Source organism: Sorghum bicolor, chromosome 1 (assembly GCF_000003195.3).
Source record: "Sorghum bicolor cultivar BTx623 chromosome 1, Sorghum_bicolor_NCBIv3, whole genome shotgun sequence".
NCBI classification, from domain to species: Eukaryota; Viridiplantae; Streptophyta; class Magnoliopsida; order Poales; family Poaceae; genus Sorghum; species Sorghum bicolor.
In genome coordinates, this window is record NC_012870.2 from 561,067 (window position 1) to 632,118 (window position 71,052).

At 47.2% G+C, this 71,052-nt stretch overlaps 6 protein-coding genes across 8 annotated transcripts; 1 reads left to right on the top strand and 5 right to left on the bottom strand.

Annotated features, from left to right (window-relative positions):
• Window positions 2,144–4,042, top strand: LOC8059257. Of its 2 annotated transcripts, none has more exons than XM_002463442.2 (5): window positions 2,144–2,326; window positions 2,417–2,530; window positions 3,085–3,164; window positions 3,263–3,387; window positions 3,699–4,042. In XM_002463442.2, the coding sequence occupies exons 1-5, from the start codon at window positions 2,274–2,276 to the stop codon at window positions 3,768–3,770; spliced, it is 444 nt and encodes a 147-aa protein (XP_002463487.1). In that variant the 5' UTR covers window positions 2,144–2,273; the 3' UTR covers window positions 3,771–4,042. The 2 variants fall into 2 exon arrangements, with proteins under 2 accessions (XP_002463487.1, XP_021302887.1); XM_021447212.1 differs by having other exon boundaries at window positions 2,166–2,326; window positions 3,284–3,387.
• On the bottom strand, window positions 4,435–7,011 carry LOC8060693 (pentatricopeptide repeat-containing protein At5g46580, chloroplastic). The gene has a single exon (XM_002466023.2). The coding sequence runs from the start codon at window positions 6,953–6,955 to the stop codon at window positions 4,787–4,789; it is 2,169 nt and encodes a 722-aa protein (XP_002466068.1). The 5' UTR covers window positions 6,956–7,011; the 3' UTR covers window positions 4,435–4,786.
• On the bottom strand, window positions 7,446–8,752 carry LOC8061383 (S-norcoclaurine synthase 1). Its single transcript, XM_002466024.2, has one exon. The coding sequence runs from the start codon at window positions 8,706–8,708 to the stop codon at window positions 7,629–7,631; it is 1,080 nt and encodes a 359-aa protein (XP_002466069.1). The 5' UTR covers window positions 8,709–8,752; the 3' UTR covers window positions 7,446–7,628.
• On the bottom strand, window positions 11,026–12,365 carry LOC8061384 (S-norcoclaurine synthase 1). Its single transcript, XM_002466025.2, has one exon. The coding sequence runs from the start codon at window positions 12,319–12,321 to the stop codon at window positions 11,233–11,235; it is 1,089 nt and encodes a 362-aa protein (XP_002466070.1). The 5' UTR covers window positions 12,322–12,365; the 3' UTR covers window positions 11,026–11,232.
• LOC8061385 (protein RADIALIS-like 4) lies at window positions 15,352–16,780 on the bottom strand. The gene is made up of 2 exons (XM_002466026.2): window positions 16,361–16,780; window positions 15,352–15,740 (listed from the first exon to the last, which is right to left on the bottom strand). Exons 1-2 carry the CDS (start codon window positions 16,720–16,722, stop codon window positions 15,719–15,721), a joined length of 384 nt encoding a protein of 127 aa, XP_002466071.1. The 5' UTR covers window positions 16,723–16,780; the 3' UTR covers window positions 15,352–15,718.
• On the bottom strand, window positions 23,679–29,826 carry LOC8061386 (outer envelope pore protein 24, chloroplastic). 2 transcript variants are annotated; one of them, XM_021449063.1, is made up of 3 exons: window positions 27,166–29,826; window positions 26,660–27,061; window positions 23,679–24,047 (listed from the first exon to the last, which is right to left on the bottom strand). In XM_021449063.1, exon 1 carries the CDS (start codon window positions 29,472–29,474, stop codon window positions 28,374–28,376), a length of 1,101 nt encoding a protein of 366 aa, XP_021304738.1. In that variant the 5' UTR covers window positions 29,475–29,826; the 3' UTR covers window positions 23,679–24,047; window positions 26,660–27,061; window positions 27,166–28,373. The 2 variants fall into 2 exon arrangements, with proteins under 2 accessions (XP_021304738.1, XP_002466072.2); XM_002466027.2 differs by having other exon boundaries at window positions 27,166–27,522.

The following is a 71,052-nucleotide window of genomic DNA, read 5'->3' on the forward strand; positions in this document are numbered from 1 at the left end:
TGTACACGGAGGGGATGGATGGAGGCCGTCGTTTCTTCAAATGCCCACGGGCATGGGTAATTGATTATACTATTTGTTGCTTCAATGGGTTACTATTTTGTATTGCATACTTATAGAACATACTTGTTGCAGTCTTCCTTGTCCAAAGAAAACTGTGGGTTCACTAGGTGGGTTGATCCTAGACCTATTCATCCGCATGCGGAGTACATCTACTACCTGCAAGACCGTATCTTTGATTTAGAAAGGGAAGTTAGCAGTGGTTACAAGGACGACGAAGATGACGAAGACGAAGAAAATAACAATGGTGCCGGTTCACAAGATGCACTGTGCAATGATCCATACTGCACCTGCCCTAATCACAAGAATAAGGGCCCTCCTCCACCACCACCGCCGCCACCACCACCAACAATGGGTGCATACTTTGGCGAAGGTGCAACACAATTTGCTATGTGGCCACACTACTAGCTCAAAACGAACTCATTCATACGCCATATCCATATGTTTGTTGTTGGTTTCAATTACCTAAGGCATGTTAGGGTTAGTTGAAAGAACTATGTAGCCTAGTTTGGCACATATTCTTACATGCCATTTTATGTGCTTATTGTTGGTTTCAATTGCCTAAGGCATGTTAGGTTTAGTCCAGGACCTCTGTACCCTAGTTTGGTACATGTTTTGACATGCCATTTAATGTCTACTGTGGTGTCAATTATGTAACTCCATTAGTTCGTTACAATTTATTTCTACTACTTCTGCAATATTGAACTTAATATAACCACTACTAATAATAAAACCATAAACAAATATAACATGTGCACTAAAACTTCATACATGATAAAAACCAGTTAACACATAACATGACTTAGGTACGACCTTACTTAAAGTCCATTACATGATATGACATTGCAAAGTCCAACACAACCATACAACTAGCATTAATGATAATTACTGAGTGCAACGAGGCCACTTTCCCTTCCTCTGCGCATCAGGATTCTCCTCCATCGCTGCCTTCGCTCGGCGCACACGCTCAAGCTTCTTCTCTCTCTCCTCCCTTAACATAGCAACACGTCGCCTTTCTTTCTCTTCCTTGTGCTCCTTCTGTAGAGCCTCCTCTTTGCGTCTCATCTCGAATATCTTTGCACGCTCTGCATCCCACTCCTTCAGGTTTTCTAGAAGCCGCTTGTCTGACTCCTTGATCTCAGTGTCGATCCACTGCTCAAAATCACACAACGGTGGAGGGGTCTGCAACAAATAAAATTGTTACAAAAAATAATGCTTCATATGACATAAACTAAGCAATGCACAATATAATTTTCTCACAATAAATTTGCTGCGGCGTTGTTGCGGCGTAGGCTCCCATGTAAAATTGGAACACATCCAATATCTCTGCTTATAGGTTTCCTCATCTTCAGAAATATCTACCTTACAAGGATCACCACAAAAACACATAGGTCTTGGAACACCGCTAGGGAGAGGCTTAAGGTCGTACGGCCAGTCGTTCGTCCATAACTACAATTTCAACATTTTACGTTGTAATAAGCAAAAAATAAAATTATAAACCCTAAACTTAGGTTGTTCATCTATTGGAAAAAAATGATAACTTAATCTAAAATTGATGATTTAGAGATTACCTAGGCTTACTAGATTTACCACGCCTTGGCATCCTAACATTATACAAAAAATAAATTAATAATTACTTCCAACATTAAGTAAAAAATAGATGTAATATATACCAAATCACAACATAAAAAATGAGGTGGGGCGAGAGATTACCTTGCTAGTGAAGATCTACAGATCAAATCCAAATTTTAACGGTCAAAATGAAATATTTCAAGAGATTGAGAGGATAGGGGAGAGTAACCCGAGAATGAAGAAATGAGAGCTTCTCTCTCGGCCAGGCAAGGCTCGGGCAGGGAAGATGGCGTGTGAGCTTTAAACCAAAGCTCGGCGCTAAGATCTCTGGCTCCGACCTCGGCGCCAAGATCTGTGGCGCCGAGCTCGACGCCAGGCCACATGGCGCCTTGGTCAGCGCCCAGATCTGTGGCGCCGAGATGTCTTCCTTCGGAGCCAGGACGCTTGGCGCCGACCCCCTGGGTCCATAAATCGATTTAAATTTCTTAGGGGGCTAAACGTATAATTTTATAAAAAAAAGGGCTAAATTATAAAAAATTGGGTCGCCGTCGCCGCCTTCGTTCTTCCTCCTTCCATTCCTGAGCTTCTGCTTCGCACCCACACACGGAGACAGACCCCAGCGAAGAGGAGGCCGGAGAGAGAAGATGATACTGGCCGTGCTCTTCGCCAACTCCGAGGGGAACATCCTCATCGAGCGGTACTTCCCCCCCACACCCTCCTCTCACTCCGCAGAGATTTCATCTCGATCTCGCCCCCTTTGACGAGATCTACCGTCTCCCGAACGCAGATTCCATGGGGTTCCCGCCGAGGAGAGGCTCCACTGGCGCTCCTTCCTCGTGAAGCTCGGATCCGAGAACCTCAAGGGATCCAAGAACGAGGAGCTCCACGTTGCCTCCCATAAGTACGGTTCATGACCATCTCCCTGTACACCGAATTTGCCCTTTTCATTATTTACTATGCTTGTGGGTGGCCCTTTTGGTTTTATATAGGAATCAACCATCTCTGATAGGAATTACCTCCAGGAAAAAAAAGTATTATACTGTTATCAACCGGTTCCTTTAAACATTTTACTGTCATAATAAATTGGTTAAAACAAGCATCATAAAGGTGTTCATTTCATTCTTTATTATGCTTCTGGCCCTTTTGGTTTTATGTAGGAATCAACCATCTCGAATAGGGATTACCTCCAGAAAAAAAATGTATTATACTGTTATCAACTGCTGTCATAATAAATTGGTTAAAACAAGCATGAAAGGTGTTCACAAGTCCCAGCTTATCAGCTGTGGTACGACGGTACGAGTTAACCATATGCTAGAGGGCTAGAGGCAATTGGTCTTAAGTACATGTATCCCTTCCTGAGTCCCAGTCTTATGGTTGTTACTGAATAATTTTTGTTCTCTCAGCCAAAACATTATACTGTTGCTCCATCACTGTTAATCCTCGATGCTACCCCAGGTCCGTGTCTATTGTTTATACCACGATCGGGGACGTCTGCCTGTACATTGTTGGCAAGGATGAATATGATGAGCTTGCTTGTAAGTCGCAGTTTTCTGATAACCTTTGGTCTAACTGGATTTCAAATCTTTGCCATCTTACATTGTTTTTAACTTAAACTGCCCTTCTACCATTTTAGTGGCCGAGGTGATTTTTGCAGTTACATCAGCAGTCAAGGATGTTTGCGGAAAACCTCCTACTGAGCGCCTCTTCCTTGACAAATATGGGAGGATCTGCTTGTGCCTCGATGAGATTGTTTGGCAGGTAGATCTTCGACTCATTTTTCTGCCTTGTGGATGTTTATTTGTCGCTGTAATCTGGATATAACATAATGCTTAGCAAATCAGCTCGATGTTCCAATGTCTGCCATGTTCTGTTTCTCATATAATTTGTTTATAGTAAAGCCAAATGTCAGTCCTGATGTTGCGCAACAATGCTCTGCCTCATGATTATCAAACTCTTTTATGCAACTATAAGCCGCAAACAAGTTTGTGTTATATAAATATTCTGTGACATGTTATGTACGGTAAAAGATTTGTAGTTTATTTGACTAATTGTGTCTATCATTCATGCAGGGTTTGCTCGAAAACACAGAGAAAGACAGAGTGCGGAGGTTGATTAGACTAAAGCCTCCTGTTGAGCCATGAATTGCATGTAAAGCATTTGTTGTGTGTCGCTGTAATCCAAATTGAATCTCATTTACATTTGTAGGCAAATTTTCAGAGTTTCCATCTGCACTTTGTATCTACAAAATCATCATCACTTATTTGAGGATTGCGTGCGTGACATCAAAAATAGTGTATCATCTGTGTACTTGCTGTGTTCATGAGCATGTTACTGCTTTGTATTTTATGCTACTGCTGCAGATGCTCCCGGGATATGCATACCCCTTTTATAGCTGATATGGGATTTTTTATAATTGAGATGAGTTTATCTTGAGAAATAAGTGGTGTAGCCATACCATCATAATTCCTAACCCTAGAATTTGCATTTTGTTTGTGATTGTGAATGTGGAATGATGCCCTCGAGCATTGTGTTTCAAGTTTCAATGCATCGTCCATTATTTCAAGGCATATGTGGCTCCCTGAAGTCAACATGATTACTCGGTAAGTATGTATTTTCAGTGTTATTGGTTTATTTGTAGCATTACAGTCCTGCCGCTCCCTCTCCCTGTGTAAACCTGTTCTGTAGCCCCTGTGTAAACTTGTTCTGTAGAGAAGGACAAACCGTATCAAAACTAAACCCCATTACCAATTCTCTGTAGTCACAGGAAAAAGAAGTCCCAAATCTGATGGAGTCAAATCAAAACTCTGTAGTCAATTCCAGCTTCCAAGGCAGTATATTAGTAGTAGCCAATTCGGCACATGTGTGCAAGGACGGAAAACAATCCAAAGATTATACAATTCCTCCACTAGGATAATGGTATTTAAAGTGGCATTTAAATTTCAGAAACAAAACCAGCAGTGTAAGCCGGACAATCGGCCAATGTTTCAAGAGCGGCTTGTTGCTACTGCTAATTTTGTAACTATGGAAGAGCGTTGAAGTTGCTTATGCGTTTCCCTACAAACTACATGTCAACAAATGCATGAGCACCCAGTTGCTTATTCAGCCCTCCTTTGGAATTTAGAGTATTGTGCAGCTACAGCCCTGCGCCTATATTCAGTCATCCGGCAACGACTGCTGACGAACTGCTCATCTGCAACCATGAGACCAGATCATCCCTTGAGCTGATGAAGCTGCCAGCTTGAGATTCACTCGCATGGAATGGCACCGCCATTTGCTCCAGATGAGCAGCGAAAGCACTTGCCAGCCCCTGCGCAAACTTGTGGGTGCTGGACCCAGTGTAAACGCTGAAGGACTCTGGCAAAGCCTTTTGCTGCACCCAGCGCTCCGAGACAGTCTGCATCCAATCATCGAATGCTGTCTTGGCTGCACCAACCGAGAGCGATCGCAGGTCCAGCGACCACTCCTCATCCTTTCTGCTTTGTAGCTTGGTGTACAAACCGTAGGTCTGGGCAAGATGGAAGACTTCTCTTGCTCTCTGAGGAGGGAAGCCATGGTTGCGGCATACATCGATCAAACAGTTGCAGTAAGGGCGGCGTACTTCAGGGGCCGCAGCGTTCAATACGCTCTTCAGCTCCTTTGTGATATCATCAGCGCCAACCTGGGCATCACTGAGCACTCTGATCAGCTTGACCAGATTCTGATTGAACTTTTGCAGCGAAGAAAGCACAATTTCCATCTCCTCCCCGCTGCTCAGAGCAATGACAGAGAGCAAGCACCCACAGAGCCGATCATCGGGCTTGAGACCCTTCTCCAGCCCGGCCTCGAGCACCTCCACCGCTTGCTGTATCCTCTGTGCCTTCCCGAGGCATTGGATGACAATGGTGTAGCTCATTATATTGGGCTCTATCCCGCCCTTCAGCATTTCCCCAAACAGCTGGAGCGCGCGGTCTGTGTCCCCGTTGCTCCCGTAGATGTTGATCATGGCCGTGTAGCTCCACTTGTCTGGCTTTGGGACATCGCGGCATTCTGGATCCTTCATCTCGTTGAAGAGCTGCTCGGCCTCGTTCACGAGCCCCACGTCGGCACACATGCTCAGCAACGTGTTGCAGAGGATGTTATCGGCTGGCAGCTTCAGCTCCCTCATCTTGTCCCAGAGCTGGAGCGCGTCGCGGCCCCAGCGCGCCCTGCCGTAGATCTTGGCGAGCGCGGTGAGTGTGCGCGCGTTGGGGTCGACGCCCTGCTCGACCATTTCCTCGAACAGGTTGCGCGCGAGGCCGGGCTTGCCGGTCTTGCCCAGCGCCTCGAGCAGCGCGTTGTAGACGAAGATGTTGGGCTTGATGCCGACCTCCGTCATCTCTTTGAAGACGAACTGGATGCCCTCGTAGTCGCCGGCCTCCCCGAACATCTTGGCGAGGACGGCGAAGGCGACGTGGTCGGGCTTCCAGCCGCTGCCCCTGGCGCGGTCGAAGAGCGCGAGCACCTCCTCCTTCATTCCGAGCTGCGCGTAGACGTCCAGCACGGCGGAGTAGGTGACCTCGTCGGGGAGGACGCCGTCGGCGGCGTACATGCGCTCGAACCACTCGACGGCCTTGGCGAACTGGCGGCAGCGGCGGGCGGCGGTGATGAGCGTGGAGTAGGTGATGTTGTCGAGGGGCACGCCCGCGTCGAGCATGTCGAGCGCGAGGCGCTCGGCGTGTGGCCACTGGCGCGCGGCGCGAAGCGACTTGAGGGCGACGTTGAAGAAGATGGTGTCGAGCTGGAAGGCGCCGGCGGGGAGCGCGCGCAGCCAGGCGAGGAGGGAGAGCGTCTTGCGCCACGACGGGTGGAGGTAGTTGAGGAGGAGGAGCGCGTCGGAGGGGGACGGCGCCGCGCCCTGCCCCTGCCCCTGCCCTTGCCCCCCCTGCTGCAGGAAGAAGGCGTCCAGGGTGGCCGCGAGGTCGGCGTCCTCGGGCAGCGCGCGGAGGGCACGCAGCAGCGGCTGCAGTGGCGCGGAGGAAGCGTTCGCGGAAGGGGAGCGGCGGCGGTGGCGGCTGAGCGAGAGCACGCTGGGCTTGGGCCTGGTGGGGTTCACCCAGGTGGGCTCCGGGGTGGGGCGGTCCGCGATCGGAGTAGGCTTGTCGTGGAGGAGCGTGCGGGAGAGCGGCTCCAGCTGTTCGGAGAGGGAGGGCGATGCTGAGCCGGTGGCGGTGGCGGCGGAGGAGGAGCAGAGGATGGTGGCGGTGTGCTTCGGCTTAGTCTTGGGGTGCTGGTAGCGGCTGCGGCTCCGCGGCGGGGAGAGGAAGAGGAATGCGGAGGCGGAGGCCGATGCTGCGGTTGGTGGCGCCATGGCCGACGCGGGACGAATGGATAGGAGGAATGGAGGATTGGGGACGGACAACGGAACAGCACAATCCACTTCTCAAAATACATCCCACACAAATATCTTGTATAACTACCTGTATGGGCCTGCTATTCGGCCCATACTTGTTTCAGGCCCAAGGACCAGGATTTGCATTGCATATTATGGCCTTGTTTAGTTCTAAAAAAAATTTTGCAAAATTTTTCAGATTCCCCATTATATCTAATCTTTAGCCGCATGCATGAAGTATTAGATATAGTTAAAAATAAAAACTAATTGCATAGTTTGGTCAGAATTGACGAGACGAATCTTTTGAGCCTAGTTACTCCATGACTGGACAATATTTGTCAAATACAAACGAAAATGCTACAGTGTCGATTTCCCAAATTTTTTTGGAACTAAACAAGGCCATATATTATGATGATATGAAGGAATGAACTAAAAGAAAAATAAACTAACTGAAAGAAGAACAAGTCTCTTCAAATCGGAACATATTCATGGTTTGCTTGACCAAGATGTTTAGAGCAATCCTCTCTTGCACAGATGATACAAGCACAACAAGAAGAGACGACGACAAGAACACAAATTTGCACTCTCTCTCACTCTCTTTTTATTGCAGCAGGTACGTATTGCAGCAGGCTGAAAGTTGAGAGATTGCTGTTCAGGGATTGATCTTCATGGCGTCCATGATGTTCTTGCCCTCAAGCTTACAAGACAGCAGCATCCGGACGTAGTCCTCGACGCTTATGGTTTTGTACCCCGGCGGCTCGCCGTGTACCATCGTCTCCTCCAGTGGGGCGTACGTGCCGCCGAACTTGGCGGAGTGGAAGGCGGCGACGGACACCCGGTCGTGGGTGGGGCTGACCACCGCCCGGTGCTCGATGCTCTTGTACCTCCCGTTGGTGAGCACCTCGACGACGTCGCCGACGTTGGCCACCAGCGCCCCCGGGATGGGGTCCACGCTGACCCACGCGCCGTGCCGCCGGATCTGCAGACCCGGGACGGCGCTGACCTGGAGCAGCAGCGTGAGCCCGACGGCGTCGGAGTGCGGCGACAGGCCCAGCACCCTGCCGTGCGCGCCCCCCGGGCACGCCGGGTAGTAGTTGATCCGCATGGACTGTGAGTCGGCGATCCTCGTCAGCTTCCGGGCGTCCGCCACGCCCAGGTTGGCGGCCATGGCCGCCAGCAGGCTGGTGGCGACGCGCTGCACCTCGCCGGAGTAGCGGTCCAGCGAGTCCGCGAACGTGGCCGGGCGCGCCGGCCAGAAGCGCGGGGCCCGGTACTCGAGCGGCTGCGTGAAGAGGAAGAGCACGTCGGCCCAGTCCAGCTTCTGGTCGGCGGAGATGACGAAGTGCTGCCCGTACCCCTCGATGCTGCCGGGCTCCTGCGCCACCGCGGCCTTCTCGGCCAGCGGGAGGCCGAAGAAGGCCTGCAGGTCCGCCTTGACGTCGGCGATCACCGCGTCGGGGACCCCGTGGTTGAGCACCTGGAAGAAGCCCCAGTCCTCGCAGGCGGCCTTCAGCTTGGCGGCCTCCTGCTCCCCGTGCGACGGGTCCAGGAGCCTTGCGAGGTCCACCACGGGCACCGAGGCGGCCGCGTCGCCGTTGGCGTCGGCGTCGACGTCGTCGCGGATGTAGCGGTGGAGCACGAGCGGCGTGAGCTCGTCGGCGGGGCGCGCAGCCAGGTCTTGCACGTTGGGCACCGGCAGCGAGCCGCCCAGGTTCTGCGGCTTGGCGTCCATGCTAGGTGGTGGTAGATGATGTCTGGACTTGCACCGATGATTAGTTCAAGTTACCGATCACTAGTTGCCTTGGGTGGCTTCGCCTTGTTGGTTTGAGCTTATCAACGGAATCTAAGAGCCATTCAGCAGTGTTTTTTTTATAATAAATCATCCAACAATAATTTCTGTCATAGCTTTCAAATAATATTTTTTAACCTCTGCATATATAGTATATATTAATATATCTAGTCAACAATGGACATACTCCCTCTCTCTCAAATTATGTGTCGTTTTTGGTGTTCGTGTCGCAAGTTTAACTTGATTTGTAGAAAATATATGCAATATTTGTATCTCTAAATAATTTTATTAAAAACTAGATTTAAAGATCTTTCCAATAATACTAATTACTCTCTCCGTCCATGAAAGAATCAATTCCTAGAATCCGTACCAGTCAAACTTTTTTAAGTTTGACTAACTTTATAGAAAAGAGTAACAACATCTATGACATAAAATGTGCATCCTATGAAAATATATTCTAATGATACTAAATTGATACCATCAATCTTAGCATTTGTTTCTAAAAATTTAGTCAAAATTTAAAATTTGAATTACGACAACTTTAAAAATTGATTTTTTTTATTTATGGATGAAAGGAGTACGTAATATAAATATTAATATTTTTTAATATATATGTAATTAAAGTTATTTCTCGAGAACTGAGAAGGACAAGTTATTTTAGACGGACTTACCTAACAACGGCCGGGTCGACGGCGTCCGGCAGGCAGGTACCATTTTTATTTTGTGCTGGCCGGTCTCCATCGACTTGGTTTAGTGGCCGGCTGTTTTACTATTTCATACTGTATATGGCTAGTGCAAAGTGCATTGTCTATGACCTCCATTTGTCTTTAAATTATTTAACTGAGAGATGGACTAAATATTAGCTAGGAGGTTTTTCGTTTTCAAAAGGAAGAAGGACAGAACCCTATCAGTCAAGTTAAGCACCTTCGTGTTGTGTACAAAAGCAAAGTTTGCTGTGGTGTGTGCATCGGCTTCTGCATCCAAATGTCCTGTCTCCTATCTCCTCGAATCTGTCTAGCTGACGCGGTCTCCAACAGCAGACTCATTTGGGACTCAAATCTAAAATATTTACCTATAGCCCCCAACAAAGTACTCATATAGAATATCTATTTTGGGTATCAGAAGAGGCATAACTCAAATTTGGGTATTCTCTCTCATCGAGACCCATTTGCAGAGAGTGTTGTCTTTTAGGTCTTGTTGTTGAAAAAAACTAAAAATAGGTATGGAATCTTTTACCTGTAGCGCTACCCAAAGACAAATAGGTCTTGTATTTTGGATGATGATTGTTGGAGATAGTCTAACAACAAGTATAACAATTTACTTATAGCTAAGTTAATTAATGTATTTACTGATAAGAATGAGAAGGAAGAAAAGAGAAAAGAACTTGGCTCTTATGTACTCCTTTCATACCCATAAAGAAAAGAGATAAGAAAGTCGCAAGTCGCGCATTTTTTCGCGTAAAATCGCGTGCTACGCGGTCAGTGGGATTCGAATCTGAGACCTCGCCCTCGCGTACCCTCCTCTACCACTCCACCTATCACTCAGTTGTGTTCAGATTAGAGTTAGTTCCCACATACTATCATAAACCAAGCACAAATTGATTATTTGAGGCCCTAAACGGATTCAAATGGAAAAGTCGTCAACTACAAAGTTTTACAACTTTTTAAGATCTACAACTTTTATTTGTAGTTCCTTCATCCGAGGTCATTTACAAAATTTGAATTTCAAATTTGAGAAATTCAAACGTAGTTTTCAATGACAAGATGATTTCAAATAAAAAAAATTATCAACTACAAAGTTTCATAACTTTTCAAGATCCACAACTTTCATTTTGACAGTTTTTTCAAACGAGGTCATTTGAATAGCTCAAAAAATTCAAGTTCAAATGTATTTCTACAGGCGGATTTCTTAAGAAACCGCCTGTAGATTCTACGGGCGGTTCCTTAAGAAATCCGCATGTAGAAATACATGATTTCTACAAGCGGTTTTGTTAGGAAAACCGCCTGTAGAAATTGATTTCACAGACGGTTTTGTAGTCGGGTAAGCCAATTTCTTTCGACAGACGTTCTTTAATTAAAACCGCCTTTAAAAATTATGTTCCACCGCTGGCTATGAGCAATTCTGTACTAGTGTATGTTATTAATGTGTTATCTAGCTTTTTGTAATCTCTAAATAGTTTAGCTCTGCTTTGTGCTTACTTGTGTTACCAGCCTGCGCGCAAGGGCGTGCGCTAATCACTAGTATGAACAATAAAAAAGAATAATAAAAGTCCCTTGAAATCGGAACATGCATGTTTTACTTCAAGTTTGACCAAGATGTGTCGAGCAATCCTCTCTTGCAAAGATGATGCAAAACAACAAGAAGAGATGACGACGAGATGAAAATAACAACAACGACAGGTAGTGCTACCGGCCGTATTGCAAGGCGAGGGCTGTTGGGAAATACAGTAGTACCAATAAATAAATCTTCATTCAGGGATGGGATTGATCTTCATGGCGTCCATGATGTTCTTGCCCTCGAGCTTACTAGACAGCACCAGCCGGATGTAGTCCTCGACGCCAATGGTCCTGTACCCCGGCGCTCCGACCATCGTCTCCTCCAGCGGCGCGTACGTGTCTTGGAACTCGGCGGAATGGAAGGCGGCGACGGACACCCGGTCCTGGGTGGGGCTCACCACCGCCCGGTGCTCGATGCTCTTGTACCTCCCGTTGGTGAGCACCTCGACGACGTCGCCGACGTTGGCCACCAGCGCCCCCGGGATGGGGTCCACGCTGACCCACGCGCCGCGTCGCCGGATCTGCAGACCCGGGACGGCGCTGACCTGGAGCAGCAGCGTGAGCCCGACGGCGTCGGAGTGCGGCGACAGGCCCAGCACCCTGCCGTGCGCGCCCCCCGGGCACGCCGGGTAGTAGTTGATCCGCACGGCCTGCGCGTCGGCGATCCTCGTCAGCTTCCGGGCGTCCGCCACGCCGAGGTTGGCCGCCATGGCCGACAGCAGTCGGGTCGCCACGCGCTGCACCTCGGCAGAGTAGCGGTCCAGCGAGTCCCCGAACGTGGCGGGGCGCGCCGGCCAGAAGCGCGGAGCCCGGTACTCGGGCGGCTGCGTCGAGAGGAAGAGCATGTCGGCCCAGTCCAGCTTCTGGTCGTCGGAGACGACGAAGGCCTGCCCGTACCCCTCGATCCCGCCGGGCTCCTGCGCCACCGCGCGCTTCTCGGCCAACGGGAGCCGGAAGAAGGCCTGCAGGTCGGCCTTGACGTCGGCGATCACCGCGTCGGGCACCCCGTGGTTGAGCACCTGGAAGAAGCCCCAGTCCTCGCAGGCGGCCTTCAGCTTGGCGGCCTCCTGCTCCCCGTGCGACGGGTCCAGGAGCCTCGCGAGGTCCACAACGGGCACCGAGGCGGCCTCGTCGCCGTTCGCGTCGGCGTCGACGTCGACGTCGTCGCGTAGGTAGCGGTGCAGCACGGGCGGCGTGAGCTCGTCGGCGGGTCGCGCGGCCAGGTCCTGCACGTTTGGCACAGGCAGCGAGCCGCCCAGGTTGCGCGGCTTGGCGTCCATGGTAGTGGTAGACTGGTAGTTGGTGGTGGGATTATTGATGACTAGTTGGTTTCGTGGCTGCCTTTACCTCTGCATACTTCACTTCGTGTTTGAAAGCTTCAACTTCTAAGATACGTGTGAGTTAAACTTTTTAAAATTTAACTAACTTTATTTATAAAAAAGTATTAATAACTATGACATAAAATAAATATATTATGAAAATATATTCTATAATAAATATAATGGTATTAATTTGTTACTATAAATAATAGTTTTTTTAAAAAAATTCTGATTAAATTTTAGAAGTTTGACTTAAAACCTTTTGAAGTTAAAGCTTTGGACAGAGGAGTATCTAGTCGCCGGATATATCAACGGCGGTGTCCGGCCGGCAGGCGGCAGGAAGAAGGTGCCATTTGTTCCGTTCTAGCCGGTCTCCATCCACAGCTTGGTGGCCGGCTGTATATTAATCGAGAGTGGACCGGGTAGTACTGGCTAGGAGGCTTTTATAAAGAAAAAAAAAAGAGAGGAGAGCCCTACCAATTCATTTAAGGGGACGCTTAATTAACAATTGTCCTCAGATCAAATCAAGACCTCTACTTTTAATTTAAGGACTCTATCACACTCTTAGGATGTCCCTATTGATTACTCCCTCTCTCCGAAAGTTTTAATTTTTAGAGTTGTCTTAAGTCAATTTTTTTAAATTTTAACCAAATTTTTAGAAAAAATGCTAAGATTTACAGTACCAAATTAGTACCATTAGATTTATCATAGAATATATATTTTTATAAGATACTCATTTTATGTCATAGATATTGATGCTCTTTTTTATAAAGTTGGCTAAACTTTAAAAAATGACTGGCAGGAATTCTAAAAAATATAAAGCTTTCAGGGACAGAGGGAGTAATTATTTAGCTAGCTATTATGATATGGACAGTAAAAAAGAATAGAAGAGAGAGAGTAATCACTAGCGACAAATAAATAGCTGATGTATATCATGCAGTCTAAGAACCTGTAAGAGGAACATGTTAGTATATAAAAAAATAAAAATATACAAAATAGTACTTATTTTTATCTCTCACATCCATATCTGCTAGCTAAGTAGCTAACAACATTATAAACATCCTTAAAAGTATAGTATGCTTTCTTTGCGTGTACTCTGGTAGCAGCAGTGAGCTTAAATTCATTTCAAAAGACACTAGCGTATGAGACATGTACTCGTCATTGAACCATAGACATCAGTTGTTACTATATGGCAAGTGCAAAGTCCATTGCTATGGACTCCATTTGACCGCAAGTATAATTGAGATCGACTGAGTATTAGCTAGGAGTTTTTTTTTTCTAAAAAAGAATAAGTCTACGTACATAACCTCCTCAACTATATATAGTGGACTACTTTACCTACTGAACTATAAAACCGGTTTTTTTACCCCCTAAACTTTTTAAAACTGGTCAAATAAATCCCTCAAGCGGTTTTAGACGGTAGTTTTGCTACCGTGGCGGTGGTTGCCTTTTTATTTTATTTTCGCTGAATCTTTGAAAAACCATAGTAAATCATAGAAAGATTATAAAATAAAATAAATCTAATTTTGTTGGACTCTTATCTACACAGTGAACATATGCTTTGGTACAAAGTTTTTGCTGTACCTTTATATCAATGCTTTTCTGTAATTAATTGAAATAATTCATATATCTAAAGCTATAACAAAACCCCTACCATTCATTAGGAGTATGATATGTTTGACAGCTACTCCTAGGTAGAGGCATGTATAAACTAATAGTTGGAGGTGACGGAGAGAATTAGTGTGTGGGACTATTATTTTTACATGTCATGATCAAACGGTGATAGTGTATTGATCTTCTATTAAAAGCACAATTCACACAATTAATGCTACTTCCAAGATAGTGGATTAGTGGGAGTTGGCCTCTAAACTCACAACCACCTTCTATCTAAAAACTCCCACCCTCTCGCAAAACAAATAAAAGATTTATAAACTTCTATTTCCAAACTCACATTCTCTCAATTACCTTAACCAAACGTGAAGTTAAACACATTTGTTTATATATTGCCGCCTTGAGGTTCTTTTCTTTTTTAAGCCTTTCTTGGTACAATTATAGTATCTATTTACACACGAACACAAACCCACACTACACATGCCCACCTCGCACACACTATACATGCACACAACTAGATGTACAACTACATGTAGATTAGAAGACTCGTCCTTCTGAAGATCATCAAGACCATCCATAATGAGATGTGACGCGAGTTGATTGTGCGAAAATCCAGCTCACGCCGTCATCGAGCACAGGTGGTTGTGCTAGCCACCCGAGCCTAGCTCGGTTCTCTTGAGGCTCTTATTATCTTGTATAGCCGTAGAAGCAAAGCATTTGATGTTACTTTCAATCTTTTTGTCTTCCAAAAAGCAAAATAATCCAACACGCTATCGTCGAATGCAGCCTTGTGTCCAGACTGCCCGCATGCGTTTGCTCAGCCCACTGCTACGGGCCCAACCGGGCCCATTTGCTTGATTTCCATTGGATCCCCCCATCAAATTGGGCCCATTTGCTTGCACAAGAGAAACACCAGACGCTTTATTCTTTCAAAAAAAGAGACCAGCGTTGCTACAAGTATCGACAATTATATATTTTTTTATTTCCGAGTAGACTTTTGTTTGGTAGTGCTCCTCGGAAAGAGCTTAAGATGTTTTGACTATGGCTCCTTTAAAATGACTCTGTCTCTGGCTCTTTCATTTTTTTTTACTAAAAACGTCTCTAAACTGTTTGATATGGCTAATCCGTATGAAGAGGAGTCTTCACTCGTTAAACAAAGACAAATATTTTCATTTGAGATCGACTATCACGCACTCTGAGTCGATCTCTGAGCACATCGATCAACACATGCATGTCATCATTAATTAACACTAAAAAAATATTATTTGTGTATTTTTATGTATATCTCTAAAATAAAATGAAGACATAAAGTTAACATCAGCACTATTCTAGTTAACACTAAAAAATAATCACAATCCACAATCCCACACCGTACCACACGATAACTTTATTTATATATAATACTATATAATAATTCCCAACAGTACTTACATTCATACGTACACGTACGCGGCCGAAAAGGCATGCAGGCAATTAATACGCTACCTGGAGCTAGCTAGCAGGTAGGATTATTCTTGTTAGAGTATACTATATCATCATACATGCATGGCAAAGGACGATCCACCAGATTAATTATTTTGTTATTATGGTACTACAGTACTAGGGTAGGATTCGTTCATTTCCGTAATATATAACGATTCGACGTACGTACACGTAACCACGTATACGTGTTCCGCGTGTATATATAGTTGAAGTAGTTTGTGCAGTGTGGTTCTTCCGGCCGGCCCCTGCCAGTACGTACGTCGTCTCATTCCTGCGGGCGATTGGCTCTGCAACAAACATATACGAATGCTGCAGTGTACGTAAATAAAATACAAATACATATGATAAATTCTAGTTAATTAGTTTGTACCAGAGAACAATGATATTTACAATACCAAATGAGCTTCATTAATTAATTATTAGGCGCACATGCTGAAATATATGTACACGTGTACGTATATTTTCATAACTCACTGGTAGCTAGACGACGTTCAAATATCAGTATTGTTTTTGTCTAGGCTTTGTCAAATCTATAAATAGTAGTAGACTCATGCATTAGGAATAAAATCGAATTGTATTTTCTTAGAATAATTCCTGACATCGAATAAACCTTAACTAATCCGATCCCTCTGATATCAGGTTAAGTATATGCCAATGCCATTGTCAGTGACGGTACGTGTGGACTGTGGAGGATATACTAATCCCATGCATGCATGCATGCATTATATATATGTAGAAGAAGACACAGTGATCGATATATATATATATATATATATATATATATATATATATATATATATATATATATATATATCATCAGGGGGAATATGATGAATATATAGGCCAGGATTGCGAGTTTAATTAGCTGGCAGCCGTACCCGTAGCACGTAGTAGTATATACACGTACCTGTTGTTATTAGCGCGCCTATTCTTGGTGTTACTGTTACTGCTACTGGCGCCGCCGCCGCCGCCGTTGCTCCGCCGCTTATTGTTGCGGCTGTTGTTGTTGTTGTTGTTGCCGGCGTCGTGCTGCCGCTGCCGCTGCTGCTGGGCGTTGCGGTGGTACTGTTGGCGGCGGCGGTTCATCCGGTTCCAGGCGGCCATGTCGTCCGTGTCCCCCTCCAGCCTCAGGTAGTGGCGAAAGACGTCGTCCGCCGTCCTGCCGCCGCCGACCGCCTCGGCCACCAGCTCCCACCGCCCCGGATTGTCTTCTTCGATATCCGCCAGCGCCAGCTCGAACCTGCTGTTCTCGTTCTCGCTCCACGACATCTCGATAGATCGACCCCTACCCTACTGCGCCTTTATAATTTACCTATACAAATGCTTGCGTGCTCGCTACCTTATTACCATTGCACAAGCTCCAAGCTGGTATTTATATACTACGATGAGCATCAGCTGGCTGGCTTAGCTCCAGATGAGCGTGAGACACACAGGGAGATACATCGTACTCCCTAAGACTATCTCCAACAATCTTCACCCAAAATACAAGACCCATTTGTCCTTTAGATAGCGCTACAGTTAAAAGGTTCCATACCTATTTTTAGTCTTCTCCAACAACAAGACCTAAAAGACAACACTCTCTGCAAATGGGTGTCGAGGAGAGAGGATACCCAAATTTGGGTTATGCCTCTTCTGATACCTAAAATGAGTCTTCTGTATGGGTACTCTGTTGGAGGCTATAGGTATTGTGTTGGAGACCCATTTTAGGTTTGGGTTTCTATATGAGTGTGCTGTTGGAGACAGCCTAAGTCCCTAAATATCTATCATTGTTGATATGCATATCATAAATTTAACTCGATTTATAGAAAAATACATACAACATTTTTATCTCTAAATAAATTTATTTTAAAACTAATAAATTCAAAAATCTTTCCAATAATATTATATATATATATTAATAATTATTATTTTTAATATATATTTAGTTAATGATATTTCTTAGAAAACATAAACGACATATATTTAAGAACCGAGAAAGTATATTTCATTTATTATTCTCTACAGAAAAAGCTACCTAGCTTTTGCTGTACAGTACCAAGAAAGTACCGGGCGGGAAACATCACGTACATGCAAATGGGCGATGCCGATGGCCCAGGAATTTATTTCTTATGGGTAAGGTCTTGTTTAGTTTCTAAAAAAAATTGCAAAAAAATTTCAGATTCCTCGTTACATCAAATCTTTTGGTGCATGCATGGAGTATTAAATATAGATAAAAATAATAACTAATTATACAGTTTGTCTGTAATTTGTGAGACAAATCTTTTAAGCCTAGTTAGTCCATAATTGGATAATATTTGTCAAATACAAACGAAAGTACTACAATGTCTATTTTGCCAAATTTTTTGGAACTAAACAAGGCCTAAGCATGGTTGATAATAAGGTCTTGTTTAGCTCGTGTAAAGAAAAAATTTAATTATGTAACACATATGTAACTATAGTAATTAGTGTTTAATTATGAACTAGTTGTCTTTAAGAGCAAAGAAACTGTGTTCAAGGATTGAGAGTCAATGGATGAACGGAGAGGGAGAAGGCCAACAGATAGTTATATTGTTTTTAGGACAAGACCTGAACTTTAGATTTGTATTTTAATTGTGACGGAGGGACTGTAGAAGTCCCTAGAACTGCATTCTTTTGCCGGTGGAGGCAGTATTATGTCTATGAGATGCAATTCTTTGTGCGCCATTCATGTCATGATTCCAAATAGTTAGAAACAGGCATCAATGTCGTATAAATGTACGCTTGACTCTGCATCATTAGCCTCTTCTCTTTTTCCTCGATGAGTGCCTTGTGCTCCTCAATCCTCATCCTTTACCTTTTCATCCGATTTGATTTGGCATGTCTTTCTGTCCTGCTCAAGCATCAGATATCCAGAGATGCCCAGTGAACCCACGTATAGGCACCGCATACCCCAGCTAGCATCTTCCTTTTTATAGGACTTGACATGTCTCCTGTCCTATGCTGCAAACATCAGATTCACCGCGTACCCTAGCCTAGTGCATGCTACTTAGGTACGGTGCGCACTACTATGTACTATCCAATTTATAGTAACATGCTCAAAGCCGATTTTTTTCGAGAACATGACTGAAGGGATACCGAAAGAATGACAAATAGATAAAGTATAAAGGATTCACAAGTAATCCATGGATTACCAGCGAACACCCATAACACAAACCAAAGCAAGAAAAAGAAGGGGGACCCTCCAACCCACTACCCTAACCAACTGAGTCTGATACAAAGAACTCAACACAATGGTAGCCAATAATGAAGTGAAGCCATAGATGAAAACAATGGCAAAACATCCGCTAGAAAACTCCTGACAGCAAAGCATCTGCCCAAGCAACGAACATCATCAACGCAACAAAGCGTCCATAGATGGGGCCAACAATGTTTGAAGTCAATTGTAGCAACCTCGCTCTCTACCCAAGGGCTAACATATTTTAGAGGCAGATATTCAATGATTTATAAACACAATTGCAGTGTTTCCAGTCGTCCTTAGAAATCAATTTGTAGAGGTGAGGCAATGCCCTTAAAATTATTTTCAGACATGAAAATAGGTCTAAAATAGCAAAAGAAATTAATATTTATCCGACTTTATTTGATAAAAACAATGTTTTTTTAAATTGTGAGGCACCTATTTTTTGTGGGTCATATTAAAACCACCTTAGAAGAATCAATTTCTAAAGATGGTTAGTGTAGTGGACGGCCCATAAAAATTTCTCAATTTTCAAGGATGGTCAGAAACATCAACATTCAATGTCTTCAAGAAATGTTATCTCTAGAGATGGTTGATGTTACAGACCATCTATAAAAATGGGGGACACCTCTAAGAGCAATTGGAGACACCAATTGTATCCCATTTATTAGGGCTCTCGGCTCTTAGGGCGGTTCAGGCTCCTCATGTGGAGTTACGGTCATTTTAGAAAACATTAAGTAAAATAGTTCCAGTGACAATTTCGTAATAACTTGTATTAGATTTGTGAGAAGAGACTAGGAGAAGTCATTATTTTTGGACTTTAGCTTCTCTTTTACAAAGACGTCTCTGGCTTCTCCAAGCTCCTTGCAAAGGAGCCATCTTTTAGATACCCATTTGGTAGAGCTCTTTGGAAGAAGCCATAAGAAATTAGAGCTCTGATAAACAGGGTAGAGTTAAGATGTCTCTAAAACTTGTGTTTTAATAGGATAGATTCTATATCTTCATTAGTTCCAAATCAATTCAGTGTAGTATGTATTAAAGCACACCTAGTTCTTAGCAGTCATGTTCTCATTTCTGTTTCTAAAAACTTAGGTATCATTTTATAACATGAGAACGGAACATTTGCGTTCCCAGAATATATGTCATGTTCCTGTTCCTAGGCTGCTAAGACCTAGTTAGGCAAGCATTTCCTAGATGCCTTGCTAACCATATATAAACGGAGTAGCATACATCCATGGATATTTCTGATGTAAAATTCAGTACATCTAGCCAAATTATAGATTATTTTAGTTTTTTCTAGGCATAAGTGATGCGAAATATGGCCACACACCAAAGTGTTAAAACACATAGATCGCAAAATGATGAAATCACAGCAAGCTCGCAAAAATCAAGTTACCCGGTTTTAGAAACCAGGGCACCTAGTTTTTCTAGTCGTTGTGCTAGAAAATCTAGGAACACTAACCTAGGTGGACCTCATTAGGGCCAGTGCAATCTTATACTCTTATAAAGCAAAATCCCACTATCTATTTCTCTCAATATACAAATCATCTAACCAGACAATCCACTATCATAAAACACTACCAATTTCCCTCAACATGCAAGCTATTTAAAGCAAAACCCCACTACATATTTCTCTCAACATACAAGCCATCCAACTAGACAATCCATATATCACACCTCACTACCAATTTCTCTCAACATGCAAGCTATTCAACTATCCACTATCACACACAATTAAAATCCGCTAGCTCATGTAATTGTAATGTTCACGTTAGCAAAGCCACATATTTCTCTCAACATACAAGTTGTCTAACTAAATAATACACATTTTTACCTATTTATATTCCTTCTTCATACCCGCGATAACGTACAGAAAATCCTCGATTATTCTAGAATCGGCACGACTATCTAGAGTGCCTCAGCCGAGGAGAGGACATAAATTAGGGTTGAAGAAGTGTTTATGATTTGATGGAGATAAAAAGCAGTAAGTTTGTATGTTTCGATTAGATATGCTCAATCGGCAGTGTCTATTTATATTTATAGGGTGGGAGGTCTATCCTCAAGAGCTACAATAAAAACTGACTCGAAATTTGATTTGGACAGTCAAAGCTAACTCAAACTTGACCCAGATAGTTAAAACTGATCCGATTTCTAAAATCAGATGACCCTTTTTTTAGAGATGGATTCTTCCGAACGCATAGGTTTTCTCATCTAGACTCTAGATTAAGCGTTTCACATATGCATTTTGATTTTCTCGAGGAGAGCTACGCAACAGTGAAGCCCAGTACGTCTACCATTGGAGGTCACGTTGAAAATTGGATGTTGATTGTTGAGAAACCGAATGAGGAATGACCATGTTTGTCCGAAGTCCAAACTGCCAGATGTGTCCACATTATACACCTAAACACATACTATATGCATATTTAGATGCATAGTATGATAGTAAAAAAGATGTATATATATCTAGAAGGAAAAAGAAAACAAAACGTCCTATATAATGTATAGAATACCACATGTCATGCATGTCAAGTAAACTACAAACGATCGAAGCTACTGCGAGTAGTGATGAGGTAGTTGTGTCCTGTCCTTCCGTTCCCTTTTCAGGAATTTGTAAGCTTTCTATAAACCGTAGCTACTCGCTATACATATATTCGTGTCCGACGCAAGCTATATATCGACCAATCAAACCAAGAATGGATGCGATCCAAATGCAGGTAGCTAGCTTGGCAGCTAGCTTAAATATGCACAAGCAATTTGAAGAACCTATGCGCAAGCAATTTGAAGAACCTGATACTACGCATAACCGACACAACCAAATTCTTCACACAACCATTAGCATACTTATCTCTTAATTAATGAAATTCAAATACTATATGCCAAATTGGTAGTGTTTTCTCCGGGGGAGCAACTTGGCGTACCTGTTAACTTTTCCTGGGGAATCTGACAGAGGAAACTATTTCCGATCCTTTTGGTACGTAATCTATTTTGGCTCACTCATTTGTATTGTGTATGTCTCCCAAAGCAAAGGTTCGATCCATGCCCTTTGCTTTAGCTAGATTTGATTCAAAGAAAGAACACATATCTCGGAATAGTTATTAATAAATAATAGTCTTATGTAGCCAAGAATCAGCCCAGCGTCACTCGATGCAACGACAATAGCAAACGAAGCCCTTTTTTTATGAAAACTTGTATGAACTGTACAGAGAACTAACATCAAACACAATTTGTTACAATGGTTTTTGAGTACAATACTTCTGGGTCACAACTGTTGAGTAATGCACTCAGCTGCCTCTAACGGTCCCCAAGTACGTAATAAGCACACTAACTGGCAGTCAACAAAAACTAGACATGCACACAACAATCCAACTCATGCATGCGCCGCAGCTGTTTGTTCATCCGAATTATTCCTTATTATTAGACCTGCACTGCACAAATGTAAACAGCATGATTCAAAGTTTTAAGCAGCCGGGGCCAGTTGCGTAAAACAGAATAAGTAGATGTTTCAGCTATGTGATTAAAGCCTTGAGGTCACCGACAACTTCTCTCCCCCCCCCCCCCCCCCCCCCCTTTTAGGATAGGATAGGATAACCGACAACAGTTTCCCTTTTTATGCCTGTTCCTCATAGATAGAAATTAAAGTTGCTTTTATCTTGTTTTCTGACAAGTGTACAAAGAATTGTAACCTTCTCCTGGTACTGATGTTGGTGCAGAGCCAATCCAGTATTCCAGTCCCTCGTAAGAGTCTTCTCCTGAGTCCTGAGGTTGCACTCTGAATGTGAATCGGCAGGTTTCAGTTTCAGTTGAATGTAATGTTGGCTGGAGGCAATAGTACGTCAGATTCCAGTTTGAGTTCAATGTTGGTTGGAGACAATAGTCAGTAATAACTTCCTAACATGTAGAGGCTTGCCGAGGGAACTGAAGATCAAGCTTGCTCTCAGATCACATCTTGGCTGCACTCGTGGGTCATGGCGTTGTGAAGGTCCTGCTATTTAATTTGCAAGCACGAGCAGGGTAGCGTTTCTGAACTCCTCGTAATCACCACCCCTTCCATTCCTCGAGTTCATATATCGTTACAAGGCTACTGCAACTGCAAGCAAAGAGCCCCCCTGAGTGTTAGGTTGTTGAGCTGCTGTCGACGACGAAGATCAGGCCCTGTGTTCATCAGTCACGGTGCCAGAGTTCAGAAAAGCCAGTAAAAACGCATGTTCCGTGTTTATCCAAAAACTTTTTATCCTATGTCTGTACACATGCACGGGAACATTAAATATAGATAAAAAAATAACTAATTGTATAGTTTGCATAAAAACCATAGTACGAGATGAATCGTTTAAATCTAATTAGTTCAGAATTAGCCATAATTGCTACAATAACATACATGTACTAATGACAGATTAATTATATTTAATAAATTTGTCTTGCAGTTTTTAGACAAGTTATGTAATTAACTTTTATTAGTACAGCACAATATATACCCTAGCATGACCAGCGACATCCCAGAAGGTGAACCTGATGCTCTTTCTTGTACTCAAACTGTCTCGACGCTGAATCCTGCAAAGTTCAGCGACACCATCCTCAAACGGAGACGGAGATGGTGTTTCCAGTTGCAACCTGGCAAATCTTCGGCGGGCTACTGATTCAGTAGGTATATATGCGGAATGGAAGGCAGTGACTGATTTGGCGTGGTGGGTTGTTGACACAGGAAGGGGCCGGCCGGAGCTCCGACGGTGGAGGCCACCTCGCCGGTCTTGCTCTTGACGGCAGCGGCGAGGTCGAACATGAGGATCCACACCGTGCCCTGAGCACCTTCCTCAGTTGACAAGACCACATGAGCAGAAGGGTATGACCACTTGACCATGGTGACATGCGAGCATGCTGCCCAATTGCCCAAACCCAAACGGGCTTCATGTGCATGCACTTCCGGTCAACCATATTCATGTGCTTTGCTCTCAGTATACATCCATGCAAACAGAGGATCCATTCAATTCAGATCAAGCCAAACATTGCTCCACACAAAAAAGAAAACACCACCACCAAACACCAAGGACACAGACCATACTGGCTTTCATTAATTCTCAGAATCCAATGTGTCATAGCATCATTCGACCGCAGCTCAGTGAAAACTCCCATGGCATGACAGCCGAAAAAATGATCAACAGAACCAGATATATAAATTAACCACCATGGGGCGCGCCGACCCGAAAAACAATAGTTCTATAGTTCAGGAGGATACACGAATCAAGCAGTATGTGTGATATGAGAAGGGCGCTTTCATTTTTATGGGGAGATATAAGGAGCTGCCTGCTGCTGCCTCAGGCAAAAATCATATCTCGTAGTTCCACGTGCTCTCTGCTATTAGCTTTGGTGCTTTGCTTTGGTCAGACAAATCGAATGTCGTCCCGACCTGCACAAACGAAGCATGGGACAGTCAAAATCAAGGAAAATCATGTTACAAATGTAACCACAAGCTGTATAATATAGGCATAGAAATATCTAAAAACGAAATGCCGACACGCTCGCTCATCTTGTTGGCAACAACATAGGAAACGGTTGCCACCTTTACAAATGATGATTCCAGACAAGCGGGGCAATATATCCAGCGGGACTATTTGATTTTCCTAAGGACCAGTGCTTCAGCACCACACCAACATTGCTGAACTCAACATGGCAGCGCCACAAAGCACTCAATACAGAATACACCTTTGCTAAACACAATATGACAGCGCCACAAAGCACTCAATACACCGCAGATATTATACTAGGACTAGGAGGATCAATCCCTTCGATTTTCAGTGGAAATTTGATTAATTTTACTCCTAAAACCCCATGGCATTGTTGCCTAAACAGAGAAGTAGAGCATTTCTTACAAAAGACTGTCTAGGTATGAGATCATGGATAACAAAGGAACATTTTCAATGTTTCCTCTTACATCCCTTATCCCTTATTAAATCAGTTACTCCCTCCAGTCCGGTTTATAAGGCGCACAGTGAAATTCCAGATACCAAGAAGCAACGGCAGTTTGTGGTAACATTTGGCCTTGTTTAGTTTCAAATTTTTTTGGGAAAACAACACTGTAGCACTTTCGTTTTTATTTGACAAACATTGTCCCATCATGGAGTAACTAGGCTTAAAAGATTCGTCTCGCGATTTACAGACAAACTGTGTAATTAGTTTTTATTTTCATCATTATTTAATGCTCCATGTATGTGCCGCAAGATTCGATGTGACGGGGAATCTTGAAAATTTTTGGGTTTTTGGGGTGAACTAAACAAGGCCAGTCCATTGATGGTTATGGAGCTGTTTTTATTGGATTGTTTTTTGCGTGATTGTAGCACAAGCGCCTCGGTACTGATCCTGCACTGGGTGTTGAGTGTTTTTATTGGACCGGTATCAATCACGCAGGAAGGAAAATGGGAACAAACGCCTGTTCAGTTCCACCAGTGAGCTAAACCTTGCCTTGGTATACATGTGATGCCTAATATAAAGGACTTTCTTCAAAACACAAAGATGCCTTAGAAATCAGACTGGAAGGTTTCTTTATTACATTGAAAAGATCCAGATTCATGCGCTCAAAGGTCCAAATTCACTCGCTGAACTACACGTTCACATGCATCACAGTATCCTGAGTCCTCCCATATTCCCACACTAACTCTCATTTCTATTCAAGCAACCAACAACCAGACAACAGTAGAATAGCTTCAACTTCCAAGAAGCTAAGCGTCAACTACAAGGATGAGCAAGCTTTTCACAAACTTGACAGTTTCTATATATGAGATAAAATATGGGATTATTTTTATTGGATTGTTCTGAGATTTCCAAGCTCAATTGAACATAATTCATTGGTTATATCATCCAACTTTGGCAGTATAGTATCTGTATGCAGGACAATTAAATGTTTGGAGGACAAAACCATATTCGCAAATTATACTGACTTAATGACTCACTTCCCTAGTCCCCACACAACAGTCTCTTCACATGATTTCAGATTTAGGTGATTTTAGTGACCACATCCTTTACATCTAATTATGAAAGCGTTTTGGACCCTCCATACAGCTCAGATGGGATCTTCTTCCCCCCTTTTCCATAACAGACTTTGTGTATGTACCCAAAACAATTTATAACTAATTTCTTAGAGTTTCAATTATGTATGTTTGACTCTAGCAAAAACTGAAGAAATTAAAATTTAAATAAAATGCAGGTCCAATAACGCTGCTAGGACTACCTAGGGTTTCATAACGAAGATTGGGCATGTTTGGATGGAGTATTTAAATACTCAGTGAAAAGTTGAGATTTGAACTAAATCCTAAATTTCCTAAAGCAAACCCCATCATCAAAACACGCCAATAGACACAGGGGACGTGAAAAATGTCTCTACTCTCCTCCCATAGGCCATAACTCAGAACAATCTATACTCAGTTGACAAAGAATCTTCTTTTGCACTCAGCAAGCAAAAATGGGATTACTTCCCTTTGAAAATGTTCTATTGACAACAAGTAGTGACCAGGGCTTACTAATGGAAGCAGGACTCCTTTCCTACACAAAGAAAGAGCAATATTTTGTGATTACAGTAGCAAGTCCTCTCAAGTTTGAACACAGCTACCCAGGTGCCCAAGGCATGTCTCGTTTTGCAGTAATGAATAGGGTCCATTGCAAGTTCGAACCACTTGTGCTAGCACACAACCCCGCACAAACAATTGTGCACATGACCACATGTGAGTGTTCGTGCATACCCAATTTCAGTTTATACCCATCCTCCAGGCTTGCTCTTGCACAGTTTCATGTCCTCATGTGGGAAGCAACACTCACTAATACAATAGGAAAATGGAAGCATACATTGGTTATTGTCCTAGCATAGAAAACCAGATAAAAATCCCTCATTTCTGATTCGCACGCGGTTCAGGATTCAGGATCCTACTAGGTGGAGGCACAGATTGATGAAACACACAGAAGTAGTGTATGTCGAAGCACAAGCAGTAACAAGTAAGTACATAAGAGAGTGGAAGCAGAGGCACAGACCTTGAAGGAGCCGCCAGCGATAGAGTCCCTGCTCCATTCGAGACCGAACAGCTTGGTGGAGGCGGCGTAGGTGCCCTTGACGGTATCTCCTCCGGTGAACTTCTTGGTGACGGCGAACTCCCAGGCGTTCTTGTTGGTGTCGAAGAGGGGTTCGATGGTGGTGAGGCGGTCGACCCCGTGCGCGTAGGTGTACTTGACGCGGCAGCCGCCGGAGCCGAGCGAGTGGGAGAGGGTGACCTTGTTGGCGGGGTCGAAGGTGACGCTGCAGTCAAGCGCGGTGCGGGAGGGCAGCGCGGCGGCGGGGGGCGCGGGGGCCGGGGCGAAACTGGTGGAGTGGGTGTAGGTGAGGCTGACCCGCTTGTCGAGCACGAGCGCGGAGTTCATGAACTGGAAGCGCACATCCTGCGGCAGCCGCCCCAAATCGGATAGGGGTAGGTGAGCGGGGGAGGAGGAGGAGGAGGAGGTAGGTGGAGACGCGAAGGAGACGAGCTACGAGGATGGTTTACCTGGTTGTGGGGCTTGAGGTCGACGAGGAAGGCGCCGGGCTTCTCGAGGGTGAGGGTGAGGCCCCGGAGGGAAGGCCCGTTGGCGAAGGCGGCCTCGGTGGCGGAGGCCTTGAAGCGGAGGTCGCCGGCGGGGGCGGCGAGAGTGGTGGCGGCCGTAGCCTTGTCGCCCTCGTAGCGGCCCTTGAGCGTGGCCTTCATCTCCGCTCCCGAATGCCGTCCGCCGCCGCAGACACTGCCTTGTGGTAGTTGTGCCCTGCTGCTGGGTTGGTGGTCTTGGTCTTCCCTTCTTGGTCCCTCCCCTCCCCTGATGAATCCCTGGTGAGTGATGACCCTCCCCCGACCTATCTTCTTCGCTTCTTCCGCCCTTGGCATCGCACCAATCGCCACCGTCGCCGTCGCCGTACCCGGAGTCCTTACTGGGCTCCGCCGTGCGCCTCCTAGGCCTGGCTGGTGGTGGCCCGGCCCACTCCTCAATGGCCTAAATGGCTGCCCTTTTTATTATCTTTTGGGCCTTAATTAAGATCTCATGGTCATCCGCGATCGGTTGTGTTTGTTCACCTTCTTCCAGCTCCAGCTTTGTTGTGTTTGTTCGAGTTGCAAGATTTCCTGTTAGTGAACTACTTGAACGATCCACTGACTTTTGATCAAAATCATGCATGACCTACGGTGATTATATTGTCTTTGTGTTGACAGCTGATGAAGTACTGTTGGATCACGATAGAGTACCACATTATCATCATCATTGTCTTATATAGGTAAGCTATCGAGTTCTTCTGATGATCATGATAAAAAAAAAGAGCAATCTTCAGTTTTGCGCACACGTCACATTTATCAATTCCAGCGCCGATTGGGCTGGTCAGGCAAGTTTATTCATTCCACAATTCCAGTGCCAGCGGCAGCGCCGATTCAATTTCCAACATCCCGACCATGGCAACATTTCAGCCTGTTTTCAGAATTCGACCATGTTCAAGGGTAGTACTACCTTGCATCAGGACCGATTTGTCAAGATTTACAATTCAGCCGGCCATCATCTTCTTGTCATGGCACAAAAACCGCCCTTGAGCGAAAAGCAAAAGCAGTAATAATAAATCTCTAATAAACAAAAAACAGAGAGTCTTCCTCCTCCTCGGGAGAAGAAAACATGGATACAATGGATGGGAAGGGAGGTTTTTATTCCTGGGCGCCTGATCGCCTACTCTCGGCCAGAGTCAGACGAATGGGGTGATCCACACGGGCTCCACGTCGGCGGAGTGGCCGCCGGCGATGGGCACGGTCCTCATCTCATCATCCATCATCGAGTACTCGCAGATGGCGTGCGGCGCCAGCATCTCCACTTCCCGCCGCGCGAAGTAGACGCAGCTCTCCCGCAGCCCCGCCGCCGGGTACAGCTCCAGGGGCACCGCCGCCGACACCACCGACCCCGCGAACACCGCCCGCCCGGGCATCTCCTCCACCAGCTCCCACTTGCGCTCCGTCGCCGACGACAGCACGTGCACCTCCACCTCCAGGTCCACCGCCTCGCTGTTCCGCCGCACCATGTACAGCTTCCTCACCACCAGCAGCTCCCCGTCGCCCTCCACCAGGTACACCCGCCAGTGCCCCGCCGCCAGCGCGCCCACCGGGTGCTCCGCTTCCCGCAGCAGCGACACCGCCGCTGCGCGCGCGCGGAGGTCGCCGCGGAACGCCAGGACGGCGCCGTCGTAGCCCAGCGCGCACAGGCGGCCGCTCCAGAAGGCCATGTCCCTGAACCCGCCGTGCTGGGCGCCCTCGTTGACGCCGATGGTCATCCAGGCGCTGGACACGGCCGGCTGGAACAGCACGATTGTGCCTGTCCGGCCCAGCGCGGCGGCGACCCAGCATCTGGAGGTCGGGGGCCCGGAGAGCACCATCTTTGACACGGGGAACACCGGAGGCGGGGGCAAGGAGATGGATTTCCCGGAGACGGGGTTGCAGAGGAGGATCGAGCGGTCGGCGTCCGAGGCCATGGCGAGCCAGCCGCCGATGTGGCCGCAGCAGCGTCCGGCGCTGAGGTTCGCGGGGAGCGTGAAAGGCAGGATCTTGCGGCGCTGGAGGCTGAAGAAGGCCAGCCCGCCGCCGGTGCCCGGACGGCGGAGGAGGAGGCGCGGAGCCTCGAACGGGAGGTCGGTCGGGAAGAAGTCCCGCACGCACGCTCGCCAGGAGGCGCAGACGAGGCGGACGGCGACGCGGTCGCGCGGGGCGAGGACGGCGACGATGCGCTCAAGCAGCTCCGGCGGGAGATCTGGCCATGCGGACTGGCGGGCGATCCCCCTTTGTTGCCGGGAGGCCATAACAATCGCCCGCGGCGGCGGATCCGCAGCTCGCTCGACCGACGCCGATGCCGGCGCTCAACGGCCGCGCTTGTCGACGAGCGTTTATCTGAATTCGCCTCTCCGATTCACGCGGAGATCATGCGAACGCATCGTGTCTTCTAGTTCCTGCCTCTTCTTTTTGCTGCTTTTTTTTTTCTTCTTCTTCCTCCACTGCGTGTATTCTTCTTGGTCGGTCAATCGTCTGCCTGTGGGGATGCAATTGGATGACGATTGATGAGCATTCTGATGATAATTTTCATGCTCCGTTGCCACCAAAGTACAGACCTGACTTTTCTTTTTATGAAAAATGCTAATTTCTGAAGTAGCATGATTTAGGTTTCTAGACTACACACATAAAACGTCAAGAAATAAATATAAAATATACTGACGACCTATTTATAGGTTCACTAGTGTTAATAGTTAGCAGCTAAAAAATGACTGTTTGTTAGGTGCCATTTATTCTGTCTGTTTACTTGAGCTTATCTGCTGAATACAAATTAGAAATAGTACTTTGAGTTATGACTTTTCAGACAAACGAATAGTCTCATACTAACAAATTTGGAGCTGCTAATAGTTCTGCTAACTATTTCCACTAGCAGGTTTTGGGATATTAGATGTTTATATGTGATAACTATCTATTTTGAACATATTGGCAAGGGGATCCAAACAATCCATGCTAATAATTAGCTAGCTAATAGATAATAGTTATTAGCTAGCTATAAGAGCGTCTCCGATCCATCGGTTTCCCTTTTCCCCAATCCATTAAAAGTCGATATTGGAGATAGACAAACTATGTTTTATGGTTTTAGGGGATATGCACTATAGTAGACTGATAAAATACAACCCCTATCTATTTTCCTCTACCTCGTCCACCACAACCACTACCATCTCTCTATTCGCCACAACCATGGCTCCGTCGCCACCTCTCTACCTTATCCTCTCGATCGGTGCTCGATGCAGAATGCTTGCCTAGACATTAACCTAATCACGTAAAGCACCATTAATGCAGGCACTAAATCGAATACGAACACCCTACCCACCTCCAGTAAAATAATCTGACCGCCCAGAAATCCTAGGCAATAGTAGTGCACATCCATACCTATCAACTGATGACTTGCCTTACGAGTTGTAGCTAAGGATATGTTTAGTGGGATAGGCCATCACATACTACGCCTCTCCTTTTCACCTCTTTCTCCCAACTCTTATTCTAATATGATGTGTTGATGCAAAACTGATCTGCAAACACAAAGGGCTAATACCCGATTCGAACGTTAAGGCGTGCCAGCCGATTTAACCTTGCTATCGACAAAGGTGATAACTCGAATACTTTAGTCCTGACAACAGCGATGCGCCCGGATGTCACGGCTAAGAGGTACTCACGCGGAACTCGAGAACACGCCGAGCTTAAGTCGACGAATTCCTAAGAACTCGTAATAAAAGGAAAAAAGTATGACGAAGTCGTCGAAAAGTAAATGCTGGAATATGAGTAAAAACGTGTGTTTGATTGATTTCTTGATATCTTGATTACAAGGTCCTAGGGTTTATATTTATACCCTGCTCAAAGAGCTACGACCAGACACGATTAGAATTCGAATCCCAAATTACACGGAATCCGTATACAAAACGATGCAAACAACTAAGGAAATAATAAAACTATCCTTCGTGACAAACCGAAACTCCTCCAGATGACAACTGGCAGCTTCCGGACTCCTCCTTCGCGTCATCGGCAATCCCCTTGCCATAGTCATCGGCAGACCTTTTCACCCAGCCATCGGCACCATATTACCGCCTGTGGACGTAGTCACATTCAACCTTTCCCTCATCGGCAACCATCCTCATCAGCAACCCGCATTGTACTGCCACCCTATCCTGCCATCCTGGACACGTGCCCAAAAACGGTGTCAACACATGCCCCCCAGTTTCGGAGTATAAAACTATTAATGCTTCGAAATTCTCTGCAGTAATGATGCCTTCTCCGCAATTAATGCTCCTAATCTGGTAACCGACAACCTCAATCTGGACAACCCTGATCCTAATCCTCCGCAGATTCCTCGAAATCCCCAACTTCCTAAACGGGCATCTCTCTTGGTCGTACATCGGCAACAATTCCGTTATAAAGATCTGCCGATGCTCTGACCAGGACATTCGCAAAAACGGTTACCCCTCGTCTATCCGCCCATCGGCAAGATGACCGTTATAGAGTATCGCCGATGGACCGACCAGGAGATTGCGCACAGTAAAATATCTTTAGATAATGACCGCTTCCTGTCAAATCACCTGCACAATCCCTGGATTACCGTGCGAACAGTTACCATATCCACCTGAGTACCCTCGGGCTTCTCGGATGCGGCAAAGAGATAAGACGGATTTGCCCTTGCCCATCTTGTCCTATAAATAGTTCCTTCTTGGGTACTCCTCCCCCATTACACCATTCTACTATCCAACTCTGCTTTTCCAGCGGCGGCGCCATCTACAACCCTCAAGACCTCCGACAAGCATTCTTCTTCATCAACTCCGGTGCCCTCCAACGTCTTCTTCACGACAAGATGGCCATTGGCTTCGTCGTCCCTGAGGTCAGACTTCCATCTCATCTGCTGTACCTTTTTCTCGCATTCCTGTTCATCTGCGATTCATCTTACCGAATATTTTCCTTTTCCTTTTTCTTTGTATTTTTATTCCCCAAAACACTAGGAGTTGTCCAACAAAATTGTCATCCCTACCGATCAACCACACCTTCAGTGCCTCGGCCCTCTAGGGGATCCAGATCCAACCGACCTTATCAATGCAGAAACCAACAGGATTCCCTTTAGAGCTGAAAACTTTTCTTTAGATCTGTGGAAAGACACCTTTCGTTCTTGGCCCAGCCCTACTGTAGGGTGGAAAGATTGGTTCTTGAGGGTCAGCAATTCTTATGAAGTTCAATGGGGTGAGAGGAAGCTAGCTCAATGCATTAGGCTATCCATTGCCGATATGCACAGGAACGAGTCATTGCTGATAGCTGCATCCTACTTTTGGTCAGACACTCTCAATGCCTTTGTTTTTGGCCACGGCCCTGCTTCTCCTACCCTTGCCGATGTAGCCATGCTTACTGGGCTAGATATATCTTCTGCCGATAGCACCCACTTTTTTGATACCGCCCCCAGTGCCAAAGTGGAGACTCGCGCTATCGGTGGTTGGTCAGGGTACATCCAGAAGTACCGCGGGAGAGGGCCTGTCACCACAAAGGAGCAAACCACCTTTCTGAACATGTGGCTGGACAAGTTTGTATTCTGTGGTCGATCGGCAGGACCGACTTCTGTCTATCTATCGGCAGCAGAAAGACTGGCTAGCGGCGGCCAATTTCCTCTCGGCCGATATTTGCTCGGCGCTGTTTACCACCTTCTTCATCAGGTAGCCCAGAAACTCCTGCTTGGCCAATCCATCGGCAACTTGGGAGGCCCCTGGTGGTTTATTAATATGTGGCTCAATCTGCACCTGCATAAGCGCCTTGATTTCAACTTGTTCTCACAGCACTTCCCAAGAGGTATAGCCGAGAATCATGTGTTAGGTGAAGAGGAATCGGCAACGCGTGCCCCCTTGAACTTTGGTGAAGCCGTTATAGTCTTACCCGGTTCAGGGAACAATCCGGATCAGATCGGCCGATTCTTCGAGACTCTGTATGAGGGTCTGGCCAGAGATGAACGACCATGGCTGGCTTATGACGACCCAGACAGCATGCTCCCTCTGACCTTCAATCCATTTGATGAAGCTCTCGACAGGGACAATGAGGTGATGATGGCAATCGTGACTCCCAGAGCCATACCAGTGAATTTCTTCGGTAGCACGAAAACCTCCCCCCAAACCTATGAATTTTATAATCCATCGGCATTAGCTCGCCAGCTAGCTTTCGGCCAATTGCCGATTGCACTTCCTTATGCCGATGTAATAAAGCCCAGAGAACCCATCGCCAACCTCCTTGAGTGGACACGAGTAGCCCAGCTACCACCAAATGCCGATACAGATGTAGATCTGTCAGAATGGGTTCCAGCTGCCTTTATCACTCAGGCATACAAGCTATGGTGGGCAGAATGGAAAGAGAATCTATTCTGCAGATCGACCCTCTCATACCGCGGCATGATCGACCCCGAATACGAAGTCCCTAATGACACTGTAAGTATTTTAAACCAATGTCTCATTTTCCAATACCATTCCCATCGGTAACTTACCCCTGTATTCCTTTTGCAGATTGACAACACCCCCCCATCGGTTAGCAGGAGTGGCAAGCCGATCGACTTATTCCCATCAGGCCCGATCTCCTCAATCGGCCATAAGGCTCCCACTCTGGCTTCCATCGTGCACCGGGGTGCGCGCCTCAAGAAAGTTACCACCAGGAAAACTCAGACATCACCAACGGTAACTGCTTCCACTCTGGCGCAAGCTTTCAAGGCAATCTGTTAAAACCTTTTTCATTTATGCTGACTATCTTTGTATCGGCTATGTGTGCTCATAAACTCCTTTTTGTTGTTGCAGCAAACTGGTGCATCGGCAAAAGCCAAACGCCAAGGTGCCGATGCCCCCCAGTCTAGCCAGCCAAAGAGGAAGGGCATCCAAGGTGCTAAGGCTGGAACAAAACGCCAGAAAGTGGCAACTCCTCCTCCTCCTCCGGTGTCCCCAATCCCGGTGGAATCTTCCCCTTCTCCTCCAGAAGTCCAGGCACAGCAAGCACCATCTCCTCAACCAATACAGGAAGCACCACAGATGGAAGAACCCCAGCAGGAAGAACCTCAAACGGAAGGTACATCAGCTGACGCAGGTGAACAAACAACTGGCCCGGCAGGTCCAGCTATATCATCGGCGGTTTCCCCGATTCAGGCGACTGTTGTTTCTCCTCCAGGTAACATATCTCAACAATACTTCCGCCGATAAACTTATTCTCATTTAGTCTCATAATCCTTCCTGTCTTCTTTCAGGCGATATCATTCCATCGGCAACATTTGCCGATCAACCCGTAGCTCCATCGGCATCTTTGAGTCAAAGGCAAGAAATCGCCTTGAAGCAAGTAAGTCATCCAATTTTCCACCAGTATCGTCTGCCGAAGTTTTGACCATAAAACTGACTTATTTCATCTTCATTTTCAGGAACAAGATTCTCCCAATAGCTTATTCTCCTTCGCCATTGATATCTTCGAAGAAGAAGGCGAGGAAGCAAGCTCCTCTCGGGCGGTTGGAACTGTATCGGCAGAAACCAGAGCTAAACTGGAAGAGCTATCGGCCATACTTCATCAAGACACAACTCAACTGGTCAATGATTCTGACCCAGCCAAAGCCCTGTTCAAGACCCTTAGAGGCCAAATTCCTGCCGATGCTGAGAAAACACTCTTCCACGCTGCACACCTAGAAAGCCGCCAGCTACAGTACCAGAGAGCTACTCGACGCCTTGCCGATAGAGCTGCTCAAATCCAGCTTTCTGAGGAGATGATGAAAGAAAAACTCTTAGCCGATGAGAAACATAAGAACATCGGCACCTTAAAGTCCTCAGGTGATGCACTGAAGCAGAAAGTGTCTGATCTATCGGCAAAAAGAGAAGCTCTACTTGCCGAACTCAAGCAAGTAGAGGACGCTCTGTCCCAAGCCCAGCAAGAAGAGGGTCAACTGCCGGAGACCATCAAGCACCTTGAACAAGAACGAAACGTCCATGGTCGCAAAGCGCTGCAACTGAAGAGGAAGCTGAAGCCGATCGAAGGTTCTGCCGATGATGACATCAAAGAGATAGAGACAGCCAACCAGATTCGGCTGCGCGCCATATCAGCAATCCAAGCGCTGCTGAACATCTGAAGCTTTCATCGGCGACACACCTTTGTTTTTCCGCTTTTAGCTTTTAGTCTAGCCGATAAGACTGTTATCGGCATCTTTTGAAACATTAAGTCTGCCCCTGAACATTTAAATCCAGCCGATAGGAGTGTTATCGGCACTTAAACTTTTATGCGTCAACCCATATGCTGGGGTAGTACTTCTTTAAATATTTGCCATTTAATGCTCTGGGAAATTCAACTCCTTCGAGAGTTTCTAGAATATAGGCATTACCAGGAGCTGAGTGTCTTATCCGATAAGGACCTTCCCAATTAGGAGACCACTTCCCAAACTTCGAACTCTTAGTCCCAACTGACAAGATCAACTTCCATACCAAATCCCCATCGGCAAACTCCTTAGCCTTTACTTTTTTATCATACCATCTAGCAACTCTCTTCTTATTTTCTTCTATACTCATTAAAGCCTTTAACCGATGCCCTGCTAAATCATCTAACTCATCGGTCATCAAAGTGGCATAATCATCGGCAGCCAATTGATTTTGAAAAGATAATCGCCTAGATCCAGCCTTAATCTCCCAAGGCAACACTGCATCATGTCCATACACCAATTGATAGGGTGACACCTTGGTTGATCCATGACAAGCCATCCGATAAGACCACAGTGCTTCATTTAATAATGTATGCCACCGCCTAGGATTTTCTTCAATCTTTCGTTTAATAAGCTTGATAATTCCTTTGTTAGACGCTTTGGCCTGCCCGTTGGCTTGAGCATAGTAAGGAGAAGAATTCAACACTTTAATTCCCATACCGATTGCGAATTCATCGAACTCCCCCGACGTGAACATGGTGCCCTGATCGGTAGTAATCGTTTGGGGAATCCCAAATCGGTAAATAATATGCTCCTTCACAAAATCAATCATATTGGCCGATGTGACTTTCTTCAAAGGAATAGCTTCGACCCACTTAGTGAAGTAGTCAGTGGCAACTAGAATGAACTTATGCCCTTTGCTAGATGGTGGATAAATCTGGCCGATCAGATCGATGGCCCACCCCCGGAACGGCCAAGGTTTTATTATAGGATTCATAGCCGATGCGGGTGCTCTCTGGATATTACCGAACTTTTGACAACCTTGACATCCCTTGAAATATTTAAAACAATCTTCAAGTATGGTTGGCCAAAAATATCCATTCCTTCGAATCATCCACTTCATCTTAAAAGCTGACTGATGCGCTCCACACACTCCTTCATGGATTTCCCCCATCAAACTTCTGGCTTCATCATCACCCAAGCATCAGAGAAGAATTCCGTCGATAGTTCGATAATACAATTCATTTTCAAGGAGCACATACTTGGTCGCTTGAAATCGAACCCGTCTTTCAACTTTTTTGGATGGATCTTCTAGATAGTCGATAATTTCTTTCCTCCAATCACCGGCACTGACTGCCGATGTCGCATTAATCATTGGCTGATATCCTGAGGCATGCTGGGCCAACCGATTAGCGTCTTCATTATGCAATCGGGGAACATGCTCCAATCGGAAGTTCTTGAATTCCTTTAACAGTTGCGTACTTCTCTCGAAATAGGTTATGAGAACTTCACTTCGGCATTCATAGCTTCCGGCCAATTGATTTATAACCAACATGGAATCGCCGAATACTTCAACAGCATCAGCACGAACTTCTCTTAACAACTCCAATCCCTTGATCAAAGCTTGATACTCAGCCTGATTATTTGTTGATGTAGCATCAATCGGCAAGGAAAACTCATACTTCCTCCCCTTGGGAGAAACCAATACAATGCCGATTCCTGCCCCCCGGTCACAGGTAGATCCATCAAAGAAGAGCGTCCAGGGTGCAATTTCCAAGGTTTCCACTAGACCGCAATGCTGAGTCACAAAATCGGCCATGATCTGCCCTTTGACTGCCTTAGCCGATTCGTAACGCAAATCGAACTCCGACAGCGCTAAAATCCATTTACCGATCCTACCACTCATAATCGGCATAGATAGCATGTATCGGACCACATCATCTTTGCAAACAACAGCACATTCAGCCGACAACAGGTAATGTCTCAGCTTGATACATGAAAAATATAAGCATAAGCACAGTTTCTCAATGGCCGAATACCTGGTTTCAGCATCAATCAACCTCCTACTTAAATAATAAATTACTCTCTCTTTCCCTTCAAATTCTTGAACCAAAGCTGAACCGATAACCGATCCATCGGTAGATAAATATAATTTGAAGGGTTTCCCTTGTTGAGGTGGAACTAAAACTGGAGGATTTACTAGATACTTTTTGATTTCATCCAGAGCCAACTGCTGTTCTTCTCCCCAAACAAACCCCTGATCGGCTTTCAATTTAAGAAGAGGACTGAAAGCACGAATTCTCCCAGATAAATTCGATATAAATCTTCTGATAAAATTCACCTTGCCGATCAAGGATTGGAGCTCGGTTTTATTGGTAGGGGCCACTATTTTATTGATGGCATCAATAGATCTTCGACTAATTTCAATACCCCTCTGATGTACCATAAAACCAAGAAACTGCCCTGCCGATACGCCAAACGCACACTTGTTGGGGTTCATCTTCAATCCATGCTTCCTGGTGCACTCCAACACTTTTCGTAAATCGGCAAGATGCTTTGAGAAATCTCCAGACTTAACCACTACATCATCAATATAAATTTCTACGGTCTTGCCGATGAACTCATGAAATATAAAATTCATAGCCCTTTGATAAGTAGCACCAGCATTCTTTAACCCAAAAGTCATGACTATCCATTCAAATAATCCAACATGACCAGGACACCTGAATGCGGTTTTTGGAATATCCTCCTCTGCCATGAATATTTGATTGTAACCCGCATTACCATCCATGAAGCTGATGACCCGATGGCCAGCCGCAGCATCAACCAGTAGATCGGCGACAGGCATTGGGTATCCATCCATCGGCGTAGCTTTATTGAGATTCCTGAAATCAATGCACACCCGAAGCTTCCCGTTCTTCTTGTAAACCGGAACAACATTGGAAATCCATTCGGCATACCGACACTGCCGAATAAACTTAGCTTCAATAAGTTTAGTGATTTCGGCCTTAATATCAGGTAGAATGTTAGGATTACATCGGCGGGCTGGTTGCTGATGTGGCCGAAATCCAGACTTGATGGGTAACCGATGTTCAACAATTGATCGGTCTAAACCAGGCATCTCTGTATAATCCCAAGCAAAGCAATCTTTATATTCCTTTAACAAACTAGTTAACTGCCGTTTACACTCAGGATCTAATTTAGCACTAATAAAAGTAGGCCTAGGCTTATCACCACTACCTATATCTACTTCTACCAAATCATCAGCCGATGTGAATCCCTGGCCTAATTTTCCATCATCGGCGAATCTATCCATTAAAAACCGTCATCAGAACCGACTGCTTGGATCGGTGGAATCTCATAATCGGCAACTTTGAGAAAATCTTTCTCCCAAACTTCTCCTGAAATGCACCTAGTCTTTTCATAAGTATCCGCTTCTGCCGATGCGATAAGATAAGAAGAATCCCCTGGGACGATCTCAATCTTATCACCTACCCACTGAACCAAGCACTGGTGCATTGTAGATGGGACACAACAATTGGCATGAATCCAATCTCTCCCCAATAATAAATTGTAGGCACCTTTTCCGCTGATCACGAAAAAAGTTGTCGGCAAGGTTTTGCTGCCGATGGTCAACTCTGCGCATATCGCCCCCTTGACTGGAGACACGTTTCCTTCAAAGTCTTTGAGCATCATATCGGTCTTGGTCAAATCTTGATCCCCTTTCCCAAGCTTCCGATATACTGCATACGGCATAATGTTAATAGCAGCTCCACCATCAACTAGGATCTTAGTCATTGGCTGCCCATCAACCCTTCCTTTGAGGAACAAAGCTTTAAGATGCTGCCTCTCGTCATCGGCAGGTTTCTCAAAGATAGCCGTCATCGGATCCAGAGCCAACTGAGCTATCTGATCAGAAAATTCCAGGTCATCGTCACTGGCTGGTGCAAGAAACTCCATTGGCAACATAAAGACCATGTTGACGTCTGCCGATGGACCTTCCCTCTTAGTGTCTGACGGCTGCCGACTTCCAGAATTCTCTCCTTTGTTTAGCTCCTCTTGCCTTTCTCGTTGCAATCTCCTTTTCTGTGTCTTGGTTAATCCTTGAGGGCACCATGGAGGAAGTGGCCTTTGTCTTGCCATCGGGCGTCGGTTCTCCCTTGACTCCATACGATGTGTGTTAGCATCTCTGCAAAATATGAACTCATCGGGAACCCGCGCATTAGCCATCTCCTCGAGCTCTTCCTGGTTCCTGGGAAAATACTGGACACGGTCACCGAGCCGATCGCGAACGCTAAGCCTGCCCCCCAGCCGATCATGAACTGACGCCCTTCCTCTGATTGGCCCATTAAATCGCCGTTCATCATCATGATAACGCCGATCGTTCCTATCGTACCGATCATAACCGTTGCATTCAGGGCAGTCTCTGACAGTAGGGAGCTTGATATTTTCCTCCCAACAATGGATGAAGAATGGGCAATTCCAATGATCCCTGTGCCGATTCCACTCCTGTCGGCGTCTTTCTTCTTCCCGTTGATAATCTTCCTGCTGGCGCCGATACCGATCTTCCCGTTGTTGCCATCTCTCTCGAGGCCTTCTATGAGTTATGACGATACCAGATCGAGGAAGTCTTCCTGAGCTAGCTCCTTCCTGGACCAAGCCCTTACTTCTTGCATCGGCGGTAGTAACTTGATGCTGAGGATCTACCGATGCACTCTTCTCAGCTGTCTCCGACGTTAAGACCTTAGCCTTCCCCTTAGCATCCAACATGTTTGTCGGGAAAGGATGTTGGTCTATCTTCATCGGCTTCTGGGCTTTGGAACTGTGAAACTTGATTCTCCCTGACTCTATAGCCGATTGCAGCTGCTGTCTGAACACTTTGCACTCGTTGGTGTCATGTGAAGTTGCATTATGCCACTTGCAATATCTCATCCTCTTCAACTCTTCTGCCGACGGGATCGTGTGGTTAGGTGACAGTTTGATTTGACCTTCCTGAAGTAGAAAGTCAAATATCCTATCGGCCTTGGCGGTGTCAAAGGCAAACTTCTCTGGTTCTTTCTGCCCAAAAGGACAAGACATCGGCTTCTTGTTTTTTACCCACTCTGCCAAACCGATTACTGGTTCCTCGTCGGAATCTGAGCTTGTTGCTTCGTCAACAAATGACACTTTCTTATTCCATGCCCTCTTAGGCTCGAAAGGCTTGATGTCTTGATCAGATATCCTCTGCACCAAATGACTTAAACTTTCGAACTCCTGAGATGCATACTTATCCCTGATATGTGGCAACAAACCCTGGAAAGCCAAATCGGCTAGCTGCCGATCATCCAGAACCAGGCTGTAGCATTTATTCTTGACCTCTCGTATCCTCTGCACAAATCCCTCAACCGACTCATCATTACGTTGCCTCAACTTAACCAAGTCGGTGATCTTCTTCTCATGAACCCCCGAGAAGAAGTATCTGTGGAATTGCTTCTCTAGATCGGCCCAAGTAATTACTGAGTTGGGAGGTAATGATATGAACCAAGTAAAGGCCGATCCAGACAGTGATGACGAAAATAGACGAACCCTTAATTCGTCCCTGTTACCAGCCTCTCCACATTGAATAATGAACCTGTTGACATGCTCCATGGTTGACGTGTCGTCCTGTCCGGAAAACTTTGTAAAATCCGGTACCTTGTACCGATGTGGAAGCGGGATCAAATCATACGCTGGAGGATACGGTGTCCGATAAGAATAAGTGTTGACTTTGGGTTTTATCCCAAATTGTTCCCTCATTACTTCAGCAATCTTATCGGCCAAATAAGCATCGGCATCTTGCCGATGAGGCGGCTGCGGATCTGGCACTTGGTGGCGAACCTCCACGTGTCTATTTGGGACATGACCTGTATGGAACATCGTATTGGTCACCTGTCCTCCAATCTGCGGACTACCAAACTGCTGTCCACCGATTGACTGTCCTCCGAGTTGCTGTCCAAAATTTATTGGCTAGTTGGGAATTCCCTGACCTTGGAACCCGGGATAAACCTGCCCTTGCTGGAACCCCGTAGTCTGATAACCCTACTGGGGCGATTGTGGAAAGGCTTGCTGTCCAAGCCATCCATTATTAGCGTTCATCGGCATAGGTGCTGCCGATGATTGGTAATTGGGTACCGTCGTTGAATTGACATACCCCGACTGGGCCATAGGCCTCTGTTGCATCAGCATTGACTCTGCCGATGCGTTGGGCATCTGGAACATTGAATCTTGAGGATTTCCAGTGTGAGGCCTTGCAGTAGTAGTTGTGGTATACCGAGGACTCTGGTTCACCGGCACATTGGAAGGTGCCGATGTCATAGGAGTTTTGCCCCTCATGTCGGTTATCTGTGATGTTCCCGGCGTCAACTCTGGAGGCATACCATAACCCCACCAGTTGGGAGGAAGAGTTAACCCCGACATTGCCGATGCCAACATATCTGTTGTCAGTTTATGCTGCCCAACTGAAATTTGTGGGTTGGTTGCCATCGGCATAGATAGTGCACCAGTAGTCCCCAATGTACTTGGAGGGACGGCAGACTGTGCACTTGCACTCGTCAAGGCAGCCGATGGAGCCGTGACCTCTGGTGCCGTGGGTTGATGATGGGAAGGGCCCACATAATCCGGCGGGATTTGTCCTTCCTTGAAGGTTCTTGCCACGGCGTTGAAAACCGTATTAGACAGTACACCAGCTTGGTTAATCAACGCTCGATTGATGGCATTGTCAACCATATCTTGAAGCTTGCCAGGATTGGCGTCGAAGGTGACCTGCCGTGGTGCCGGCAGTGCATCTTTCTGGACCACTTCGCCGCTCCTGTTTATGCTGAAAGACTTCAGGCATTGCTGCTTGAACTCTTCCATGGCTTGGGCAATAGCTTGCTTCTGCTCATCCTTGAGGTTGGCTTCCGTCACGGGGATGACGTTGTCTTGATCGAGGTCAGAGATCGACATGTTGATCTTGATCTTGAATCGGTCCCACTGGGCGTGCCAAAAGATGTGTTGATGCAAAACTGATCTGCAAACACAAAGGGCTAATACCCGATTCGAACGTTAAGGCGTGCCAGCCGATTTAACCTTGCTATCGGCAAAGGTGATAACTCGAATACTTTAGTCCTGACAACAGCGATGCGCCCGGATGTCACGGCTAAGAGGTACTCACGCGGAACTCGAGAACACGCCGAGCTTAAGTCGACGAATTCCTAAGAACTCGTAATAAAAGGAAAAAAGTATGACGAAGTCGTCGAAAAGTAAATGCTGGAATATGAGTAAAAACGTGTGTTTGATTGATTTCTTGATATCTTGATTACAAGGTCCTAGGGTTTATATTTATACCCTGCTCAAAGAGCTACGACCAGACACGATTAGAATTCGAATCCCAAATTACACGGAATCCGTATACAAAACGATGCAAACAACTAAGGAAATAATAAAACTATCCTTCGTGACAAACCGAAACTCCTCCAGATGACAACTGGCAGCTTCCGGACTCCTCCTTCGCGTCATCGGCAATCCCCTTGCCATAGTCATCGGCAGACCTTTTCACCCAGCCATCGGCACCATATTACCGCCTGTGGACGTAGTCACATTCAACCTTTCCCTCATCGGCAACCATCCTCATCAGCAACCCGCATTGTACTGCCACCCTATCCTGCCATCCTGGACACGTGCCCAAAAACGGTGTCAACAATTGTCAATGAAAATGCAAGGGCGAGTTAATACCATTTTCATAATAGAAGATGTCAGATCCATTGCATCTAAGATGAAGAAGGTGGAATACTAGATAACTCTAGTCTGAAATACCTGACTGATGATGAGATACCAAAACGTAGATCTGTTGTGGCGTGGATTACTTGACAATTCCAATGCCTCAAGATCAAATGTTGAATAGAAGAAACCACTTCAATGATGCAGCAACGAGACGAATAACTATACTGTTGTGGTAGTTTAGTATTGGGGGCAAATAAGGTGGTTTGTAGTGTTAACAATGGTGTCAAGGCTTAGAATGAGAAAGAAGACGACGGCGCATCGAGGCGGAGGAGGATATCTCTATTAGGGATATTAGTGAAATGACTAACGAGTCCATGGAGTGGAGCCTATTAATAAACATAAAGTGGGCCATAGACAGTACTTTTGAGTCTGGCCCAACAAAAATATATCATTGAATTCAATTTATTATTAAGGGGTATTTAGATCTAAGGCCTATGTATCGTTGATAGGATCGAAAGAAATGAATTGAAGACATAATACCATATAATTTTGGGTCCGAAAACTAATCGTGAGAGAGCATTTGAACTTCTCAGCCGAATCTGCTAGCCATTCGGTCATGACTTATAGCCAAACGAAAAAAAACTCTATGGATGGGGCAGGGTTTCCTATTCCTCAACGAGGAAGCGTGTTTGTTTGCCCAAAAAATAAAAAATAAAAAGTGTGTGGGCTGGATTGTTCCTCTAAGCACGATCTGAGCTGGCTTGGGCTACCTCATCCTTAACAAATATAAATGGCCCAAAGAACGAGAATGTTGGCCGATCACGGGCCAATAAAATCCAAGCACATGAACAGGGAATGTGTGTCATGTTCTGGGGAACCAAAAGATTTACCGCTGCAGTAATTTGTCCACCATCCTTTTTCTCGATTTTTAGCTTAAAGCACGGTTTACTCAATTTGTCAATGGGATGAAGGAAAATAAAACGAGTCGATAAATATTGGGTAGTAGATAACCAGCTAGAAGTCACCTCACTCTACCATCCCACCATCAAAAAAAAAATCAAAATATCATCTCTTGTTTTAGTCCACGTTAAACCCTTTTATTGTACAGAACCAACTACGAATACATCTTTGTATTATTAGAAAGAAATAAATTTGATGTACTATTCATTACAAGTCTTTGTCTAACCTAAATGTCAAATGTGAATTATAGATAGTCATCTTATCATGTGACAACTTTACTCACGGGCATTACCATCATATATACAAGTTCACCGCGATCTCTACCATTCATCCACTATGCCACTCCCGAAGAATAATGTGTTTTCTAAAATTATATTTTAACAAATAATGAGTTTTGCTATTTATCTATCAATAATTTTTTTTCTTTTTTATCTATCAGATTCTAGACCGTTGATTTGTTTTGAGAATTGTGCAGTTGTTTGGGTTCTCTGACGGGTCCGCCATGCTAATGGGTCCGCGCAGGCGGTGGGTGGGGGCGAAGTCCTCGGCGCTGCTTTCGCTCTCTGCTCTACGCCGCACCATGCTTTCCTCTCGTGCATCCCGCCATGCAGCTAGCTTCGCTCCCCGCTTGCTTGCGCCGGCGAGCGGTGGGTGAGGCGGAGATTTCAGCGGCTGCTGTGCTGAGTTGTGGTGAGCTGCGGGTCGGGTACGTGTTGTCCAGGCCCTGTGCTTCTCCCTTGACACGGCGAGTGGTGGTCGGACATCAACGGCTGTTCCACTGAGCTGTGGTGAGTTGTCTTTGAGGTATTTCACTTTGTTTGAGTTGCTACTGCTTTGTGCTCGTGCTGATGGTCACCGTCGTCTATGGATGCATGATAGATCTGGATCGAGATGTTCTATTTTGTGTTTGGTTTTTGGTAGCTGGTGAGGAACTCTATGTGTGGGGAGGGAGGCTGGGGGAGACGGGGTGGCGATGGTGCGACACCAACAGCCTAGAGTTCAAGGACGAGTGGGAGGACGGGAGGAAGAAGTTCGATCAACATCGCTCATCTGAAACCCGTCCGGCTGCTTCTTCGTTAGTGCTGAGTTATGCATGCAGTCAGGAGTTTAGAATTCGTTTCAGATTCAGTGTTAAATGCTTTTGTTAGTGACGCTCCCTCCTTTGTTGTTTCATTTTTTCCATGAGTTTAGATTTCGGAAGCTAACCACTGTTGTTAGTAGAACATTTTAATTTGCAAATTTCAAGTATATATTTTCACTAACTAAAATGTTCTGTGTTGTGCCCAATGCGATTGCTCTATAACTCTCCTCCCTGGAATGACTTGTATGCATCTGTTTGATATATATGGGATGCACCTGAATCATGTAGGTTGTTTGCACTGTTGTCGACGTGTTCTAGCATAGCAGATGCTCCTCCTTACTTGTTGTTTGCTTTCTTTGAATTGATCGAGCATAACTTGTGTTGTTTTTCTTGTTTTGTTCGTGCAATTACGATTTGTACGTTGTTTGCTCAGTTTCAATGATCCGACAGAAACTAGTAGATTCTTTGTTAATGGATTTGTAGTCTGTAGCATTTTTTCGTGTGCCCCTAGTGTGAAAATTGATATGGCTGAATGGGCATCCATATTCGTTGCAATGCTTGCTAATTTGTAGCAGTAGTGCATGTCATCACTATATACTCTAGTTACTTTCTTGAGTTACTAAAACCTTTACATTTTGCTTTTGAAAATATGATTAGTCAGTCTGAAAATCTTGTGAACTGCTTTTTTCAGAAAATATTTACTAGATGCTGCTAATGTGATCCTTTGCAAAAACAATTCCTGAATATTTATTTGATGCTGCTGTTGTAGCTTGTGTGGAAATTTACAAGGCTAGTGTTTGATCGAGTTAGCACCAAATAGCTTCTACAATGTTATACCGAAATATACAGAGAGCAATCTGTTGACACCGTTTTTGGGCACGTGTCCAGGATGGCAGGTTAAGATGACAGTATGTGGTTTACAGGATGAGTTGCCGATGAGGATGGTTGCCGATAAAGGAGAGGTTGGACGTGACTAAGTTTACAGGTGATGATGTGTCTGTGCCGATGACTATGATGAGGAGGTCTGCCGATGACCATGGCAAAAGAGTCTGCCGATGATACAGAGGGGGAGTCTGGAAGCTGCTGATCGGGTTGTGGAAGAGTTTCAATTTGTCACGAGGGATAACTGAGTTATTTTCTTATTTGTTTAAATCGTTTTGTATGCGGATTCCGTGTAATTTGGAATTCGAATTCTGGTCGTGTTTAGTTATAGCTCTTTGAGCAGGGTATAAATATGGACTCTAGGGCTTTGTAATGAGACATTAATCAATCAATCAAATACACGTTTTTACTCATATTCCAGCATCTACTTTTCGACGACTTCGTCATATTTTTTTCCTTTTATTACGAGTTCTTAGGAATTCGTCGACTTAAGCTCGGCGTGTTCTCAAGTTCCGCGTGAGTACCTCTTAGCCGTGACATCCGGGCGCATCGCTGTTGTCAGGACTAAAGTATTCGAGTTACCACCTTTGCCGATAGTAAGATCAAATCGGCTGGCACGCCTTAACGTTTGAATCGGGTATTAGCCCTTTGTGTTTGCAGATCTTTTTGCATCAACACATCTTTTGGCACGCCTAGTGGGACCAGATTCAAGATCAAGATCAACATGTCGATCTCTGACCTCGATCAGGAGAACGTCATCCCCGTGACGGAGGCCAATCTCAAGGACGAGCAGAAGCAGGCTATTGCCCAAGCCATGGAAGAGTTCAAGCTGCAATGCCTGAGGTCTTTCAGCATAAGCAGGAGCGGCGAGGTGATTCAGAAAGATGCACTGCCGGCACCACGGCAGGTCACCTTCGAAGCCAATCCTGGCAAGCTTCAAGATATGGTTGACAGTGCTATCAACCGAGCTTTGATCAACCAAGCCGGCGTACTGTCTAATACGGTTTTCAATGCCGTGGCAAGAACTTTCAAGGAAGGACAAATCCCACCAGATTATGTGGGCCCCTCTCATCATCAGCCAACAGCACCAGAGGTCACGGCTCCATCGGCTGCTTTGACGGCTGCAAGTGCACAATCTGCCGTCCCTCCAAGTACATCGGGAGCTACTGGTGCACTATCTGTGCCGATGACAACCAACCCACAAACTTCAAGTGGGCAGAATAAACTGACAACAGACATGTTGGCATCAGCAATGTCAGGGTTGACTCTTCCTCCTAACTGGTGGGGTTATGGTATGCCTCTAGAATTGACGCCAGGAACATCGCAGATAACCGACATGAGGGGCAAGACTCCTATGACATCGGCGCTTCCCAATGTGCCGTTGAACCAGAGTCCCCGGTATACAACAACTACTACTGCAAGGCCTCACACTGGGAATCCTCAAGATTCAATGTTCCAGGTGCCTAATGCATCGGTAGATTCAATGCTGATGCAACAGAGGTCTATGGCCCAGTCAGGATATGTCAATTCAATGATGGTACCCAATTACCAATCATCGACAGTGCCTATGCCGATGAACGCTAATAATGGATGGCTTGGACAGCAAGTCTTTCCACAATCGCCCCAACAAAGTTACCAGGCTACGGGGTTCCAGCAAGGACAGATCCATCCCGGATTCCAAAGTCAGGGGATCTCCAGCCAACCAATGAATATTGGACAGCAACTCGGGGGACAGCAAGTCGGTGGACAGCAGTTTGGTGGTCCGCAGATGGGAGGACAGATGATCAATCCGATGCTCCGTGCAGGTCACGTCCCGAACAGACACGTGGAGGTTCGCCACCAAGTGCCGGACCCGCAGCCGCCTCATCGGCAGGATGCCGATGCATATTGGGCCGATAAAATCGCTTGAAGTAATGAGGGAACAATTTGGGATAAAACCCAAAGTCAACACTTACTCTTATCGGACACCGTATCCTCCTGCATATGATTTGATCCCGCTCCCACATCGGTACAAGGTACCGGATTTTACCAAATTTTCCGGGCAGGACGACACGTCAACCATGGAGCACGTCAATAGGTTCATCATTCAATGCGGAGAAGCTGGTAACAGAGACGAATTGAGGGTTCGTCTATTTTCATCATCATTATCTGGATCGGCCTTTACTTGGTTTATATCATTACCTCCCAACTCAGTGATTACTTGGGCCGATCTGGAGAAACAATTCCACAAATACTTCTTCTCCGAGGTTCATGAGAAGAAGATCACCGACTTGGTCAAGTTGAGACAGCGCAATGATGAATCAGTTGAAGGTTTCGTGCAGAGGATACGGGAAGTTAAGAATAAATGCTACAGTCTGGTTCTAGATGATCGGCAGCTAGCCGATTTGGCTTTCCAGGGTTTATTGCCACACATCAGGGATAAGTATGCTTCTCAGGAGTTTGAAAGCTTAAGTCATTTGGTGCAGAGGATTTCTGATCAAGACATCAAGCCTTTCGAGCCCAAAAGAGCATGGAACAAGAAAGTATCATTTGTTGATGAAGCAACGAGCTCCGATTCTGATGAGGAACCAGTCATCGGCTTGGCAGAGTGGGTCAAAAACAAGAAGCCGATGTCTTGTCCTTTTGGGTAGAAAGAACCAGAGAAGTTCGCTTTCGACACCGCTAAGGCCGATAAGATATTTGATTTTCTACTCCAGGAAGGTCAGATCAAGCTGTCTCCTAATCACGTGATCCCATCGACTGAGGAGTTGAAGAGGATGAGATATTGCAAGTGGCATAATGCAACTTCTCATGACACTAATGAATGCAAAGTGTTCAGACAACAGCTGCAATCGGCAATAGAGTCTGGGAGGATTAAGTTTGACAGTTCCAAGACCCAGAAGCCGATGAAGATAGACCAACATCCTTTCCCGACAAACATGTTGGATGCCAAGGGGAAGGCCAAGGTCTTAACATCGGAAACAACCGAGAAAAGTGCATCGGTAGATCCTCAGCATCAAGTTACTATTGCCGATGCAAAAAGTAAGGGCTTAGTCCAGGAAGGAACCAGTTCGGGTATGCCCCCTCGGTCTGGTATTGTTATAACTCATAGAAGACCTCGAGAGAACTGGCAGCAACGGGAAAATCGGTATCGGCGCCAGCAAGAAGATTATCGACGGGAGGAAGAAAGACGCCGACAGGAGTGGAATCGGCATAGAGATCATTGGAACTGCCCGTTCTTCATCCATTGTTGGGAGAAAAATATTAAGCTTCCTACTATCAGAGACTGCCCTGAGTGCAATGGTTATGATCGGTACGACAGGACTGATCGGCGTTATCATGATGACGATCGGCGATTTGATGGGCCGATCAGAGGAAGAGCATCGGTTCATGATCGGCTAGGGGGCAGGCTCAGTGTGTACGATAGGCTTGGTGATCGTATCCAATATTTTCCCAGAAACCAGGAAGAACTTGAAGAGATGGCTAATGCGCGGGTTCCCGATGAGTTTATATTTTGCAGGGATGCCAACACGCATCGGGTGGAGTCGAGAGAGAATCGACGCCCGACAGTAAGGCAAAAGCCACTCCCTCCATGGTGTCCTGAAGGGTTGACCAAGACGCAGAAAAGGAGATTGCAGCGTGAAAGGCAAGAGGAGCTAAACAAGGGCGAAAATTCTTGTCAGCCTGGAGATCAGCAGCAATCAGATCCTAAGAAAGGAGGTTCATCGGCAGGAGTTAACATGGTCTTTATATTACCGATGGAGTTTCTTGCACCATCCAGTGATGATGAGTTGGAATTTTCCGATCAGATAGCTCAGCTGGCTCTGGATCCAATGACGGCTATCTTTGAGAAACCTGCCGATAACGAGAGACAGCATCTCAAAGCTCTGTTCGTCAAAGGAAGGGTGGATGGGCAGCCAATGACCAAGATCCTAGTTGATGGTGGCGCTGCTATTAATATTATGCCTTATGCAATATATCGGAAGCTTGGGAAAGGGGATCAGGATTTAACCAAGACCGATATGATGCTCAAAGACTTTGAAGGAAACGTGTCTCCAGTCAAGGGGGCGATATGTGTGGAATTGACTATCGGCAGCAAAACCTTTCCGACAACTTTCTTCGTGATCAGTGGAAAGGGTGCTTACAACTTATTGTTGGGAAGAGATTGGATTCATGCCAATTGTTGCATCCCATATACAATGCACCAATGCTTGGTTCAGTGGGTAGGTGACAAGATTGAGATTGTCTCGGGAGATTCTTCTTACGTTATTGCGTCGGCAGAAGCCAATACCTATGAGAGAACTAGGTGCATTTCAGGAGAAGTCTGGGAGAAGGATTTTCTCAAAGTTGCCGATTACAAGATTCCACCAATCCAAGCAGTCGGTTCTGACGACGGTTTTTAATGGATAGGTTCGCCGATGATGGAAAATTAGGCCAGGGATTCACATCGGCCGATGATTTGGTAGAAGTAGATATAGGTAGTGGTGATAAGCCTAGGCCCACTTTTATTAGTGCTAAGTTAAATCCTGAGTGTAAGCAGCAATTAACCAATTTGTTAAAGGAATATAAAGATTGCTTTGCTTGGGATTATACCGAGATGCCTGGTTTAGACCGATCAATTGTTGAACATCGGTTACCCATCAAGTCTGGATTTCGACCACATCAGCAGCCAGCTCGCCGATGTAATCCTAATATTCTACCTGATATTAAGGCCGAAATCACCAGACTCATTGAAGCTAAGTTTATTCGGCAGTGTCGGTATGCCGAGTGGATTTCCAATGTTGTTCCGGTTTACAAGAAAAACGGGAAGCTTCGGGTGTGCATTGATTTCAGGAATCTCAATAAAGCTACGCCAATGGATGGATACCCAATGTCTGTTGCCGATCTGTTGGTTGATGCTGCGGCTGGTCATCGGGTCATCAGCTTTATGGACGGCAATGCAGGATACAATCAAATATTCATGGCAGAGGAAGATATTCCAAAAACCGCATTTAGGTGTCCTGGTCATGTTGGGTTATTTGAATGGATAGTCATGACCTTTGGGTTGAAGAATGCTGGTGCTACTTATCAAAGAGCCATGAATTTTATGTTTCATGAGTTCATCGGCAAGCTGGTGGAGATCTATATTGATGATGTGGTGGTTAAGTCTGGGGATTTCTCAAAGCATCTTGCCGATTTACAAAAGGTGTTAGAGTGCACAAGGAAGCATGGGTTGAAGATGAATCCCAATAAGTGTGCATTTGGTGTATCGGCAGGGCAGTTTCTTGGTTTCATGGTACATCAAAGAGGGATTGAAATTAGTCGAAGATCCATTGATGCCATCAATAAAATAGTGGCCCCTACCAACAAGACTGAGCTCCAGTCCTTGATCGGCAAGGTAAATTTTATCAGGAGATTTATATCCAATCTGTCTGGTAAGATTCGTGCTTTCAGTCCTCTCCTTAAGTTGAAAGCCGATCAAGAGTTTATTTGGGGAAAAGAGCAGCAGTTGGCTTTGGATGAAATCAAGAAATATCTAGCGAATCCTCCAGTTCTAGTTCCACCTCAGCAGGGAAAGCCCTTCAGATTGTATTTGTCTACCGATGGGACGGTTATCGGTTCGGCTTTGATTCAAGAATTTGAAGGGAAAGAGCGTGTAATTTATTATTTAAGCAGGAGATTAATTGATGCTGAGACCAGGTATTCGGCCATTGAGAAGTTATGCTTATGCTTATATTTTTCGTGTATTAAATTGAGGCACTATTTATTATCGGCCGAATGCACTGTTGTTTGCAAAGATGATGTGTTCCGATACATGCTGTCTATGCCGATTATGAGTGGCAGGATCGGTAAATGGATTTTAGCACTGTCGGAGTTCGATCTGCGTTACGAATCGGCTAAGGCAGTTAAAGGACAGATTATGGCCGATTTTGTGACTCAGCATTGCGGTGTAGTGGAGGCCTTGGAAATTGTGCCCTGGACACTTTTCTTTGATGGATCTACATGTGACCGGGCGGCAGGAATCGGCATTGTATTAATTTCCCCTAAGGGGAAGAAGTATGAATTTTCCTTGCTGATTGTTGCTACATCGACAAATAATCAGGCTGAGTATCAGGCTCTGATCAAGGGATTGGAGTTGTTAAGAGAAGTTCGTGCTGATGCTGTTGAAATTTTTGGGGATTCTATGTTGGTTATAAATCAATTGGCCGGGAGCTATGAATGCCGAAGTGAAGCTCTCGTAACTCATTTCGAGAAAAGCATGCGACTGTTGAAAGAATTCAAAGATTTCCGATTAGAGCATATTCCTCGATTGCATAATGAAGAGGCCAATCGGTTAGCTCAGCATGCCTCAGGATATCAGCCTATGATTAATGCAATATCGGCAATCGGTGCCGATGATTGGAGGAAGGAAATTATTGATTATCTAAAGGATCCATCCAAGAAAGTTGAAAGACGAGTTCGATTTCAAGCAACCAAATATGTGCTCCTCGAAGATGAATTGTATTATCGAACTATTGATGGAATTCTTCTCCGATGTTTGGGTGATGATGAAGCTAGGAGTTTGATGGGAGAAATCCATGAAGGGGTATGTGGAGCACATCAGTCGGCTTTCAAAATGAAATGGATGATTAGAAGGAATGGATATTTTTGGCCGACTATACTTGAGGATTGCTTTAAGTATTTCAAGGGATGTCAAGGTTGTCAAAAGTTTGGTAACATTCAAAGAGCACCCGCATCGGCTATGAATCCTATTATCAAGCCTTGGCCGTTTCGGGGTTGGGCTATCGATCTGATCGGCCAGATTTATCCACCATCTAGTAAGGGGCATAAATTTATTTTGGTTGCCACTGATTATTTCACTAAATGTGTTGAAGCTATTCCTTTGAAGAAGGTCACCTCGGCCAATATGATTGATTTTGTGAAGGAACACATTATTTACCGATTTGGGATTCCTCAGACAATTACTACCGATCAGGGCACTATGTTCACATCGGGGAGTTTGATGAATTCGCAATCGGTATGGGGATTAAAGTATTGAATTCTTCTCCTTATTATGCTCAAGCCAATGGGCAGGCCGAAGCATCTAACAAAGGGATTATCAAGCTTATTAAACGAAAGATTGAAGAAAATCCTAAGCGGTGGCATACATTGTTAAATGAAGCACTGTGGTCTTATCGAATGGCTTGTCATGGATCAACCAAGGTGTCACCCTATCAATTGGTGTATGGACATGATGCAGTGTTGCCTTGGGAGATTAAGGCCGGATCCAGGCGATTATCTTTTCAAGATCGGTTAACCGCCGATAATTATGCTACTTTGATGACCGATGAGTTGGATGATCTAGCAGGGCATCGGTTAAAAGCTTTAATGAGTATAGAAGAAAATAAGAAGAGAGTTGCTAGATGGTATGATAAGAAAGTGAAGGCTAAGGAGTTTGTCGATGGGGATTTGGTATGGAAATTAATTTTGCCAGTCGGGACTAAAAGTGCGAAGTTTGGAAAGTGGTCTCCTAATTGGGAAGGTCCTTATCGTATAAGTCGATCGGCTCCTGGAAATGCCTATATTCTAGAAACTCTCGAAGGAGTTGAATTTCCTAGAGCATTAAATGGCAAATATTTAAAGAAGTACTACCCCAGCATATGGGTCGATGCATAAAAGTTTAAATGCCGATAACACTCCTATCGGCTGGATTCAAATGTTTGGGGGCTTACTGTTTCAAAAGATGCCGATAATAGTCCTATCGGCTAGACTAAAAGCTGAGGAAGCAGGAAAGCACAGATATGATGCCGATGAAAACTTTATGTGTTAAGCAGGCCTGGATTGCCGATATAGCACGTAGCCGGATTTGGTTGGCTGCTTCTATCTCCTTAATGTCATCATCGGCAGAACCCTCTATCGGCTTCAGTTTCTTCTTCAGTTGATGTGCCTTGCGACCATGAACGTTTCGCTCGTGCTCAAGAAGCTTGATGGTCTCTGGCAGTTGGCTCTCTTCCTGTTGAGCTTGGGATAAGGCGTCCTCCACTTCCTTAAGTTCTGCCAACAAGGATTCTCTTCTTGCCGATAGATCGGATATTTTCTGCTTCAGCGCGTCTCCTGAAGATCTCAGGATGCCGATGTTCTTGTGCTTCTCATCGGTCAAGAGCTTCTCTTTCCTCATTTCGTCGGAAAGTTGAGTCTGAGCAGCTCTATCGGCAAGACGCCGAGAAGCTCTCTGGTACTGCAGCTGGCGACTCTCCAAATGAGCGGCTTGGAAAAGGGTTTCTTCGACATCGGCTGGGATTTGGCCTCTGAGAGTTCTAAACAGGGTCTTGGTAGAGTCGGAGTCGTCAACCAACTGCGCTGTGTCCTGGTGAAGGAGAGCTGACAATTCCTCCAGTCTGGTCCTGATCTCTGCCGATGTAATGCCAACTGTCTGAGAAGAGCTTGCCTCTTCGCCTTCTTCTTCAGAGAGATCGATGGCGAAGGAAAACAGGCTGTCGGGAGAATCTTGTTCCTAGGGGGAGAGCAAAGTTAGTTCATACTCGGAGAATCGGCAAATAATGCTGGTAAAGGTTGGGTGGCTTACTTGTTTTAAGGCTATTTCCTGCCTCTGTCTGAAAGATGCCGATGGAGATGCAGGATGATCGGCTACGGTTGCCGATGGGACGATATCGACTGAAGAAGACAGGAAGGGTTATGAGACTAAATGAGAATAAGTTTATCGGCGGAAGTATTGTTGAAATATGTTACCTGGAGGAGGAACAACAGTTGTCTGAATCAGGGGAACCGCCGATGGTATAATTGGACCTGACGGGCCAGTTGTTTGTTCACCCAGGTCAGCTGATGTACCCTCTGTTTGAGGTTCTTCCTGCTGGAGTTCTTCCATCTGTGGTGCTTCCTGCATTGGTTCGGGAGATGGTGCTTGCTGTGTCTGGACTCCTGGAGAAGAAGGAGAGGACTCCACCGGAATTGGAGACACCGGAAGAGGAGGGGGACTTGCCACTCTCTGGCGCTTTGTTCCAGCCTTAGCACCTTTGGTGCCCTTTCTCTTTGGCTGGCTAGACTGGGGGGCATCGGCACTTTGGCGCTTGGCTTTTGCCGATGCACCAGTTTGCTGCAACAACGAATAGGGGTTTATAAGCGCAGATGTAGCCGATATAAAGATGGTCAGTGTAAAAGAAAAAGATTTGACAAATTGCCTTGAAAGCCTGCGCCAGAGTGGAAGCAGCTACCGTAGGTGATGTTTGAGCTCTCTTGGTGGTGACTTTCCTGAGGCGCACACCCCGATGCACGACGGAAGCCAGAGTGGGAGCGTTGTGGCCGATTGAGGAGATCGGGCCTGATGGAAACAAATCGATCGGCTTGCTACTCCTGCTAACCGATGGGGGGATGTTGTCGACCTGCAAAAAGAATACAAGGGTGAGCTACCGGTGGAAATAGTATTGAAAAATGAAACATCGGTTTAAAATACTTACAGTGTCATCGGGGACTTCGTATTCGGGGTCGATCATGCCGCGGTATGAGAGGGCCGATCTGTAGAATAGATGCTCTTTCCATTCTGCCCACCATAGCTTGTATGCCTGAGTAATAAAAGCAGCTGGAACCCATTCTGACAGATCTACGTCTGTATCGGCATTTGGTGGTAGTTGGGCTACTCGAATCCATTCAAGAAAGTTGGTGATGGGTTCTCTGGGTTTTATCACATCGGCATAAGGAAGTGCAATCGGCAACTGGCCGAAAGCTAGCTGACGGGCTAAGGCCGATGGATTGTAAAATTCATAGGTTTGAGGAGAGGTTTTTGTGCTACCAAAGAAATTCACTGGTATGGCTCTGGGAGTCACAATTGCCATCATCACCTCATTATCCCTGTCGAGAGCTTCATCAAATGGATTGAAGGTTAGAGGGAGCATGCTGTCTGGGTCATCATAAGCCAACCATGGTCGTTCATCTCTGGCCAATCCCTCATACAGAGTCTGGAAGAATCGGCCGATTTGATCCGGATTACTCCCTGAACCATGTAGAACTATGGCAGCTTCGCCAAAGTTCAGGGGGGCACGTGTTGCCGATTCCTCTTCGCCCAACACATGATTTTTGGCTATATCTCTTGGGAAATGCTGTGTGAACAAGTTGAAGTCAAAGCGCTTATGCAAGTGCAGGTTGAGCCACATGTTAATAAACCACCAGGGACCTCCCAAGTTACCGATAGATTGACCAAGCAGGAGTTTCAGGGCTACCTGATGGAGAAGATGGTAGGCAGCGCCAAGCAAGTATCGGCCGAGAGGAAATTGGCCACCGTTAGCCAGTCTCTCTGCTGCCGATAGATAGACAGAAGTCGGTCCTGCCGATCGACCACAGAATACAAACTCGTCCAGCCACATGTTCAGAAAGGTGGTTTGTTCCTTTATGGTGACAGGCCCCTTCCCACGGTACTTCTGAATGTACCCCGACCAACCGCCGATAGCGCGAGTCTCCACTTTGGCACTAGGAGCGGTATCAAAGAAGTGGGTGCTATCGGCAGAAGAGACGTCTAGACCAGTGAGCATAGCTACATCGGCAAGAGTGGGAGAAACAGGGCCGTGGCCAAAGACGAAAGCATTAAGGGTATCTGACCAAAAATAAGACGCAGCTATCAACAGCGACTCGTTCTTGTGCATATCGGCAATAGATAGCCTGATGCATTGGGCTAGCTTCCTTTCACCCCACTGGACTTCATTCGAATTGCTGACTCTCAAGAACCAGTCTTTCCACCCTACAGTAGGGCTGGGCCAAGAGCGAAAGATGTCTTTCCACAGATCTAAAGAAAAAGTTTCGGCTCTAAAGGGAATCATGTTGGTTTCTGCATTGATAAGGTCAGTTGGATCTGGATCCCCTAGTGGGCCGAGACATTGGAGGTGTGGTTGATCGGTGGGGATGACAATTTTGTTGGATAACTCCTAGTGTATTGGGGAATAAAAAATACAAAGAAAAAGGAAAAGGAAAATATTCAGTAAGATGAATCGCGGATGAACAGGAATACGAGAAAAAATACAGGAGATGAGATGGAGATCTGACCTCAGGGATGACGAAGCCAATGGCCATCTTGTCGTGAAGAGGACGTTTGAGGGCACCGGAGTTGATGAAGAGGAGTGCTTGTCGGAGGTCTCGAAGGTTGTGAATGGCGCCGCCGCTGGAAAAGTAAAAGTAGGGATGGTGAAATGATGTGATGGAGAAGGAGTACCCGAGAAGGAACTATTTATAGGATAAAACGGGCAAGGGCAAATCTGACTTATCTCTTTGCCGCATCCGAGAAACCCGAGGATGCTCAGGTAGATATGGTAACTGTTCGCACGGTAATCAAGGGATTGTGCAGGTGATTTGACGGGGAGCGGTCATTACCTGGAGATATTGTACTGTACGGGATCTTCTGGTCGGTCCATCGGCAGCATACTGTAACGGTCATATTGCCGATGGGCGGATAAAGTAAAAGGTAGCCATTTATACGAACGTCCTGATTAGTCCATCGGTAGATCTTCGTAACGGTAATATTGCCGATGTGCGGATGAAAAGAAAGTGCCCGTTCAGGAAGTTGAGGATTTCGAGGAATCTGCGGGAGAATAGGATCGGAGTTGTTTGGATTGAGGTTGTCGGTTACCAGATTAGGAGCATTAATTGCGGGAAAAGGCATCATTACTGCAGAAAATTTCGGAGCATTAATAGTTTCATACTCCGAAATTGGGGGGCATGTGTTGACACCGTTTTTGGGCACGTGTCCAGGATGGCAGGTTAAGATGACAGTATGTGGTTTACAGGATGAGTTGCCGATGAGGATGGTTGCCGATAAAGGAGAGGTTGGACGTGACTAAGTTTACAGGTGATGATGTGTCTGTGCCGATGACTATGATGAGGAGGTCTGCCGATGACCATGGCAAAAGAGTCTGCCGATGATACAGAGGGGGAGTCTGGAAGCTGCTGATCGGGTTGTGGAAGAGTTTCAATTTGTCACGAGGGATAACTGAGTTATTTCCTTATTTGTTTAAATCGTTTTGTATGCGGATTCCGTGTAATTTGGAATTCGAATTCTGGTCGTGTTTAGTTATAGCTCTTTGAGCAGGGTATAAATATGGACTCTAGGGCTTTGTAATGAGACATTAATCAATCAATCAAATACACGTTTTTACTCATATCGGCTGTTGACATCCGGGCGCATCGCTGTTGTCAGGACTAAAGTATTCGAATTACCACCTTTGCCGATAGTAAGATCAAATCGGCTGGCACGCCTTAACGTTTGAATCGGGTATTAGCCCTTTGTGTTTGCAGATCTTTTTGCATCAACACAATCACATAAATATACAAGGCGTATTATAAATATCCTAGTTGTTGCTTGTTGCATGTTTTCTGTTACCTGTTGCTTGTTTTTTCAGAAAACTGCATAATATGAGCTTTTTTTTATCTATGCTTCCTGTTTTCTTTTGTTTATCTACCTGTATGGAGCTATTTAACTTATCTACCATTATGATGTATGAGTACTTACCTTTATGTGGGGGTACAAACCCCTATACCCTTACGGCTAGACTTGGGCCAGGAGGCTTGGCCCATTACGAGACGAGTTCAAGGCTTGATCCGACAACCTGGAGTTTCGCGCAAGGAAACAAGATGTGGAGATCAAGCAGGATTCTAGTCGGTTAGAATAGGAATTGATATCGAATTATCCATGGCAATTGTAACCGACTAGGATTAGTTTCCAGATCTGTAACCCTGCCCTCCGGACTATATAAGGAGGGGCAAGGGACCCCCCTAGGACACATCATAATCTCTCAACACAATCCAATACAACCCGACGCAGGACGTAGGTATTACGCCAACTCGGCGGCCGAACCTGGATAAAAAGCTTGTCCGTGTCCTGCGTCACCATCGAGTTCGTAGTTTGCGCACCGTCTACCGATAAACTACTACCGTGGGTATACCCCAAGGTAGACTGCCGACCAGCTTTCGTCGACAGTGGCGCGCCAGGTAGGGGGTGTGCGTGCAACTTTTCCGGCGAACAAGATGGTCACGATCCCAGCTTCCGCGACCGTGCCCGAAGGCCTCACGTTCACCGTCGGCCAAATCACGTGGACGACGCGCAGCGGCGGTTTCGCGACCACGGTTCCGAAAGAGATCCAGATCCAATCTGAGACCACGTCGTCTCCGACCACGCGCGTGACGACACCAAGCTCCCGACCACCGCTCCCGCTCTACAAGGGAAGGGAGATCGACTGCTCGGACCTCCTCCAAGCGCTCGATCGCGCTGACTCCAAGCTATTCGAAGTCTCCCAACTAATAGATGGAGTTCTGCGCCGGCCCGACCAAGCCGCTCGAGCGGATTCTTCGAAATTCCGCCGGCCAACTCGTGTCACCACACACGAACGGCTGGGAACATCCCTGACGATAACCTCAACCCCCTCAGGACGATCCGTCGAGCTCAAAAAGGAAGACTATCCTTGCGGCCTGAACAACTCGGCCTCTGTTTATTCACGGCATGTCCAATCCGTTTTCAGCAAAGCGGGCTGGTCGCCGACAAGGAACAATCGCCACCATGTCAACATGGTGACCATCCGAGAGCTACGGGACGGCCAGGTTTCCAGCACCAACTCAAGCACCGGCTCCGTCCCCACCGAGGTTGTGAACACCGAAGACGAGGACTATGACCTGGATTTTCCTTCACACCCTCCGGGTTTCGACCGATTCCCGATATTCCCCCCCCGGCGAGGGGATATTGTATTCAATGTCAGCGCCGACGAACCAGCCGTTGACGGAGAAACAGACGACCAGAGGCAACTCCGTGAACAGCGTAACGCCGAGCGCGCCCGACGGCGTGCAGACGAGCAACAACAGACGCCGCCAGGCAACCTCAACGATGCCTTCGACATGGTCGGGGACCAGCCGGTCTACAAAACGCCAAGCGCCAACGTGGCTGTCGCCATGGCCAATCTGGATCGGCTTCCTGACACCCCCGAATGCCAGGGAGTCCGGACCAGTATCCGAGCACACCTGATCGCCGCAATGGGACAGACAGCCGCTCTGCTCAAGAGAGTCCAGGACGCCTCTTATACGGAAGCCGCCTCCGACCAGACTCATCGTAGCCGGGCCTCACCCAGCAGGCGTCGCCGCAGCCGCTCCCCCGACAACCGTCGAGGGGACTCACGGCGCGATGATGGTGGTCGGGACGCCGATGGCCGCCGCCAGCAGGACCGCGTACGCGGCCAAGAAGAAGAAGATCAACACAGGGATCTCCGCCACAACATCCCCCCCAAAGATGCCCGGGACCGCATCAACAGGCGCGCCGCAGAAAGAGCAGTCCATGAGAACCTGCGCCGCATCGAGTACGACGCGACCCACGGTCCTCCGGGCCTAAGGCAGTTCTCTTCACACCTCCGCCAAGTCGTGTGGCCCCGCAATTTCAAGCTCGAAAAACTTAAAAAATACGACGGCAAGGAAAATCCAGAGAACTGGATCACTCTCTACGAAATCGCCGTCCGATCAGCGGCAGGAGATGAGCACGTCATGGCTAATTACTTCCCCGTAGTCCTCGACCAGGCTGGTCATCAGTGGCTTCTCGGCTTGCCCGAGGACTCCTTCGACTCTTGGGAGGAGCTGCGTCAGGCTTTCATCGACAACTTCATCGCCACATGCGAGCAGCCCGGAAACAAGTATGACCTTGAAAGGATAAGAGACAGGAAGAATGAACCTCTGCGCGATTACATCCGACGATTCTCGGATATGCGTCTCAAAATCCCGAGGATTTCTCATGACGAGGCCATATCAGCCTTTATCAAGGGTTTGCGTTTCCATGAAGCGCTGAGGAACAAGCTATTGCGTAAGCGCCCATCAACGGTAGCGGAGCTCCTCGCCACGGCTAAAAATTACGCCGATGCTGATGACGCAGAAAAACTAATCCGAGACGATGCGAGAGGCACCGACCAGCCCTCCCGGCGAGACGACGGTCGTGGTCGCTACGACAACAGAAATCATCGCCGCTCCGACAACCGCGATCACCGAGAGGGTTGGGATCGGCGGCGCGACAGCCGCGACGACTTCAGAGGAAAGCGCCCTCGCGAGTACGACCACGAAGTAAACACGGTCAAACGTCCCAATGGACGACGGGACTACCAAGACGACTACAACAAAACGTTGAAGGGACCGTGCCAGCTACACCCGAAGTCTAACCATACCATGGAAGAGTGCCGCGTCCTCAAAAGTATCTATACACGGCGGGCCGCCCAAGAAGACACCGCCAAGAAAAGCAGCAAACGCGACGGGCACGACCACGAAGATGAGGATGAGGACCAAGACAGGGACCCCCGACACCAATATGTCAGCCCTACCGACGTGGTTCACTCCATTTTCGGGGGCAAGGTCTCCACTGAGTCCAAGCGAGAAAGAAAACTGTTAAAGAGAGCCTGCCTCAACATAGACAGCACGGACGGGCTGATCGCAGATCCGAAATTTCCCGCCTGGTCCCACAGGGAGATCGCGTTCAGCAGGAAGGACCAGTGGGCCACTATCCCAGAGCCGGGTCGTTTCCCACTGATTCTTGATCCCTGCATCAATAGCATCAGATTCGAGCGCGTGCTCGTGGACGGGGGAAGCTCCATCGACATCCTCTTCCGCAACAGCCTGCCCGCCCTCAAGATATCACCGGCGCAACTAAAACCTTACGACGCCCAATTCTGGGGGGTTTTGCCAGGTCAAAGTTCGGTGCCCCTCGGACAGATAACATTGCCTGTCCAATTCGGCACACCCGATCACTTCCGGACGGAGTTCATCAACTTCGTAGTCGCGGACTTCGACGGGACCTACCACGCCATACTGGGCCGCCCATCACTGACAAAGTTCATGGCAGTCCCGCACTACTCATACCTGGTGCTTAAGATGCCCACGGAGAAGGGCGTCCTGACCGTCAGAGGCAACGTCTATACTGCGTACACCTGCGAAGAAGAAAGTTTCAAGATCACCGAGGCAATTGACCTCTCAATCCGCATGGCGGAAACAGCAACCCAAGCCGCACAGCTGCCCCCCGACCAGCTCCGATTACCCGAGCAAGAGACAGCCAGAAAGAATTCGAAATCCAAGGAGTACAAAGAAGTGCAGCTGGTCGAAGGTAACCCCGAGAAGACAGCCCTCATCGGGGCTAACCTGGATCCAAAATAGGAAGACGCGCTCGTCAGGTTTCTAAAGGACAACGTGAGCGTTTTCGCATGGAAACCCGCAGACATGCCCGGTGTCCCACGAAACCTGATCGAGCACTCCTTAAACGTCTCGAAGACCGCAAGACCAATCAAGCAAAAACTACGACGGTTCGCTCGTGACAAAAAGGAGGCTATTAGGACAGAGATAACACGGCTTCTAGCAGCCGGATTCATAAAAGAGGTGTATCATCCCGATTGGCTCGCCAATCCGGTTCTTGTACGCAAAAAGAATAATGAATGGAGAATGTGCGTTGATTACACCGATCTCAACAAGCACTGTCCTAAAGATCCTTTTGGTCTTCCTCGCATCGACGAGGTGGTCGACTCAACGGCCGGATGCGAACTCCTCTCCTTTCTAGATTGCTACTCTGGTTATCACCAGATCTCGTTAAAGGAAGAAGATCAGATCAAAACATCCTTCATCACACCCTTCGGCGCATATTGTTACACTACCATGTCTTTCGGACTTAAAAACGCCGGGGCCACTTATCAAAGGGCCATCCAGCAATGCCTCCACGACGAGATTCGCGATGACCTCGTCGAGGCCTACGTGGACGACGTGGTCGTAAAAACAAGGGACGCGAGCACCCTGATCGACAACTTAGACCAAACCTTCAAGGCACTCAATAGGTACAAGTGGAAGCTCAACCCCAAGAAATGCATTTTCGGCGTTCCTTCCGGTCTACTGCTCGGCAACGTCGTCAGTCGCGACGGCATACGACCAAACCCTTCAAAAGTCAAAGCCGTACTCGACATGCGACCACCGAAGAACGTCAAGGACATTCAGAAGCTAACCGGATGCATGGCCGCCCTCAGCCGTTTCATTTCAAGGCTGGGAGAAAAAGGCCTCCCTTTCTTCAAACTATTGAAAGCGTCAGAAAAATTCTCCTGGACCGAAGAAGCCAACGCCGCGTTCACTCAGCTTAAGATCTTCCTCACTTCACCGCCTGTCCTCACAGCGCCTCAGCCTAATGAAGACCTGCTCCTTTACATTGCTGCAACCGACAGGGTTGTTTCCACGGCAATAGTGGTCGAGCGAGATGAACCAGGTCACGTCTTCAAGGTCCAGAGACCCGTTTACTTCGTAAGCGAAGTTTTAAACGAATCCAAGGCCAGGTACCCACAAATACAGAAGCTTATATACGCCATCCTGATAACGTCAAGAAAACTGAAGCATTACTTCGACGGCCATCGAGTCCTGGTGACAACCAGCTTTCCTCTCGGTGACATCCTGCGCAATAAAGACGCCAATGGCAGAATCGTGAAATGGGCAATGGAGTTATGTCCATTTTCCCTGGAGTTCCAGAGTCGCACCACTGTCAAGTCCCAAGCCCTGGTCGATTTCATTGCCGAATGGACGGATCTCAACGAACCTTCCGTTCCCGATGTCTCAGACCACTGGTCTATGTTCTTCGATGGGTCCTTGAACATCAACGGTGCAGGCGCTGGGATACTGTTCGTATCACCCAACAAGGACAAACTCCGCTACGTCCTTAGGATCCTTTTCCCGGCGTCAAACAACGTCGCCGAATACGAAGCATGCTTACACGGCATACGACTAGCCGTTGAACTGGGGGTCAAGCGCCTCTATGTCTACGGCGACTCTGCCTTGGTCATCAACCAGCTCAACAAGGAGTGGGACGCAACCCACGAGAAGATGGATCTCTACTGCAAAGAAATTCGCAAATGGGAAACTCACTTCTATGGCATAGAGTACATCCACGTGGTCCGGGACAAGAACCAAGCAGCAGATGCGTTGTCAAAGTTAGGCTCATCTCGGGCCCAGATCCCGCGGGGTATTTTTGTCCAGGACATCCATGAGCCAAGCGTAAGCCCTCCCCTGGTCGACAAGCAACCCACCGAGGCAATGCTCATAGATGACGCCACTCCGGCAACCGGTGGGCGTGACTGGCGCACCCCGTTCATCAAATACATATCAGACGGAACAGGCTATCAGGACAAAACAGAGAACGAGCGCCTCATCCGACGGTCAAAGAACTACATCCTGGTCGACGGAAAACTCATGCGGAAAAACGCAAGCTCCGAAGTACTGCTCAAGTGCATACCCCAAGACGATGGTATCAAGCTCTTGGAAGACATACACGCTGGATCCTGCGGCAACCACGCCGCATCTAGAACGCTGGTCGGAAAGGCTTTCCGAGCAGGTTTTTATTGGCCAACCGCGGTCGGCGACGCAGAAAAACTGGTTCGGCATTGCGAAGGATGTCAGTTTTTCGCTAAGAGGACCCACGTACCCGCCCATGAAATTCAGACTATCCCGTCGTCTTGGCCCTTTGCTTGCTGGGGGCTTGACATGATCGGACCATTTAAACCAGCCCCGGGCAACTTCAAGTTTGTCTTCGTGCTAATCGACAAGTTCTCCAAGTGGATCGAATACATGCCCTTGGTCAAGGCAACCTCCGAGAAGGCCGTGGAGTTTCTCAATCAAATCATACACAGATTCGGCATCCCGAACAGCATAATCACCGACCTGGGCACTCAGTTTACTGGCACCACTTTTTGGGATTTCTGCGATGACAGAGGCATAGTCATAAAATATGTGTCAGTAGCACACCCACGTGCTAACGGTCAAGTCGAACGTGCTAATGGAATGATCGTTGATGCCCTAAAGAAGAGGCTGTACACCGAAAACGACAGAGCACCCGGTCGATGGATGAGAGAATTGCCGGCAGTAGTCTGGGGCCTCCGAACCCAGACCAGTCGAAACACAGGGGTGTCTCCCTACTTCATGGTATACGGTGCAGAGGCGGTCCTGCCGGCCGACATACACTTCAGATCTCCTAGAATCGAGCACTACGACGAGGCGACTGCCGACAACGCCAGGGAACTCGAAGTCAATTGCATGGAGGAAAATCGTTTAGTTTCATGTCTCCGAACAGCAAAATATCTCGCGGCAGTCAGGCGATACTACAACAGGAACGTCAAGGACCGTTCCTTTGTGGTCGGCGATCTGGTGCTTCGATGGAAAACGAACCAGGAGGGAATGCACAAGTTATCCACTCCCTGGGAAGGACCCTTCGTGGTGACCAAGGTCACACGACCTACGTCCTACAGATTGGCATACCCAGACGGAACACGAGTGCCTAACTCTTGGCACATCGACAAACTGCGACGATTCTATCCATAACGTTTTAATGGCTTTCTTTTGTAAGTATCTTATAATTTTTGATAATAAGATTCTATATTTCTCGCCTATACCTTGTCGTACGCAGCACCCAGCAAAACTCCTGCAATGGATGCTCTTGGCGACAACCAAGACAAATACGGTGACACGTCACTCAGACATTCTTACAGCGCTCAAAACAACAGTCATGACAAAAAAGAAAACTTTATTACAAACTTTACATACAAAGTTTACAATAAACACCCTGACGGGCAGATACTAGTCTATTCCTACAGACTACTTTATTGGCCTAGCTGCTCGGGCTGATCACCCGCCTGGCCTTGCTGCCCGGACGAAGGGGTCGGGGCCACCGGCGCCTGGCTGGTCGAGACCGCAGGCGTCGACCGCCCATCTCCAGCAACGGACGCGCCCGACAACTCCCTGGCCGACCTATCTGAGCTCGGCTGGTCTGGAGGAGTGGCCGTTCCGCACAGGTTGATGTCGCCGATCACCGTCGACGACAAATCCAGCAGACTACCCCGAAGTTCGTCCGCTTCCTGTGGGCCGACTTCCTTCGGGTACCCCTTCTCCAGCCTGCTCAAGTCAACCAGGGGGTAGTGGGCGCGCACCATGCTGAGGACGTGCGCGCCGGCAAACTCTCCGGCGTCCTTCACAAACTGCTGGAGCCAGTCCCACGCCCGTTGCGCCTTCCCGACTGGGGTCAACTGCGGCGCGCGGGGCTGGCTCTCCGGGAGCTCGGGACTGATCAGGTCCAGGACCGGGGACACTCCCTTCCAGATCTTGCAACAGTTGGCCTTCCAGGAGTCCCGGTCCCTGATCAGCTCATCCAGGTGCTTCTTGGTGTTCACCTTGAGCACTGCAAACGAAATGAAACGTTACCAGACAAGCACAGGGCAGGCAGCAATCAACAAGGCGGCACTCATTACCAGCTAACTCCCGGTCTTTTCGGCCCAACTCCTCTTCCGCTCGCCGCCCGGACTCCTGTGCACTGGCGAGCTGTTGGCCGAGCTGCTCCTTCTCTTGTTGGAGGCTCGCCACCTCCTCCTCCAAGTCTGCGTGAATCGATTAACTGGTCAGCAAAGCAAACTATACAAGTATGTGAAACTGCTCGGAGCGTGTGACTAACCTTCCTGCAGCCGGTACTGGTCGGCCAGGCGACGAGAGAGGTCGAGACGACGCTCCTTTTCGGCGCTCATCTCGACCACCTTCTCTCCGACCTCCGCCCGCAACCGGTCTACCTCCGCGGCAAGGGCCTTGTTCTCGGCCATGACGCCTTCTATCTGGTCAAAGCACCGTTTCCGGTACTTCGCCGTTTTCATAACGTCCTACAAAGCAAGCATATAAGAATGCGCAGAAGACAAGGCAAAAGATCGCGCGGCAGCTCAAAACGCCGCTTACCTTGACCTCGTCGACAAGGCGCTTAGCCGCGCGCTCCACCCTGGCGGCCTCTTCGGACTCGGCGAGCTCCTCATGACCGATAAAGTGATCCCCGCGTTGGCGCCACACATACACGTGTTGGCGGCCATCACGGGGACGACCCTCGATCTCTTCTACCTCGTCGTCGGAGGCCGCCCTGGTTTCCTCCTCCTGGGCTGCGTCACCCCCGGTGGTGGTCCCAGGCGCCACCGTCCCTTGGACCAGACCTGGGGAGCCCGCAGCCGGAGAGGCTCCTGCTCGGGGCGGCAGGGGGACTTCACTCCCCCCGGCAGGAGGAGCGGTCGGAGACTTTCCCTTCTCCGAGGAGTCAGTTGGGGGAGCCTCCCCAGCCCTGGTCGGGCTGCTTGTTGTAGTAGGCGCCGCGCTCGGGAGCCCCTCCGTGCTCCCAGGCGCGACTGCAGCTGTTGGCTGCTCTGTGGTCTGGGGGGCCGCATCCCCAGAACCGCGGGCAGGCTCGCCCGTTCCCTGGCCAGCAGTTTGGCCAGGGTCGACATCCGATGCCGCACTACAGGAACAAAAGTTAAAAAAAAAGAAAAAAAAAAAGAGAGAGGAGTCCAAAATACGTAAGTTGAACACTTACAGGTCTGACCGCCGATGGGTCGCGGTGAACCTCCTCCTCGCCCGGCCGGTCGGCGCCTGTGCCCCCACCTCGGCAACTTGCGGGGCAGCCGCGTCGCTGGCCACTCGATCAGTGGCGACCGGCGCAGCGTTTGGGCGGTCCCGAGGCCGTCGGACCAGCGACGGCGCAGCCTCCTCGTCGTCCTCGTCGTCGTCGACGATCCGCACGAGCCGACGACGCTTCGGCGCTTGGCTGCTCTCCGCCGGTAGGTCTGCCGGCAGCTCCGGCGTTGGCAAGGGATTCGCCGGCAATGGCCTTTTCCCCGCTACCCTCTCCTCGGAGGTCAGGACGGGGCGGGCTCGGTCTTCTTCCGACGGGACCTCTCCCACAGGATCTTCCATCCCCGGTGCCAGTGATGCGTACACTACGCACCGGTCGACATCACCGACCTGCAAAAGCAACAGAGGTGAGCCAACTGCAGACGACATAAGAATGATCAAACGGGCTATGCTACATACCTTTGGTGCTGGTCGTCCTAGTTTGAAGGCTTGCACCCGATCACTGCTACGGGTGAAGCCCCCATCGGCAAAGTTAAACAGCTCGTTCAGCAGCTGTTGTACCTCCGCCTTCTCCAGGATCTCCGACCGCATCCTGGTCGGGTCTGCGCTTCCGGCATATTCATACGCCGAGTGCACCCTCTTCTGGCAGGGCATCACCCGGCGGCAAATGAAGTTGCCGACCACGCTAAACCCGTCCAGGCGCGACCAGTCGATCAGCTTCATCAGCTCCGCCACTTGACCGTCGTACTCCGGGCGGTCGCTCCAGCTCGCCCTCTTCTCGGGAACGTACCCCACGTCGCAGAACGTGGAGCTGCCCGGTTCCTCCCTGACGTAGAACCACCTCCTGTACCATTCGGTCAAAGAGGTGTTCCATGGGCAGTGTAGGTAGCGGTTCTTCATCCCATCACGAAGGTTGAGGTATACTCCACCTGCAACCTTGGAGCCTCCAACTGCTCCCTTCTTCCTCAGACAGAAAAGGTACCGGAAAAGATCAAAGTGCGGCTCTATGCCAACATAGGCCTCGCACAGATGGATGAAGGTGGAAATAAGGAGAATCGAGTTCGGGTGCAGATTGCAAATCCCGATCTCATAGTACAAAAGAAGACCCTGTAGAAAGGGATGAACAGGAACACCAAAGCCTCTCTTGATGAAGTCTTCAAAAACGACGATCTCACCGGCGCGAGGGTCGGGGTAGCTCTCCCCTTCCGGCGCCCTCCAGCCGCCGAGCTCTGCGTCGTGCAGAAGCCCCATGTCGACGAGGTCACCAAGAGACTTTGTGGTGCTGCGAGATTTTTTCCACTCCTTGGCCATCAGTTCGGCCCTCTTCCTGGAATCGCTCTTCGCCATTAGAGGTGCGAGTGCGCGCTGGGCTAGGAAAGTGCAGGAGATTGGAGAAGATGAGAGCGGAAGATTTGACGGCAATTGCAGGAGAAGCGGTACAGGAGGTCCTATTAGGCCCTTATAAACCCGCGACCCCACCTCTCCCACTTCCTGTATTCTCGGGAAGTGGGCAGGCCATGCGGCGGACGCGGCGTTTCAGTTTACAATGATTATAGGCAATTAATGCGGCGGAGTTTTCGTACCAATTGATGGTTTCCTTTTCTCAAACTATGCAAAGAGCGGTTGTACAGTTGCCAGGCGCGGCTTTTCATGCATCCGTCTGACATATCGTCAGGAGACCCCGTCATGTCAATTTTAATGGGAAAGACTTTTTCAAAAGTAAGAAGACACATACGCCAGTGAGTCAGCAATCCGGGGACTGCACCGACCACCGAGCACTCGACGCTCGGGGACTGGTCGCCCAGTCTATCAGCTCGGAACTTCAGGGACTGCACCGACCACCGAGCACTCGACGCTCGGGGACTGGTCGCCCAGTTTATCAGCTCGGAACTTCAAGGACTGCACCGACCACCGAGCACTCGACGCTCGGGGACTGGTCGCCCAGTTTATCAGCTCGGAACTTCAAGGACTGCATCGACCACCGAGTACTCGACGCTCGGGGACTGGTCGCCCAGTCTATCATCTTGGAACCTCAAGGACTGTACCGACCACCGAGTACTCGACGCTCGGGGACTGGTCGCTCAGTCTATCGGTTCAAGGCTTTAAGGCACGTACCGACCACCGAGCGTGATATGCTCGGAGACTGGTCAATTAGTCTATTCAATCGCAGACGAGCATGATATGCTCGGGGACTGGTAAAATCAATTTTTTAGACCTTGCTACAAGGCTCATACTTCGCCTTCCAGCAAGCTCGGGGACTACATCGGTACGATGCATCTTGCGATGCATCTCAGTCTCAAAACTACTTTGGGGAATTTTCTTTTGACCCTGGCACCACGTGCCTACGTCACCTACTACCAGGCTCGGGGACTAAGTGGGCACACTTCACCTTGCGGTGAATATGCTTGCTTTTTAAAAGACTATACTTTTTAGAAAAGTAAAGTGGGCACACTTCACCAAGAAAGAAATTTTTTTTAATCAAGAGCACCATGCATTCTTCGAACAACCTGCTTCTTCGATGTCAATGTTGATCAACTGTCTTTTGAGTTGGTCAAAATACCGTTGCAACTGTTCGGGCGACTTTCCTGCTTATTGAAGACGTCAAGCCTCACTGATCGAAGAAGCTCAAGACGGCGTGTTACATCACAATACATGGTGCTCGGGGACTAGCTGTGGGGGTACAAACCCCTATACCCTTACGGCTAGACTTGGGCCAGGAGGCTTGGCCCATTACGAGACGAGTTCAAGGCTTGATCCGACAACCTGGAGTTTCGCGCAAGGAAACAAGATGTGGAGATCAAGCAGGATTCTAGTCGGTTAGAATAGGAATTGATATCGAATTATCCATGGCAATTGTAACCGACTAGGATTAGTTTCCAGATCTGTAACCCTGCCCTCCGGACTATATAAGGAGGGGCAAGGGACCCCCCTAGGACACATCATAATCTCTCAACACAATCCAATACAACCCGACGCAGGACGTAGGTATTACGCCAACTCGGCGGCCGAACCTGGATAAAAAGCTTGTCCGTGTCCTGCGTCACCATCGAGTTCGTAGTTTGCGCACCGTCTACCGATAAACTACTACCGTGGGTATACCCCAAGGTAGACTGCCGACCAGCTTTCGTCGACACTTTATCTACTCAATTGTTAGGGGTACTGGATGTATCACATTCAACCTGTATGCGCATTCTCAGAACATGACTACAACTCTATATTTTTCTTTTATAATCTGCACTGCATCTTCAGTATAAATATGTGTTCCTGAAAAGTTGAATCTTGCCTCCAGAACATCATTATTCTGATTAGTGAAGACAGCTAACTATCCCCTAATCCTAGATGCATCAGAACTGCATCGTCTATTTTACTTCTGATTTTATAGGAATTAATTCTAGGTTCATTTGTGTGTGTGTTTTTTTATCTTTTTTTCTTCTTCTTTTTTAAACTTTTTCTTTGGTATGGGTGTGTCGGTGTCTCTCTCACTCTGCGTGTCTTTGTCTCTTTTTTTTGTGTGTTTGTATTTTTTCTGTTTATGTGCGTGTTTTTTCCTTTTCTTTTTCTTCTTCTTTTGTTTTTTTTTTGCTTTTTTTGGTGTGAGTGTCTATATGTGTGGGTGTGGGTGTGTCTGTTTATGTAGGTTTGGGTGTATTGTCTTTGACAGTTTGTGTGTGTCTCTCTATCTCTATGTATGTCT

Coding starts and splice junctions, on each gene's coding strand:
- LOC8059257 (XM_002463442.2), top strand. CDS start 2,274: ATGATACTGGCCGTGCTCTTCGCCAACTCCGAGGGGAACATCCTCATC. Junction 3,165..3,262: donor TGAATATGATGAGCTTGCTT/GTAAGTCGCAGT, acceptor CTACCATTTTAG/TGGCCGAGGTGATTTTTGCA. Junction 3,388..3,698: donor TCGATGAGATTGTTTGGCAG/GTAGATCTTCGA, acceptor TCATTCATGCAG/GGTTTGCTCGAAAACACAGA.
- LOC8060693 (XM_002466023.2), bottom strand. CDS start 6,955: ATGGCGCCACCAACCGCAGCATCGGCCTCCGCCTCCGCATTCCTCTTC.
- LOC8061383 (XM_002466024.2), bottom strand. CDS start 8,708: ATGGACGCCAAGCCGCAGAACCTGGGCGGCTCGCTGCCGGTGCCCAAC.
- LOC8061384 (XM_002466025.2), bottom strand. CDS start 12,321: ATGGACGCCAAGCCGCGCAACCTGGGCGGCTCGCTGCCTGTGCCAAAC.
- LOC8061385 (XM_002466026.2), bottom strand. CDS start 16,722: ATGTCGTGGAGCGAGAACGAGAACAGCAGGTTCGAGCTGGCGCTGGCG. Junction 15,741..16,360: donor AGGCGCGCTAATAACAACAG/GTACGTGTATAT, acceptor TGTTTGTTGCAG/AGCCAATCGCCCGCAGGAAT.
- LOC8061386 (XM_021449063.1), bottom strand. CDS start 29,474: ATGGCCTCCCGGCAACAAAGGGGGATCGCCCGCCAGTCCGCATGGCCA.